Consider the following 72,089-nt stretch of genomic DNA (forward strand, 5'->3'; position numbering starts at 1 on the left):
GATCTATTATTGGTCTCATCTAAGGCGGCCATCAATTAGTTTGGCTTTAAGTGACAATAATGTAAGCCGGAGCAATTCTCAGCCCTTTTTCCATAGACATTAACAAGTTATTTACCGCAGATCTTGTGTACGCCAACCAGTAATGGAATTAGACCCCAAATCCTATAGGTTATGTCCTCGATAATCTAATATGTGCGGTTTTATTACATCTAACCTTCCGTTGTGTGAATTTCCTTTCCTATTGAACGGTCTTCATATTCCTGGGAGACCATGGCTTTTCATTCTCCGGCTGACACAGCACAATGGATGTCCAATGTGCAGACAATTAGACACTTAGCCACGACGCCATTGTAAAAGAATACAGAGATCCTTCCAGCTATAAATTACCAGGCCTGACAGCAAAATGGCACTCCATGTGTCCTGGGTGGTGAAGTGCAGAGAAGCAGAAGTGCTAGGGCCATAGTAACACTAGGGTAAAGGCTTAAAGGGGTTGTCCAGCGAAAATCTTTTTCTTTTAAATCAACTGGTGTCAGAAAGTTATATAGATTTGTAATTTACTTCTATTAAAAAAATCTCATGTCTTCCCATACTTATCAGCTGCTGTATGTCCTGCAGGAAATGTTTTATTTTCAGTCTGACACAGTGCTCTCTGCTGACATCTCTGGCCGAGACAGGAACTCTGTCTGAACTTTTATATGAATTCCCATAGAAAACCTCTCCTGCTCTGGACAGTTCCTGTCTCGGCCAGAGATGTCAGCAGAGAGCACTGTGTCAGACTGAAAATAAAACATTTCCTGCATGACATATAGTAGCTGATAAGTATGGGAAGACTTGAGATTTTTTAATAGAGCAGATTCCCTCACTGAAAATTACGCCCGGAAATATAGTGCAGAGCCAAATTCCGCCCGAAAATATAGTGCAGAGCCAAATTCTATTGAGTTCAATGGAATTTGCGCTCTGCAGTCCACACACCGCACAGACTTTTCCAAGGATGCCCATTGAAATGAATTGAGCAGCGAGTTTCTGCTCTGAAATTTTTCAGCGTGGAACAGATGTGGATTCTGTGCAGAATGCTCAGCGCGGAATTGGAAAAAAAAAAAATTAATGAATTTGATTAAATGAAAAATTAATTTGCGTGGAATTCCACCAAAGGCGATTCCGGGCGGAACATTTTCCCTGTGGATTTCATGCAGAATTCTGTGAGAACACTTCCACCCGCAACACTTTCCTTGCTGATTCAGCGCTGATTCTTCAGTGTGAACTGGCCCTAATACTTCTAGAACTGAAGATCTTTCTTTTCCTACCTGGTCTCTGTATGCTGGGAGTATGCAGGCTGGCTCAGTCGCCCCTAGCAACCAATCAGATTCCACCTTTCATTCTTCACACACACTTTGGAAAATGAAAGGTGGAATCTGATTGGTTGCTAGGGGCAACTGAGCCAGTTTCACTTTACACCATGTTTGATAAATCTCCCCCCATGTGTGAATACAACCTTAGAGCTGTGCAACTCTTCAGTAATATTCATTGAATCCAAATTTGATGAATTAGACATCAATCTATGTCTACATACATAGATTGTCTTTGTAAAAGTTGTTCTACCTCTAAGTGTTCCAGGTCCCTGAAGAAGCCTTGGAAAGAGGCGCGACTTTTACAAGACTAAATGAATCGACGGGCGATTCATTCAATTCGGATTCAGGGAATCTTACAATAGAACTATAATTGCTGAACTCTATCCAGCACATGGGACACCAGTCAGTTTCACTTAACATCAGTTTGATAAATCTCCCCCATGGTGTTTAATTTGCATTAATGACCCCTGTTTTGCAGCTATTTTGCCACGAATTGCATAATTGAGGTAAAATAGCATAATTTGCGCAGCAATCCTGTTAAAATTGAAAATTGAACTTTTTATTTTTTACTGCAGTTGCGCAATTCATGGCAAAATAGTGTCAAAATTGCATCCTTAATGCAAAATAAACTCCATGTGCGAACACAGCCTAATCAGGGTTATAAGGACTTAACTCTATCGTATTGGTGGTCGAGTGTGGACAGCGGTCTCACAGACATGCTGGTACAAAACCTAAAAAAAAAAAATTTTTCATCCCTACTTTAATAAAATGGTATACTGGTGAATAAAAATTATTTCTTACATAAAAGGTATATAACGTTATTTAATAAAATGTACTACTGTATTGGCCGCAGCTTCACAGCATTCTAGATTTAAGGGGTGCCATGAATCCTCTTCTGCCACATGTGGCTGTGTCAGGAACTGCAGGGCAGCACAAGCCCTACTCCCACAGGGCTTGTGCAACCCTGCAGTTCCTGACTTAGTAATTGGTGGCAGTACAGGGACTGTGTCACCCCTTATTGTTTCCACTTAATGAATATATATATATAAATAATATAAATATATATATAAATATATATATAAATCTTTACTAAAGTTATATTATAAAAGGTATAGAACTTTGTGGGGGGAAATAAGCTAAAATATTTGTTTTTATTCGGCGGAACACCATTCCACGTACTTACTAATTCATATTATTATTCTTGCAACGATTAAACTAGAAGAGCTCGATGAATAAGAGCAGAAAAACATATCAGTGTGTAATAGTTTTTTTTTTTTTTTTTTAGTTATTTTTTCCTCTTTTCCACATTCAAAAGGTGTAAATACTGAACACTGGCAACGGAGCACATACATCTACAATACTTCATATTTACACGAAAACATTAAAACTTTTGTGAACAACAACACTTGCATTTTTTTTACAGTATACCAGACAATATATATTCTATTTAAATTAAAAATTCTATTTTTATACACATTTATTCCATCTATAATACTGACCACAGAGCTCAAAGCATCCTTCATAAATTATAGTCCCATTCCTTGGAGACATTTTGTCTTGTACTATTACATAGGACTCTAGTCCTTAAAGTTAGACTCTGACATCAGATCCCCTCCGTTGTTAATGTTCATTTGCTCGGTTAATTCCTCTTGTGTTACTGGCAGAGCCATTTTGGTTGCCGACTCGATCTTGAAAAGGGTATCCATCTTTATTAGAGGGTTAATGTTAAAGGACTTTTGGAAAGATTTGGACGTGAAATAATACACAAAAGGGTCAAAGCAACAGTTCATCGTTGCGATACACAAGGTGATGGGATACATTGTTCTGGCGAATCTTTCAATAGAGCAGTTCGCGATTGCCTGTGAGCGTACCAAAGCGTAAAGGAAGAGGATAGAATTGTACGGCACAAAACATACGACGAAGATGGCTACATGGACGACGATCATCTTCAGAACCTTTTCTTTGTTGGTTCCGATCTGGCACAAGGTTGCAGGCTTCCGTAGGGTCCGTAAAACCAAAGAGGAGCAGGTGAGATTGAGGAGCAAGGGGATAAGAAATCCAACCACTTCAATGAACATAGTAATTTTGGACAAATAGGTTTTCCAGATGCTTTTGGAGAAGCCTTCGAAACAAGTGGTGGTCGTGTTGGACACATTGGTGGTGGAGAAGAGGGAAGCAGAAATTCCTCCACTAAGAACTAGAATCCAGACCCCCGCACATACAATGGCGGAATTTTTCCGCGTTCTGATGGTTCGGGAACGGAACGGGTAGACAATGGCCAGAAATCGATCCACACTGATGCAGGTGAGGAAAAGCATGCTTCCATAGATGTTTGTCAAGAAGGCCGTGCCTGATATTTTGCACAAAGTGTCTCCGAAGGGCCAGTGGCGGTTAAAGTTATAAAATATTTTGAAAGGAAGCGTGAACACAAACAGTAGGTCAGACACGGCAAGGTTGGTCATGTAAATGGCCGTCTCGTTGTGCATCTTCATTCGAAAGCAGAAGACGCAGAGGGAAGCGCAGTTTGTGATCAATCCCAGGACAAATACTACACTATATACCGATCCATAAAGGTTGTATTTAAAAGAGTCATCGATGGAGCAGGTAGTATTGCTGTAGTTTCCCATCCCAATCTCCAGAATGTTCTGCTGAATCCTCTGCGGATTCTGACTGTACCCATAGAAAAATTTAGAAGCAATCTCGGCATGGCATGGCTATGTGGTGGAAAATTCGTCCACGTCCACATGGGTCTTCCTCTCCATAACACATGTTGGAAGCCTAAAAGAGAAAAACGTAAAAAAAAATATTTATTTTGGAATAACTGTACATTTGTAATGTCTGACTGTGTATTAGTACTATTAGCCTATTGACAATCCCCAAGCAGGGGCGGATTAACCTTACTATGGGCTCAGGCTGTTCACTAAGCTTGGGCCCGCCCAACAAACAAACTATGGTCGGCACTAACTTAAGTCTTTTTCCTCCATAATGCAGCCTGTAAAGGACCTGTGGTGACATCATTGTCAAATGATAAGGTCCTTCAATATATTCTCTAATGTTACTGCATTGACTCCTGGCTGCAGTTTTGCCCTGTTTGTGCAAAATTGTGGTAAAAAGCAGCAATTTTTATTCAAATCATGACTGAACACAAGGCTACCACCTGAAACTGACCTATTATAATCCGTCACTCTCCTCAAGTCCTACCGATTTGAAGGGGTTTTCCAAGGAAATCTCTCTTTCTATTAAAGGGGTAGTTAAGCAAAATAAATTTTCTTTCAAATCAACTGGTGCCAGAGATTAGTAATTTACAAAGTCTTCCAGTACTTATCAGTTGCTGTTTGTCCTGCAGGAAGCCGTATTCTTTCCAGTCTGGAGAGCAGGAGAGATTTTCTATGTGGATTTGCTACTGCTCTGGAAAGATCCTGTCATGAACAGAGGTGGCAGCATAGAGCACTGTGTAAGACTGGAGAGAATACACCACTTCCCGCAGGACATACAGCAGCTGATAAGTCTTAGAAGAACTGAGATTTTTTAATAGACGTTAGCTACAAATCTGTTGTACTTTCTGGCTTCAGTTGATATGAAAGAATTTTATATTTTTAAACTACCCTTTCTGCTGAACCTGTATAGTTCAGTGGAGAGCGCTTTACACATGTAATGATACAGTATGGACCATTAGTCTGATAAATCATGGAAATACCCTACATAATGCTGCTCATACTCCAGATCTGTACAATATCTATAGACTGTGGGTCATTACAGGTCAAGTGTCTTGCGCCCCAATCTAGCCCATCCCCAGTGAATATATAGTGTACAGTGCTGAGTGATAATACATGCTCTGTATGCATAGTGGCTCACTGTAGAGAGTCACTGGGCTGGGTCATGAAGAACAATTATCATTAATATTAAACCCAGGACTATAGCCCCTGCCCCTGTGGCTCCCCCATAACCTTTCTACAGGGTTTGGATCTTTACACAAGGCACATTGAATCCTTGATCAAATTATGAAGCACACATAATACCAAGCTTGAATAAGTTATAGTGGATCAAGATTACAAAAGACAACAGAAATTCTTAGTTAAAGCGACTCTGTACCCACAATCTGACCCCCCAAACCGCTTGTACCGTCAGATAGCTGCTTTTAATCAAAGATCTGTCCTGGAGTCCGTTCAGCAGGTGATGCAGTTATTGTCCTAAAAACAACTTTTAAACTTGCAGCCCTGTGTCAAACGGCTATTGCCTAGATTGTGTATACATTAGGCTTGCACAACCTCGCTGTCCCTCCTCCCCGCCCTCATCATCATTAGGAATGCTCCAGGCAGATTGTCTCCTATTCATCACCTGTGTGAGCACGGCACATGGGCTGGATCGTTAAGGCACCTGTGCAGTTTTCACTGCACAGGAATAGGAAAGAGGGTGGGGAGGAGGGACGGAGGGGTGGTGCAAAGTTAGGCCACAGATATTCTAAGCCACGGCCGTTTGGCACAGGGCTGCAAGTTTAAAAGTTGTTTTTTAGGACGATAAGTACATCACCTGCCGAACGGACCCCAGGACAGATCTTGGATTAAAAACAGCTATCCGAAGTTACAAGTGGTTTGAGGGGGGGGGGGCAGATTGTGGGTACAGAGATGCTTTAAAAGGGAACCAGTCATGATGTTCATGCTGCATGAACCAAGAGTAATCAGGGTGGTGCCTGGTAGCTTCTCCCCACCCTTCCTGCCATGGTTTGGTTATAGGATATCATTTATCAATCAAGGCTGGAGGTTTGGGGAGAAGCTGCTGAAGACCACCCCAACGACCTGTGGTTCAGGCGTTATGAAAGTGATAACAGGTTCCCTTTAAGAAAGAGAGAGGAGAAAGACAATGACCAGCATCACCATGTCAAGAGATCGTGAACATTTCTCATGAAAACATTCATGGACAAAACATTCAAGACAAACCCTATAGAAATTACCTATAGATTGATACTGACCTCAGCCTTACAATTATGTGCAACCCATATATTTTCTTTATTATGGTAAAGACACAGTGATAGTTATATGCCCTATTTTTCATAGAAGCCATGTTGTGTCTTCTATACCCTGGATTATGGTGCGCGGAGGGAATGACTATACACGTGTACACTTGGAAATTGAGGAGACCAGATGCACGATAAAAATAAATGATGGTCAACCAGAGCAGTATAATAATATGGGAGGATACAGTAGGTTTCTTGTGGTTGTGCGATATAAGTAGAGGTTTAACTATAAAACCATAAGGCATCTCAGGATAGAGGAGCAAAGTCCTGGCAAAGTTTAGTAGCATTAAACAAGTTAGAATCTGTTCTATAGATGGGGATTATAGCGTGCGCTGGCCTGGAGTCCTGCAATCACTTAACATATGTTTATTTCCATCTGGAATCACTTCCCGGAGTATAAATATCTGTACATCCATCTCCTTCTGCAGATAAATAACAGGAGAGACTAAATACGATGGGTCTAGATCATGCCTGGTTCTGTGGTATGGCGGTCTGTCTGTACATACCCATCGGTTTTAGTTTGCCGGACGCCACATCTCATTATCGCCACATTTACATTATAACTGGCCAGATGTAGAGTCCAACTCAGTGGACGGGACCCGATCATCCATGTTTATTTCTAATGGGACCTATAGTCTCATGTAGAGCTTCCTATTGAGAAATTGTCAGTAAAAGTAGCACGTCTCCTTCGGGAGACTGCCAAATTGTCACAGGCCATGATATAAACCATGCAATGCTCACTGAGAGAAAAAAAAAAAAAAGAACAAAAAGTATTAAAAAGAGGTAGAGGAAGACGTCACTGAGAGCCAGCCAGCTCCCTGCTGTGTACTGACGAAGGGCGAGAACCCAGAAACAGCTGTCTACAGATGACTGACTCTTCCCTTTCAAGGGGTTTAGCTCATAACCTCTAGTTATGTTTTAAGATCCTATAAAGCATTACTATCACAAAAAAAAAAAAAAATATTGATCAGTTTTGATCAGAGTCTGTGTGTTTAGAACCCCATGGATCATTCGATCTTTCCCTACTGGGAGTAAAATAACTTTGAATACCATATTTTCCGGCGTATAAGACGACCCCTGACTTTTAAGAAGATTGTCACTGGAAAATGTTAACCCCTGCCTGACCGCAGACAGTGTGACATACACTACCTGCGCCGGAGACTGAGATCGCCAAAACTCTCCTGGGCAGCCGAGCATCTCATCGGAGAGGCTCGGAGACGCTCGGCTGCCGGGAGAGCTTTGGGAGAATGAGAGAGGCGCCGGAAGTTTCCAAAGCCTCTCTCATTCTGTTGAAGCTCTCCCGGCAACCATGCATCTCCGAGCCTCTCTGATCAGACGTTAGGCTGCCCAGGAGAGGTTCGGCGATTTCCATCTCCAGCACGTAGTGTACGTCACACTGCCTGCACCGGGAACAGTATGGGAGGCGCACCGATGCCGGGAACGGGCCCCAAGTGCGTTAAATGTTTGTTTTTATTATAATGGTCGTCCCATACAGTGGGGATGGGGCCATTTTTGAGCCCCCCCACAGTGTGGGGCGACCATACCCTGCGTATAAGACGGCCCCCGAATTCTAAGAAGATTTTCCAGGGTTAAAAAGTTGTCTTATACACCGGAAAATACGGTACATTTTTTTCCAGGAGCATTGTACGTTTTAAAAAAAAGTCTCTATAACTAGTGCTGAGTGGATCTGTCAATTTGCCCGGGTATGGCCTATGGCTGTCCATGTTTTTCAGGATTCACTAGGGTGGCATCCAACTTCTCCAGCTGCTGGGAATCAAATGCTAAATTTTCATGTTTGGATAACATTGCCGAATCAGAACATTTTGACAAGATCCACTCAACACTATTTATTAATATTGTTGAGGTGTTCTTAAAGAGACACATTATCTCCTTAAACCGGCTTATTTAGTCATCATACTTTCAATTTTGGCTAAAAAGTAGTCTGCATTTGGCTTGAACTCTATTGCCATTATGTTATAGAGCAGGAAGAACTGAGCAGATTGATATATATCTTTGTGTGAAAAGATTCAGTAAAACTTGGAACCTGTTGATTGAAATCCCTGATCATTCTGTGTTAAGGAGTCCAGTGGGCGACGTCACTCAATGGACTGGACTCCTTAGCATTGAAACATCAGAGATTTCCATCAATCAATAAATTACAAGTTATACTGAATCTTTTCACGTAAAGATATATATCAATCCGCTCAGCCTCTTCTGCTCTATAACATAATGGCCATAGCTTATGTAGTATTTTCATGCTGACGAGTTCCCTTTAAGTTTAGTGGTCCAAATGAAAACTGCAAAATTTCTGGATTATTTTATAATATAAATAAAATGAAAAAGTTAAAATAAATCCTTGAAAAATATGGTTAATATGAAAGCTTGATTTAAACAATAAGCCATTTTTAAACAATAAGCCTTATTCAGACCATGCTGTATTTTAAAACCAAGAACACTCCTCCAAGACACTGCCAAAGTGCTACAAACAGAAACACTGTATTAGACTTTCATTTGTTTTTAATATAAACATCTGGTCAGAGCATTTATGACTTTAAAGGGGTTATCCAGAATTAGAAAAAAAAAGCACACCTACTTTCTTGCAAAAACCGCACCACCCTTGTCCTCAGGTTGTTTGTGGTATTGAAATTAAAGGGATTATCCAGCGCTACAAAAACATGGCCACTTTCTTCCACAGACAGCCCCACTCTTGTCTCCAGTTTGTGTGCAGGTTTTGTAACCATTGTAGTGAATGGAGCTCAACTGCAAACCACATCTGAACTAGAGACAAGAGTGGTGCTGTCTCTGGGAGAAAGTGTCCATGTTTTTATAGCGCTGGATAACCCCTTTAAGCTCTGTTCACTTCAATAGAACTGCGCTGCAAAACCCACACCAAACCCAAACTTGAGACAAGAGTGGCACTGTTTCTGGAAGAAAGCAGACATATATTTTAGGCCTGGACAACCCCTTTAAAAAAAACAAAGGACCATGTGAATCTAGCCTGATGCTGGAATTTGTCACTACAAGGGGAGTACTCACTCGGATATCAGTGATATTCATGAGTTGCCACTGCGGACTGCCCAACGCCCACTGACGCACATACACAGTTGTTGTCACAGATTTAATTATTTGCCATCTTATATCACATGCCAATGGATATTTATAGAAAAGCAATTAGATAAATAAGTAACTACATACAGCAAGAAGAATTTAAAGTGACCTCGCTCTATACATGGCAAATGTAAATCTCTCCATATGCTGGCCATGGATACGGCTAAGAGAAGCCAGCTGTGATCAGTTTCTTTTTATGGGGTTTATTATACCCATTCGAAATGGTACGATTAAGAATCCCATAGGACAGGATATTTACCTCGACATTCCGATAGGATTAAAATACCACAAGGATCCCTTTGGATACTGAAGGCCATGAATCAGTCTATTTAGCGCACATTCAAAGGAGCAGATGGATTCAGTGTCACTGGTTCTATAGCTGGGCACACTTATCTCTAGTAATAACGGTATACTTTACACTGTATAAGGCAACATGGGCTAACATGGATTTAACTGGACGTCATAGGAGACCTGTGAAAGCTTAGAAACATGGGACTTAGCAAGACCCTCCAGGATGATAGACTAAAGAAAATGTTAACATAAAATATAATGATTTCATGCACTGTTTTCCTATTCAAATTTGTTTTTTAGCTGGATATATATGCTCAGACTATTTTATACTCCTTAAAGTGACTCTGTACCCCCAATCTGACCCCCCTTCGAATAGCTGCTTTTAATCCAAGATCTGTCCTGGAGTCCGTTCGGCAGGTGATGCAGTTATTGTCCTAAAAAACAACTTTTAAACTTGCAGCCCTGTGTCAAATTGGTGTGGCCTAGAGTGTCTGTGACCTAGGACTGCACCGCCTCTCTGTCCCTCCTCCCCGCCCTCTTTAACATTAGGAATGCCCCTGAGGAGGATTTCTCCTAATCATCACCTGTCTAAACACTGCACATGGGCTGGATCGTTAAGGCACCAGTGCAGTGTTCAGACGAGTGATGAATAGGAGAAATCCTACTCCTAATGACGCTTACTAATGATTAGGAGGGCAGGGAGGAGGGACAGAGAGGCGGTGCAGACCTAGGGCATAGACACTCTAGGCCACACCTATTTGAAACAGGGCTGCAAGTTTAAAAGTTGTTTTATTAGGACAATAACTTTATCACATGCTGAATGGACCCAAGGACAGACCTTGGATTAAAAGCAGCTGACAGTACAAGCGGTTTGAGTTTGCAGACTGTGGGCGCAAAGTCGCTTTAAACAGAAACCAGAGCCAGAATATCTCCATTATAGGACGTCTTTATAATAGAAAGTTACTATATGTGGAATGTGCTGTAAACAACCAATATTAAAGATGGCTTATACCAAAGCTGATTAGGCTGGGTTCACACTGCATCTTTGCAGACCATTTTTAACGTATCCGTACTATGCGTAAAAAAAAAAAAAAGAAAAGATGCAAAAACTGATGTAATCGTGTAAATCCGCTTAGATCCATTTTTCTATTGACGTCCATTATTTAAAAAAAAAAAAAAAAAAAAAAAAAAAAAAGCGTAAATAAAAACGTGGTTGAACACATTTTATTTCTTTTATCTGTAGATATACTCAAATATAAACTATACAAGATGGGGGCTCGTCCGGGATTATTATTATTTTTTTTTTTTTTAATATATAGCCCTGTTAATATCCCGCTTATATCTACTGAACAGACCACCTATGCATGTAAACGTCGTAGCAATGCTCAAGTCTGTGCATGCTCCCTTTCCCTGTCCGTGCATTGTGCAGATGTTTCATACATTACACGGTCATAGAGGGGGGCACTGTATGGATCTGAGTGCAAATGTGATGTTTATATAGTGGCAGTCAGTCCAGAGAAAACTCTAGGGAGGGAACCCCCACTTGTAGTGTAAAAAAAATCTCCAATCTAATAGACATGCTGTGGATTTTCAAATGGCCATCATACCTTATCCATCATGAAAATGTCCGGGATAGCCACCACATTGCAGTTAGCAAATTCAATGGTAACAATACATCGGACATATGATTGTTCATTACATTTTACGAGAGTCGTAGAAGTAGTGAAGCGAGCGCGCTCAGCTGTGTCTATGTCCTCTATACACTGTAATGGAAGGTAACCAAGCAGATCCATAGGCCTCTTGTCTCAGTATTAGAGGGGTCTCAGGTGTCGGACTTCTACCAATAAAGCATTTATGGCAGACTTACCGATGTGCCATAAACTTATATAGTGAAGGAATCCTTTTAGTAGTGCTGATGGAGCTGATAAAGAAAGACATGGTCACTAAAAAATTTAAAGTGTCACTGTCTTTTTTATTCTTTTTGCAGAAATCAATAGTCCAGGCGATTTTAAGAATCTTTGTAATTGGGTTTATAAGGCAAATATGCCTTATTCACTGTTCATTATCAGGAAATCTCGACTCTTTTACATCAGTTGAGCCCTGTGTAACCTATGGAGAGGAAGGAGATTAGTCGCCAGCAGAGAACAAAGGATTACACAGGGGGAACTGTGTGAAAGGCAGTATTCAGAGGTCAGAGAGGTCAGTGCTGACTTCAGAGGAGATAGCCTAGTGATGTAGCTGTAAATTAACTCTTTGTTGTCCTGTTTTGGTGCCTCATCTCCCTCCACCCCTCCCCTCTCCATAACCATGAAACTGCTTTTTTATTATAAAAATGCATTTTTCGTCTAATAAACCCACATATAAAGTTTCTTAAAATTGCCTCTACAAAAAAAATTAAACTAAAGTGACACTAAGGCTTTGAGGTTTGAAGACTATAGATTTAACATACAGTACCAGTTAAGATGTAGGCATAAGGGGCTGCAAAGTAAGCAGTGTGCATCCTGGACCACCACAAGCCCCCCAGGGCTACCTTCATATGTATGGATACAGTTTATATATTCCATTACATGCCTCCAAGGTACTAGCCTTGAACCGATGTGATCGTCACATGACCAGGACAGATCCCTAAGCCCCCCTCCCCCAGAAATAAACATTGAACATTCCTGTTGAATGCCAGCGAGCAGAGATGATTGTTAACCCTGAATTATTGATATAGAAAGCCTTATTTCTGTAATACATGGCGGCTTTGTGTACACTATTATAGTGCAACTATCTATGAAGCCTAAGAAGGTTTTCTCTTCACCATTTAGTCAGTGGACTGAATCCTCGCCACGGTGCATGACTATTACACAGACTAACATCTGCTTAGGACTCTCCAGCAGTCTCCACTTCCAAGAATAGAAGTTACACTAGGAAGAGATTTCCCAGGAAAAAGTCATTATAGATGTAAAGAGCGTTACAATTAAATTACTGTACGTCAGGATCGCTGCTCGTAATCACGGATGATGATGCTAAAGATCTTACAGTAACCGGCTGGGTTAACACCATGTAAAACTGACGGCTGTCCTTCATAATAACGGACGTCATTGCACAAATAGCTGTGTTTTTTTAAAATAACGGACGCAATTTGCACAATGACCGTTATTATGAAAGGCGGACGTCATTTTTACATAGTGTGAACCTAGCAATGTACTGTACAGTATATGAGTCATGTCTTTGTGCCTTACAACTTGGCTCTTTGACTATATTAGAGGGTACAATGTGTTCATTTAGATAAACACACAGGGGGAGATTTATCAAACATGGTGTAAAGTGAAACCTGCTCAGTTGCCCCTAACAACCAATCAGATTCCACCTTTCATTTTACAAAGAAACTATGAGGAATAAAAGGTGGAATCTGATTGGTTGCTAGGGGCAACTGAGCCAGTTTCCCTTTACATCATGTTCGATAAATTACCCCCACAATCTCTATGTACGTCCTCATCAGGCTTTCCTTCACCCAGTATAATTATATATATATATATATATATATATATATATATATATATATATATATATATATATATATACACACACATATTGTAGAGGAGATTTATCAAAGATGGTGCAAAGTGAAACTGGCTCAGTTGCCCCTAGCAACCAATCAGATTCCACCTTTTATTCCTCATAGTTTCTTTGTAAAATGAAAGGTGGAATCTGATTGGTTGCTAGGGGCAACTGAGCCAGTTTCACTTTGCACCATGTTTGATAAATCTCCCCCAATGTGTACACTTGCATACCTCCCAACCGTCCCGGATTTCGCGGGACAGTCCCGTTTTCGGGGTGCTGTCCCGCGGTCCCGGAACGGCCCCCCATGTCCCGCATTATATGTGGCCCCAGCGAAAAAACAATAAACCAGTAACTCACCTGTCCTCCGGTCCCAGCAGCTCCTCTCCCGGCAGAGCGCGCACTCCCGTCATCCTCCGGGGCGGGCAGCGGGGTACAGAGACACTGACTGTGCCGGAAGTGACCTGCAGCCTCTATCAGGAATCACTTCCGGTACAGTCAGTGTCTGTATACCCCGCTGCCCGCCCCGGAGGATGGCGGGAGTGCGCGCTCTGCCGGGAGAGGAGCTGCTGGGACCGGAGGACAGGTGAGTTACTGGTTTATTGTTTTTTTCCGCTGGGGCCACACTAATGGGGGGTATTGGCTACTCTGTGGGGCGCTATATGGGGTATTGGCTACTATGTGGGGGGATTGGCCACTATGTGGGGCACTATATGGGCATTGGCTACTATGTGGGGCATATTTGGGGGCATTGGCTACTATGTGGGGCACTATATGGGGGATTGGATACTATGTGGGGCACTATATGGGGGATGGGCTACTATGTGGGGCACTATATGGGGATTGGCTACTATGTGGGGCACTATATGGGGATTGGCTACTATGTGGGGCACTATGTGGGGATTGGCTACTATGTGGGGCACTATATGGGGATTGGCTACTATGTGGGGCACTATATGGGGGATTGGATACTATGTGGGGCATATATGGGGGATGGGCTACTATGTGGGGCACTATATGGGGATTGGCTACTATGTGGGGCACTATATGGGGATTGGCTACTATGTGGGGCACTATGTGGGGGATTGGATTCTATGTGGGGCACTATGTGGGGGATTGGCTACTATGTGGGGCACTATATGGGGATTGGCTACTATGTGGGGCACTATGTGGGGGATTGGACACTATGTGGGGCACTATGTGGGGGATTGGTTTCTATGTGGGGCACTATATGAGGGATTGGACACTATGTGGGGCACTATATGGGGGCATTGGATACTATGTGGGGCACTATATGGGGGCATTGGATACTATGTGGGGCACTATAATGGGGGATTGGATACTATATAGGGCATTTTTGGCGGGATTGGATACTGTATAAGGCACTATTCAGTCAGCAGCATGTGGTGACTAGGGGAGTGGCTATGGAGGGTTGCTATGGGGGGCGTGGCTATGGAGGGTCGCTATGGGGGCGTGGCTATGGAGGGTCGCTATGAGGGCGTGGACATGGGACATGGGACCACGGCGCACATGTCCCTCTTTGCTCTTTGCAAAAGTTGGGAGGTATGCACTTGTGCCGCTCTACACCAACAACTCTGGATGACAGACACACCGCAGAACACACCACTGATGTAGCTGGCAGCTGCTATATCTCAAGGTTGTTGGTCTACTGGGACCCTCTAAATGTCCTGTATTACCTCTCACCCAGTATGGGATTATCTCACGTACTGATGACAGATATGTTTAGGGCTATATCATCAAGGGGATGTAACTCCATTAACTCAGGCCCCATTCACTGTCTCTGCAGTAAGTATACATCAAAAAATATTTTAGCGTATATTGCAGCATATTCATAGACTTCGATAGATCAACTGTAGATTAGAGTTAAGGGTACGTGCACACTACGGAAAATCCGCCGTGAATTCTGCAGATTGCACCCGCTTGCGGCCACTGGCGGCCGCCCGCGTCAGACTCCATTCTATGGTCGGGCGGATTCTGCCGTCCGTGCAAAGAATGAAGCTGTTCATTCTTTGGACGGACAGCGGAATCCGCTCGACCATAAAATGGAGTCTTTGGCACGGGCATGTTTTTTTTTTATTATTCCTATTGATTATATGTTACATTCCGTATTTTAACCCCTTATTATTAGTACAGCACTCTGGAAACAAGGGGGCTTTAAAATAAATAATAATGGGGTCCTGCACTTACTACTATGTGATTGGGCCACAAAGCTTACACTACAATGTAGAAGTCATGCGGTAAATATAAATGGAAAGCAACCAAGAATATTGGCCTAGTGTTCTTTTCTGGAGGATTGGATGAATGCACAATCAGCGTTCCTTGGCCGTCTATATCCTGTGAGGTCTTTAAGGCATTTCCTGGCCTCGTGTATATAGCCGAGAAGGATCTGTTTTGGATTCAGTTAATTATCTTCACAGAGATGACTTGACCAGATCTTCAGCCTGGGGGAAGGGGCACATGTTCTCTTCACAACAGATAAATGTCAGCCAACCCACCAACATGCATCCACACAATGAGCTGGACGGTCATATGTTCTGCCGTCTCCTCGGTACATGACGGCTGCACTGAGAACAAGGACAAGAAGAAAAGACATTACGTACTATGAAGTGCCGCAATTAACTTCCAATGTCTAAGCTTCGGAAGTACCAAGTATGAAGCCATTTCAGCATATTAGATTTAATGAATTGACCGCATAGCCGATTTCCTCCTGAAACAGTGCCACTCTTGTCCTCAGTTTGTGTGTGGTACTGCAGCTAATTTCCCTTAAACTGGAAAAAGCCAAATTGTAATACCATATACTAGCTGAGGTCAGGAGTGGAAGCCCTGTCTTTCTAACCCTGGATAACTATGCAAAACAAGAGTCCGTGGAGCCTCGGTTGCGAGTCTCAAAACATGGCAGGATATCTCTAGCTTGTTGCCACAGGGGCCACCCTGTTGTTTCTCTATTTATGTTCCAATACTTACAACCGAGTGGGACTTAAGGGGCTATCAGTGTGGTGTGGAGGCACCCCGTGGCAACAGGCTAGAGATATCTGGCTATCCAGTGTATTGAGACTCCGACAACCGAGGCTCCACAGACTCTTATTTTGCATATTTAAATTTATGGGGGCATCAGTGGAGACTCTTGATTGAGCACTTCATTGGAATTTTTTCACTGATCTCCTTGAGTTCAGTGATTACTGTGTTTTGTTGGTTAACCCTGGATAACCCCCTAAAGGGGTTGTTCACTAAGAATTTTTTTCTTGCAAATCAACTGATGCCATAAAGTGCCTAGATGTCTTCTGTTATGCTCAGCCAATCGCAGCTGATGATGCGCTAGAGGGGGGCCAGCATGAGGGAAGTCTGAAGCAGTCAGGCCGGCCTCCTGAAGAGTGACATGATCGTCCCAAGATGGCGGCCAGGGTTGACAGTGATTCTGTGAGTATACAGTATCACACTTCCAGGTCAACGGTCGGGGGTGGAAACATGGGGAAGGGGCTATTCACATAAATAACACACATTACAATGTTGTATAACTTTGTAATGTGTGTTATTTAGTGAAAAAGGTTTTATACCGCACTATCCCTTTAAGCTCCATTCACTTTAATGAAAATAAGCAACAAAACTTGCACCCAACTGCTGGGCACGCACAAGCACCAAAGCCCAAATAACCATCTCCCAGTGTAAGCAGCTGCGCGGCCGATAGTCGATGCATGGCCAAGTGTAAAGGAACCCATTACACGAAGCGATTATCAGCCATTATGGCCAATAATTGCTTTGTGTAATAAAAGGCAACGATCAGCAGACATGCACAACGTCGGCTGATCGTTGTCTTTCAGCATGTTGAAAGACTAACATCAAGGATAGCAACGATTTGCTGCCATCACTCTGTGTAATAGAAGCGGCAGGAGCAGACAGCCGCTATCTCCTATGGGCGGCCCAGATGATATAAAGATCCCCCTTCCCCCCGCACTTTACTACAAACGCCAACAGTGAGCGGGGAACGAGGGGCAAGTGAGTGCTCCAGACAGGTCGGCGCTTGCTTGCGCTCATCACCCCTGGGCTTAAAGGGGTTGTCCAGCGAAAATCTTTTTCTTTCAAATCAGCTGGTGTCAGAAAGTTATATTGATTTGTTATTGTAAGTCTTCCTATACTTATTAGCTGATGTATGTCCTGAAGGAAATGTTGTTTTATTTTCAGTCTGACACAGTGCTCTGTGCTGACACCTCTGGCCGAGACCAGAACTATGTCTCGGTTTTCTATGAATCCCCATAGAAAACCTCTCCTGCTCTGCACAGTTCCTGTCTCGGCCAGAGATGTCAGCAGAGAGCACTGTGTCAGACTGAAAAGAAAACAGCATTTCCTGCAGGACATACAGCAGCTGATAAGTATGGGAAGACTTGAGATTTTTTTTAAAAAAAAGTAAATTACAAATCTATATAACTTTCTGACACCAGCTGATTCGAAAGAAAAAGGTTTTCGCTGGACAACCCCTTTAAGATCAGCACTCTCTTGCAGTACCTTTACAAGGCATGACCATTTAAATACATTGCTATCGGCCACACATCATCTGTTTACACAGAGCGATGAGCTTTAGTGCTGCGCAAAAGATTAAAATCAGCCAACATGCGTCGTCTGATCTGTCACTTTTACATAGGCAAATTATTGGCTAAATGAGTGTTCCTGTATGCTACATATTGAGGCTATGTTCCCACTAGGATTACTTTAATGGCTGCCAATGACATATGGCATTAAATAGTCTATTTGCCATGGGAAGTCTTTTGTAGGGGGTAGGGGTCTCCGTGCTATATTACTGGATCACTGCCGGGACTCTTACGACTCCTCTTGCCATGCACGTCATGGCATACTATGTAGATGCTTTCATGTCTACAATGATTAAGGTTCATTCAAACAAGAAAACCGGTATACACGAGTTGCCTGGCTTCAAAAATAATGGGGGAGATTTATCAAACATGGTGTAAAGTGAAACTGGCTCAGTTGCCCCTAGCAACCATTCAGATTCCGCTTTTTATTTTCCAAAGAGTCTGTGAGGAATGAAAGGTGGAATCTGATTGGTTGCTAGGGGCAACTGAGCCAGTTTCACTTTACACCATGTTTGATAAATCTCCCCCCATGTGTTATGGGAAGACCCTCATTTATGACAGTGGGGTGCAGCTACAGTAGTGTCCCGCACTCAGGAGACACGAACAGACACTGTATATTGGTCTATGGCCTTTGTGGTGGTACTGCAGTCAAACATAACCTTTGCTGTTGAGTTCCCCCACAGGTTAGGGTCCACTCCATTGTTATAATCTTTCCTTTATAGGATATATACTGTATATAGGAACGTACAGCCTACTATATAGCATGGTGTTATATAAATACATGTCAGTCCTATGACAGTGCCTCAGTCACAATGACAATTCTTGTAGATGTCAATTAACCCAAAGGGAGTACATTGTGAAACGCAGACAGCCCGCCACTCATCCCTCCCATAGAAGTGACTGATGGCCCTTTCACAACGTCTATTCATTGCTGTCATTTATATTCAGCCAGGATCTAACCGTGACATGATGAAAAAGCATCGTCCTATGAAGAAAGTCACAAAGATCAAGCGGTTAACATTGACATTGCCTGCTTAAAGGGGTTTTCTAGTTTGGATAATGTCTGCTCATATGACGGTCCCTGAGACGTGCCAATTGGTGAGGCAGTTCCTATGGGGTTCACGTACACAGCAGATCCATAATTATGAATAGAGATGAGCGAACCGGGTTCGGGTTCGAGTCCATCCGAACACGAACGATCGGCATTTGATTAGCGGGGGCCGCTGAACTTGGATAAAGCTCTAAGGTTGTCTGGAAAACATGGATACAGCCAATGACTATATCCATGTTTTCCTAATAGCCTTAGGGCTTTATCCAACTTCAGCAGCCACCGCTAATCAAATGCTGAAAGTTTGGGTTCGGATCGACTTGAGCATGCTCGAGGTTCGCTCATCTCTAGTTATGAACTATTGCTACTTACGTTACAGATTCACTTTCCTGTCATTGGGTGGTGGGGGTTACATTGTATTTTGCAATGGGGACCTTAAAAATTCTTGTCTGTACTTCCATGTCCACTCAATGCCCCCAACTTGCAATTCTAATCATGGCCTGACAGGCTTAGGAAGTCACGGAGCTCTGCTACTATAGAGAGTTGTAGTTTTGCACCAACTGTAGATCCACATATTCTAGAACATTGCTTTAAAGGGGTTATCTGGCATCAGAAAAAAACATGTCAGCTTAACCCCCCAGAAACAGCGACACTTGTCCTTAGTTTTCATGTGGTATTGCAGCTCAGTTCCACTGAAGTAAATGAAGCAAGGGTGTAATACCACACCCGACCAGGGTGTGATGCTGTTTTTGATAAAAAGCAGCTATGTTTTTTTTCTCTAATGCAGGATAACCCCCTTACCAGATCCGCAGCTGATTTTCTGCTGCGGATCCGCAGCAGATCAGCTGCAGATCCACAGCAGATTTCATTTAATTAACTGAACACAGCATCAAATCTGCACCATCAAATCTGTTGAGGATCTGCTGCGGATCCTGTAGGTGTGAACGCACCCTTGCAGATTCTTGCTCAATGATCCTACCACTTTCTGTATACATTCCTACTTTAAGGGGATTCTTAAAGTGCAGCTTTCACTTTAAAAAAACAAAAACAAAAAAAAACGTTTTTGACATGCCATATAGATATGTCAAACGTTTTAATTGATCAGGGGGTTAATTGCTCAAAGGCAGGTAATAGTAAGCTACTTTGTGTACATCTTGAGACAGTCCCATAGACTTGTATTAGGAGTATGTCTCAGTCTTGTGCACCGATTAGAGATGAGCGAATCTACAGTAGGAACAAAGCAAATCGCATTTTGTCATTGGGCTGTGGACTTTGAAGCCTACTCCGCTCCTCCCTGGGTGCTGGGAAGAGATGGGTTCAGGCCTTGGAAACTGGGAGATCCTTCCCAGGACTGGATCCATCTTTTCCCAGCGCCTGGTGAGGAGCGGCATGACGCGAAGTAGACTTCAAAACCTGCAGCCTTTAAGCAGAAAGCTGCTAGGAACAAAGCAATTCTCTTTGTTCCTACTGTAGATTCGCTCATCTCTAGCACTGGTCATTCGGGGTCTGAACATCCAGACCTTAAAGGGAAACTGTCCCTCGGTTTATGCTGCCTTAAGGCTGGCTTCATACCGCCTTAAAATCTTGGAAAAACTCCAGCGGCCAGATGTTAGTTGGAGGTCAATGGAAGTTTATGATCTGCCTTACACACATGGCGTGTTTTTTGGCGTGGCATTTCTCTCTCCTCTCTGGTGTTTTTGAAGCTCTGTGGGAGTTTTTCCAAAATGCAGCATGCTGAGGGGGTGATTTTTTTTGGCGTTTTTTATCCTACCAACAGCAGCTAGGTCATTGCAAAGGAAAAAAAAAAAAAAGTTCAGCATACAAAAACACCAAAGCCGCAAAAAAGATCATTCATGTAAACACATGAAAAAACAAACAAAGAAACAAACAAAAGCGCCATGTGCTGCACTGGTGTTTTGCATTTTTTTTTGCCTAATAAATGCCAGACAAAAAAGTGTATGTGAGGACACCTTAAAGGGGTACTCCAGCGAAAATCAATTTCTTTCAAATCAACTCAACAGATATTAGAAAGTTATATAGATTTGTAATTTACTTCTATTAAAAAATATCAAGTCTTCCCTTACTTATTAGCTGCTGTATGTCCTGCAGGAAGTGTTTTCTTTTCAGTCTGTTTTCTATCAATCCCCATAGAAATCCTCTCCTTTCACTGGACAACCCCTTTAAATTAGGGCAGCATAAACTAATGACAAAAACACTGAATAGAACAATGTATTACTCATATAAACGTATTACAATTTACATACCTTTCTGTTCGGCCATTCTCCTAATATGCAGGAGAATAGGATTCTAGTCACATCCCTCCCTCTGCCCTGACAGCTGACTGCCTATATAAAGCATGGTTAGATAAACTGCTAGAGATGAGCGAACCTGGAGCATGCTCGAGTCGATCCGAACCCGAACTTTCGGCATTTGATTAGCGGTGGCTGCTGAACTTGGATAAAGCCCTAAGGCTATGTGGAAAACATGGATATAGTCATTGGCTGTATCCATGTTTTCCAGACAACCTTAGAGCTTTATCCAAGTTCAGCAGCCACAGCTAATCAAATACCGAACGTTCGGGTTCGGATCGACTCGAACCCGAACCCGGTTCGCTCATCTCTAATAACTGCCAATCAGCAGCTGGTGGGCACAGTCTGCTGGAGCTCATGAATATCCAGGACTAGTGGGCTCATGCACATAATGGAGAGAACTACTTATTGTCCATGTTATTCAGGAGGATATCTCAGAATCAGCGGCACAGAACAATGTAAGTGATACATCATTCTGTTCTGATTCTCTGTCACTAGTTTATACCACCCTGAGATAGGACACCATAAACCTACTGACACAGTCTCTTTAACCGATCTAAGCTTCACGACATATCAAAAGTTTCAGTGCCCACTTAACGCTTTCAACACAGATGTGTGACACAGCTATACGTCATCTAGGACATGTTGCTTTTGTTAAAAACCACAGCATGATGAATCCCTGAAGTATCTGGGCCTCCCCACAAATATGCATGTAAAATATACAGTACCGCATCAACCATAAGCAGTACCATACATAGTTCCAAAAATAACTGTCCTGAGCAAAAACACTACAAAAAAATACAATAATAATAATCATTACTTTCTAAAAAGAAATGAGGTAAGGGTTAGCGCTAAACCGCTTCTGCCAAGAGTGAACCGGGTCTTACAGATGTTCTGCCATGAAACCTTCCGGCAGTCATAAGAAACACGTGCAGCGTATAGATGTGTCTATATACTGACTCACTGTAAAGGAATAGTGTCCGTAATATGATGATTTCACCATAACAACCGAAACAGAGCAGAAATTGAGAAGAAACATCTTGACGTGTTTGGCACATGCTCGCATGTCAGTCCTTGTGATAAATTCAGAGAGAATACAGATGCTGGAGAGCGAGACCTCGGCTCCACAGAGAGTCATTAGAACACATTAAGTAAGTCAGAGACGGCGGTCCAAAACACCAGATTTGCTTGCCGCATGTTATTTTTTCCATCCTAGTCCGCGGGAGAGTTAAAGGGAGTGTCTAGTACTAGAAAGATGATCTGTTTTGTTTTCCCCAGAACAGCGAAACTCTTGTCCGTACCTAGCATTGCAGGGTTACTGTCACTTAAAGAGGTTTTCCACTTAAAGCTATAAGATTTATGTTGGAATACCTCTTTAACCTCCTCCCGGCGCTCCACAGTTAATCAACGTCGCTGCAGCGACGTTAATTAACGATCCAGGATGACACAGGTGCAGAAGTTGCGCCTGTGTCATCCGCTGCGGGTCCCGGCGGGTCCGCCGCACTCCAATGCTGAGTTTACCCTATAGATACTGTGGTCAGCACGACTGCAGCATCTATGGGGCTCCTGACAGAGAATTCTCCCTCTACAGAGGGAGAAATCTCTGCCGGTGGCATTGGGCTCTGCGAAGTGGTCGCAGAGCCCTGATGGTAGCCATGGAAACCGGAAGCCTCAGGCTCAGCCTCCTGGCTACGGAGGCCGGCGGAGGGAAGGAAGGCAGGGAGCGCGCTGGGCGTGTGGCCGTGAGCTCTGCCCCCTCCCCTCTCTCCCCTGTCGCTGTCACAAGATTGTGACAGCGGCAGGGCACAGAGGAGAGGGGGCAGACACAGGGACATCAGCTTATGGGATCATTATGATCCCATAAGCTGATATCCTAGAAAGATTTGGGAGCACAAAGCTGCTGATGTCCCTGTGTCACTGCAGGAGATGCTTTCATAGACTTATTATAGGATCCACTCTTGTAGTGAGCTGGGGAGAAAAGAACTTACTGTAGCTGAATGTTTTTCCTAGCTCATTCTAGTTATGGGGGGGGGGGTTCTCAGCACTCAGACTGTGGCCAATCATGTCTCTAGGACATGTCAAAAAAATTGTTACATGAGAGTAAACCACGTATTACATAGCCCAATATTCTATGTAAGCGAGCGCCGATCTGCTAGATATACCGCTCATATACTTCCAATATGGCCAATAGGAAGAAGTGGAGCACCAGGGAGTAGAACAGATATGACCTTTTCTGCTCCCCGAACAACCCCTTTAAATGGGTTATCCAGTGTTCGAAAAACATGGCCACTTTCTTCCAGTGACCGCACCAATCTTGTCTCCAGTTCAGGTGCGGTGTGTAATTAAAGGGGTTATCCAGCGCTACAAAAACATGGCCACTTTTCCCCCTCTCAATTAAGCTCCATTTACTTCAATGGAGTCCCAAACTCCACCCAATCTGGAGACAAGAGAGGGGAAAAAGTGGCCATGTTTTTGTAGCGCTGGATAACCCCTTTAAGCTCCATTCAATTCAATAGAATGGCATTATAAAACCTACACCCAAACTGGAGACAAGAGTTGTTCTGTATCTGGAAGAAAGCGGACATGTTTTTGTAGCGCTGGATAACCCCTTTAAGTTAACTTGGTATATCTCTTTAGGTAAACTCACAAAGTATTTTTTTCCTGTAGGGGACCCTTTCAGTCAACAGATTGGACTTTTTGTAGAGAAAACTAAATAAACCTATATTTATAACGAGTATTCTAGATTGTACTGAACGGCGTAGATCTAAATTACTTTCTATGAACACTTCATAGTGGAGTCTTCAATCCTACGGCTGATTTTTCATATTATTGCAGAAGGGGTTAATAGATGTAAAGTAAAACATGATGTTACATTTCCCGGTCACGTGTATGTCACCTGTCAGAAGAATAGCTGATACTCTAGGTGCCCCCATTCTAGTTAGGTTCGGTAAAAGGATGTGATGTCTTCTTCTATAATGTAACAGGTGATAAACCACAAGGTACTGAAGCGCGGCATCACATCACTTTGTCCAAATACCACAGGTTGGTATCACTTAGCGGCCGGTCTGCCGTCAAACATCAACAGTGGCCTATTCAAGGGCCCAGACACCTGTCCGCAATATGAATGATGATGTGGGAGCTCTGAGATCTGGTCCGCAGTATTAGACTATATATTGCGGACGTGTTCACACTAAAGGTCCTATTACATGAAGCGATTTTCATCCGTATTCGGCCAATATTGGCTGTTACGGACGATAATCATCTTGTGTAATAGCAGACAACGATCAGCCGACATGCACGATGTTGGCTGATCGCTGTCTTTCAACATGTTGAAAGATTAACGATGAGGATAGCAGTGATATACTGCTGTCGCTCTGTGCAACAGGAGCAGAGGCAGCAGACCGCCACTATCTTCTATGGGCTGCCCAGCTGATCTAACGATGACCTGGGCAACCCCCCAGCCCGTACCCGCTTGCTGCCGAAGCATGTAATAGCGACAGCAGCGAGCGGGGAACGAGGAGCAAGCGAGTCCTGACCTGACAGGTCCTCTGAATCGCCCCATGTAATAGGGGCTTAAGGGTTATTACACGGCCCGATCATAAACTGTAAACAAGCACCTATCTGTGGCGCTCCTTTACTGAGCAATTACATTGGCCGACTATCGGGCAGCAAGGGCTGCACTGACATGGTTAGTATAAAATAAAGTGCTAACTCACCGTACCACGTTCCCCGGTGTCCTCAGGCCTTCTCTGGTCTTCTCTGCAGCTCTGCCTTCTGTTCCGGTCCCTAAACTGAGAGGCCACAGCCGTTCAGCCAATCCCTAGCCACAGCCTGTCCTCGGTCAGTGATCGGCTAAGAAGCCGCGACCTGTCAGTTTAGAGACAAAAAAAAAAAAAAGACAGAGCTGCCGACACCGGAGAAGGCCTCTGAGGACACTGGAGAAAGCCCGAGGACACCAGGAAATGTGGTAAGGTGAGGCCACGCATCAATATGACACGTAGCGATGCATGCCCAACGATTTTATGTCTAGAAGAAACGATCAGCTGACGATTGTTATCGGCTGATCATTCTCTCTATTACACTGAGCAAAAATTGGACAAATCGGCCTGATTCGGTCGATAATCGCTCCGTGTAATGTGTAATAGGGCCTTAACTCTGGCTTCTGGAACAATTTCTGCAAGATCCATCATGACTGGTTCTTTTACTTGCTCATCCATCCAATGAGTGCAGAGGGACACGCTAGCACTTTTTGGGGCTGCTAGGGTGTAGCTCGGAAGGCTAAGAGTAGTCCTGTATACTGGCTGTATACTTTACTGACTGACTTTAACTATAATAACTAACACAGCTGCATGGGGCATAGAGATGGATTTTTAGTCCTAGGTTGTAAGTGGCACTTGACCTTCCCAATATTGACCTTAAAGGGAATCTGTCAGCACCTTGACCTGACCTGAGGCGATGACAGTGAAGTGTAGGTGGCTGGCCCCTTGTGAGCATGGTACCTGGAGTGAATCAGTCTGGGCAGTAGATTTTGAGATCTTGGATCTCGCACTGTAATTAAGAGTCAAAGAGGAGTAGTGGCTTGGCATTTGTGCCATATTTTGGCACGCCTCACCACTACTTCCTCCTCCCTCTTTATTACTACTGCCTCCTGCTCGATGTCATCACTGCTGTCTGTGCCTCTGATCTCCCAGGCCACGTGCTCCTGACATCGCCGTTCCAGGGTTCCGGGCAGACTGGGGATTCCCTTTAATTTGAGACTTCTCTGTGATTTGGCTATTTTTTTGTTATTTATTTTTTACAGGGAAAGACAACTAGAATAAAGCTGTTTGGCAGCATGTCGCACTAATATTTTGGTTGCCCGAATGAATTGGCGGCTGACTTATAATACCACACACAATTTGAGGACAGGGGTGGTGCTGTTTTTTTTTTTTTGCAAGAAAATAGCCATGCCTTTTCTAAAGGCCCTATTAGACAAAGAGATTATTGGCTGTATTTGGCAGATTACCGACCATTCCAGCCAATTGCTTGGTGCAATAGGGCTTGTTGACAGGTGATGATCAGCCGACATGCACTATATTGGCTGATCGTGCTCTTTCGACATGCAGAAAGCGATCAGAGCGGTCTCGGTCTTCTGCGTGTCGTTCTGTGTATTAGGAGTGCTGGCAGTAAACCACCGTCTCTCCTATGGCCCATGCCACCCGCATGATCTAAAGGCCCCCCCCCCGGTCTTTCCAGCTTGCTGTCTGTGCATGTAATAGCACAGACGGCAAGCAGGTAATCAGAAGCAAGTGAGCCCTTATTGGCTCTCACTTCCTCCTCAGCATCGGCCGTGTAATAGGAGTGGTGGCAGCACCATCTAAAGATTGCCCAGGCAGCCCTTTCAACAGCTCCCAACGGCCCCCGCTTGCTGTCTGTGCATGTAATAGCACAGACAGCAATCGGGAAATGAGGAGGAATTGAGCACTGATTTGCACTACCTTCTCAGCATCGGCCTGTGTAATACAGCCTTAAAGGGGTTATCCAGCGCTACAAAAACATGGCCACTTTCCGCCTACTGTTTTCTCCAGTTCAGGTGTGGTTCGCAATTAAGCTCCATTTACTTCAATGGAACGGAGTTTCAAAACCCCACCCAAACTGGAGACAACAGTAGGGGGAAAGTGGCCATGTTTTTGTAGCGCTGGATAAACCCTGTAAAGGGGTTATCCAGCGCTACAAAAACACGGCCACTTTTCCCCTTTCTTGTCTTCAGATTGGGTGGGGTTTCAAACTCAGTTCCATTGAAGTAAATGGAGTTTAATTGCAAACCACACCTGAACTGGAGACATGAGAGGGGGGAAAGTGGCCATTTTTTTGTAGCACTGGATAACCCCCTTAACCCTGGATACAGGTTGATGATTGTCCTATACAAAAGACCAAGCTTTCAGCCGACAAACAAGGCTTGGGATCATGTGACACTAAAAATCATTGCGCATCAGAAGCACCCCAGCAATAATAGGGGATGTGCAAGCAACAACGTGTACAAGTGATCTGACACTTAAAGGGGTTATCCAGAATTAGAAATGCATGGCCGCTTTCTTTCAGAAACAGCACCACCCCTATCCTCAGTTTGGGTGTAGGTTTGTACCTCCATTTGAGGGCGGGGGTGGTGCTGTTTTTAGAAGAAAGACATATTTTTTTCTAAACCTTGATAACCATTATTTACAATTCCAATTCTCTTGAGATCCCAGCAGGGACAAACCTGTCACATCACATATGACGTCTAGTCTGAATGCCAGCACCATGTCAATGCTGGAAGCCTGCTGCGGTCTCATTAAGGAAGGGAAGGGGGGGGGGGGGGGGGGGGGGGAGGTTGACATCAGACATGGAGATGGCCGGTGGTGACGCATCTACAGATGGCTACACGATAACTTCATGATGCAAGTACTCCAATAGACTGAGAACCCAGCTTGGGCCCCTTCTAACATCTATTCAATATTATCCTCTGTGAAAGTCTGGGACACCTCAGAAAGAAATGCGTAGGGAGGGCAGAGCTTGACAAGTGTACACAAGGGACAGTGCCATCGCCTTGTCAGGAAGGGTCATACTAGCGTGACCAATTAGAGCATATTCCCCACCGGTGACAGCAGGGAATGGAACAATTCAATGGGAAACCTCAACAGAAATGAAGAGGAAAAAGTGACATCTCCGTTCTTTGATGTGGTTGGACTAATCCTTGTCCATGGCACCGAAAGTGGAATGTATGAATTTGTCTAGTTCACATTGATAAGACCAGGGGTAGGAAACCTTGTCTCTCTAGCTGTTGCAAAACTACAACTCCCATCATGCCTGGACAGCCAAAGCTAAAGCTTTGGCTGTCCAGGCATGATGGGAGTTGCAGTTTTGCAACAGCTGGAGAGACAAGGTTTCCTACCCCTGTGTAAGACCTTACAATTCCTAATATCAGAGGAATCACCAAAACATACGAAGTGCACTGATCAGCTGATCGCTATGTGTCCAGTGATCAGTTGAACACTTTGGGTCTAGCTTGTGTTTTGCCATATAAGCTCACTACATGAGAAAATCTATCATAACATAGTGGTGAATAGCCAACCATGTGACACATGGCTGGCAGGCGGGTAACCAGAGAGAGATGTTCTTTGTTAGTGACTCTATATTCTGGCTTAGGGGCCGTCACATCAGAATTTTACTCTAGGTTTCAATTCATCAAAAACATATTGAGACATATTGCTCAATATACCCATAAACTACAATGTAAAACAGCAACGGGGCATATCCTTGACTATGTTTTACTGTTATTACGCCTCTATGGGGGAGGTTTATCAAACATGGTGTAAAGTGAAACTGGCTCAGTTGCCCCTAGCAACCAGATTCCACCTTTAATTCCTCACAAACTCTTTGGAAAATGAAAGGTGGAATCTGATTGGTTACTAGGGGCAACTGAGCCAGTTTCACTTTACACCATGTCTGATAAATCTCCCCCTATGTGTTTATTTTGTGGGATGTAATAGCATAGAAATGTATATCCAACTTACACTTTAAAAATTGGAGTCAATGGGTCACATATGGAAACGTAAAGCCTCATACTCCTATACATTATAACTATTTAATTCCTTGTTTTAGACTATGTTCACACTACGTAAGAGACAGACCGCTCCGTGACCCGTCCGGGTCACGGAACGGCAGGTCTCTGCAAGGATCCTTCCGGCTGGTACTCCAGCGTGGGGACTTTTTTTGGATCTTGCCGGGGAGGAGGTGGCTGAGAGAAAAGACGTCCACTCACCTCCCCGGTTCCAGCGGTGGGTCCCGTATCGCGGCGCCCCGGTCCCCGGCCGCTTCCTGGTGTCTGACGCGGGCTCGAGACGTGACGTCTCAAGTCCGTTCAGCCAGTCAGTGACAGAGGCGGGATCTGAGCGGATTTTGAAATGGATCCCGCCTCTGTCACGGACTGGCTGAGCGGACCTGAGACGTCATGTCTCGAGCCCGCGTCAGACACCGGGAAGCGGCCGGGAACCGGAGCGCCGCGATACGGGACCTGCCGCTCGAACTGGGGAGGTGAGTGGACGTCTTTTCTCTCAGCCACATCCAAAAATAGCCCCCACGCTGGAGTACCCCTTTAAGTACTGGCCAGATGATCATCCCGGCCGCAGTGTTCCGATGTGGGCGCATCAGCGCGCCCGCATCAGAAATTCACACAGCACACAATAAAGCAAACGGCCGAAGCCGCTCGCTTCGTTGTGTGAACTGACAGGTCTTTCTGCGGTCGCTATTCACTGAATTGCGGCCACAGAAAACTGACATGTCAGTTCTTTGCGGCGCCGTATGGGATCCCGGCCGGAGCGTATACTATGTGTATACGCTCCGGCAGGAATCCCATAGCGGTTAAGGCAGTGTTCCACACCGTACAATGTACCGCCGTTGTTGCCGATGGCAACAACAGCCGTACTTTTACGTAGTGTGAACATAGCCTTAAGGTGTGTGATTTTTTGTTATCGGTCAGTGTTCAGAAGGATCAAAATTTTCGATATGTCTCTTTCGTATCAAAAGTTTTTTGTTTTTTTTTATGACTTTGCCCATTTAATATGAGCTCTGTATCGCTGTCTGCAAAAAAAAAAACAACAAACAAACAACAAAAAAAAAAACGGATGTAATATGGACATACAACATGTTTACATGAAAACAGAAGACACCAGTTCGGCGTAGAAACACGTTGCTCCAGTTCACATCAGGTATCAGTCTTTTTTTTTTTTTGGTCCACTGATTCTTGCGCTGTGACAATACAGGTCATGCCTTGGTCTGTAGATTTTGTAAATTTTGGAGGCAACACACTGTGACTGGTGTTGCTTGCTACGATCGCTGACCTGGCGGCAGATTTGTTATTATATATGCTCACAGTAGTGTTGTGCCTATTCCTTGCATAGCCTACCCTCTCTTGGCCACATACTGTACTCAAGCATACCATATAGCGCCCTTTGTTGTCTTCCTGTTCGTCTGTCTGTTCATGCAATGAAATGAAGCAGTAGCACAATGAAGCTGCAATGTGTGAACACAGCCCTCACGAGGCTCCATCAGTCATGTGACCTTCGCTGCGATTAGCTGTCAGCCGCACATCTCAATTACACAGGGGAATGTGCAGCCAATTACATTTTAGTCAGCTGACCGAGAAGCGTTTGACTGCTTATCGGCGGATTGCTAGCCCTTTTATGTGGGGTGATATAGGCCTGTTAAGATCTGTGTAATAAGGCCCTAAGGCCGTGATCACACACTTAGCACTACTGTCACAGTACTGAATTTTCACTAAAATGACAGTACAAAGAAACTGCAATGTGTGAAAACAGCCTAAAATTAAGCAAATGAATAGACTGAGAAAACTATTTACTTTCGGTTGAGCATTGTATCAGGTAATGGTGTGTTTACACGGAACGATTATCGTTCGAATTTTCACGATAACGATCGCATTTGAGCGATAATCGTTCCGTGTAAACACAGCAAACGATCAAGCGACAAGCGAGAAATCGTTCATTTTGGTCTTTCAACATGTTCTCAAATCGCCGTTGGTCGTTCGCTAAAAATTCGCAGATGGCTTCGTGTAAACAGTCTTTCAAAGATTCACCCTATGTGAAAGATGGGCTTACAAACGATCGCAATAACGATTTTTCTCCGTCTAAACGCCGATCGTTATAAAAATCAAATCGTTGCTTCAAAATCGGTAAACGATCGTTTGGGCGAATTATCGCTCCGTGTAAAACGTAGCATAAGAATAAACAGAATAAAGATAAATATTTAAAAACAGTCAGGCTGGAAAGTGAGTTCTCCTTGCTGTAAAATATAACATCTACCAAAACTCAGCACCAGACCGCCACATAAGCTCTACTCTTCCCCAATAAGCCGATACAATGAATTAACACATTACATTTCAGTTAGCAAATGTCAAAGGAATTCCTTCCATCCACCAGGGTAAAATGCATCTGCTTCTATTATGTCTGACACCCATTAAAGATGTGTAAACTGCCCACTTCCTCCCCCATCTCTCCCCCCGGCCCCCTCCCCCCATCTCCCAGCATTTCTCATCTCTCCTGATGTTTACACTATGGCCTCCTGTCCATCCTCCCAACATCTGCATCAAAGTTCACAGTTCAGAATAAAAGACCAAGGTCACACCCAACCCTATAGATCTGCTAATGTAAAGGATGTGCCTGGACTGGGCCGACACAGGTGGAGGGAATAGATATATATTGGAGACACGTGATCCATTTGAAAATATCTTTTGATTCCGAAGTTTTTGCATGCAATTCAATAACATCTATGGAGATCTGCAAATAACTTTTATAAGTATAAAGTATAAAGTGTCTGGGAATTGCTTTGCAGATCCAACAAATGGGGCGTCTAGAGTACGTTCACTATGGGGTCTGGAGGATGATGAGACGTCATAGAATCACTTGCTATAGGGGCACAGACAACGTCTAATTGTAATTACTAGTATAGAAAATGTATCAGCAAAACCACAACTCCTAGCATGCCCTGACAGCCTGTTGTATGTTTTATGGTCCTTTTACACGGAACGATTATCGTTCGTTTTTGCACGATAACGATCGCATTTTATTGATAATCGTTCCGTGTAAACGCTGCGAACGATCAAGCGACGAGCGAGAAATCATTCATTTTGATCTTTCAAAATGTTTTCAAATCGCCGTTGATTGTTTGCAAAAAATTCGCAGATTGTTCCGTGTAAACATTCTTTCAACGATTTCACCCATGTGTGAGATAGGCTTAAGCGATCGCAAAATAATCGCATAACGATTTTTCCGTACAATGTATCGTTCCGTCTAAACGCTGTTCATTATAAAAAAAACATTGTTCATTCAAAATCATTCGTGCGATCGGGCGAGTTATCGCTCCGTGTAAAACGACCAATAGGGATATGTCAATTGGGTGTTTAATTGTTGCAAAAGCTGGAAAGTTATAGGTTGGGAAATATTGATCAGGGTCATAAGATGAGTAAGACATCATGGTATCAAAAAAACACTTTGCCGAACGCTGTCAGGCATGCTGGGAGTTGTGGTTTTGCAACAGCCGGAGAGCTATGTACTGTGAATCAGTGAACCTTTACGTATCATAAGATACATAAGTCATAATAGGATCATGTGGCTATACACACACACACACACACACACACACATTATGATCAATGTCTTAAAAAAATCGCTGGTATAGAAACTGTAGAACTTAGATCAGGACATGCTGGGAGTTGTAGTTTTACAACAGCTGGAGAGCTATAGGTTGGGGGACACTAACTGGGATCACATAGCCATAGACACACAGTTTGCTTTAACCAATATGTCCTATAGTCATGACTAGAATAGAAAATGTATTTCTCAGTCCTGGCATGATGGGAGTAGTAGTTTGCAAGAGTTAAAGGGCTAAAGGATGGAGAATGCTGACTGGGATCATAGGATATCATAGAATAACATAGCCCTAGACACATAGATTGCTTTGCTTTGACCATGACTAGTATAGGAAATGTAGTTCTCAGTCTGGGCATGATGGGAGTAGTAGTTTGTATGAGTTAAAGGGCTAAAGGATGGAGAATGCTGACTGGTATGACAGGATAAATGAGATATCATAGGATAACATAGCAATAGACACAGATTGCTTTGACCAATACGTCCTACAATCGTGACTAGTATAGGAAATGTATTTCTCAGTCTGGGCATGATGGGAGTAGTAGTTTGCAAGAGTTAAAAGGGCTAAAGGATGGAGAATGCTGACTGGGATCATAGGATATCATAGAATAACGTAGCCCTAGACACATAGATTGCTTTGACCAATATGTTGTAGTTTTGCTGTAGACTGTATCTTAGATGGTATAACTGACCAGATGCAATAATTTACATGTTGCCTGCTTTCCCTTGGTTACCTCCCATGCAGCAATAGACACATTGTAGCACATGCCGCCACAATGCAACATTATAACAACTGGACAAATATTCCACATGCAACTTTGCTAACAATAAAACAACACAATAGCAAACCTACAAGTAAATCAAACTCACAAGACCGTAAACCATAAGGATTATTCTGACCGCCTTTGCCTCTTCCATCCAGATCCTTAGGGATCTGGCGGCTTAGGAACACACCATCAATCCTGTATAGGCTTTTAACTAGCTAGAGTATTGATCTGCAATATTGCACATGACCCACATGCACAAAGGTTGGAAACCGTATGCACAACGTATAGCGGAGATATAAAGTTTTTTCCCAGAGTTTACAAGAGTTTGTTAGAATCAACATTGCATCTATGTGTGGTGATAGTACTGGGAATGTAGCAGCTGGTCTATGGGATAGATAGATAGTCCCCAGTTTATTCCGCTTACTCCCAACTTACCCCAAAGAGTAACCAGATCCTGCGTTTCCTGTAGCCCAGGCACAGATGACAATGATTATCCATCCATCTTAGCAGGGAAACATGTCGGCGCTGCTTCCAGGACAGTTGTCCAGTTTCTTATTCCTCTAAATTGAGTTAATCCTCCCAATGTGAAGGCAGCAGCTGTTATCACCAGTCCTTTGTTAGGACAAAACCCAGGCTGAGCCTTACAAACAGCATGCCCTGCGGAGGAGACTGCCCAGAAGAATAGGCCTAATGTCTGGGATGGATCTGAGAGCAAGGGGACCCTTGGGGGTCTCAATAGGAAATGGTTTCTATTGGAGGAGGAATATTATTAGACTCCCAGTTCCCTCCCAGTTCCCAGTGTTTGGCCATTCTTTGCAAACCAATCCCACTGCATGAAGAGTTTATAAAGAGCCCTGCCAGGGAAAACAACAAAGGAGTCTCCATCATGAGCTCCGCTTCCAATGAATAAAACAGATTTCCTGGCCAATTAGTTTGTAAGGCGGAGAGAAAGTGATGGAGACTGGCCGTCCAAGTGTGATAGAAAAGAGATAGAATGGGTAAAGAGCAGCAGAACTACATTTCCCAGTGTTCCTTGGGGCAGGGAGCTGGAGTAATGGGGTTTCATTCTCTTTGTTGCCCATAGCAACCAATCACGGCCTAGCTTTCAGTTCTCATAGTGTTCTTAAAATGAAAACTGAGCTGGGATTGGTCGCTATGGGCAGCAAAAATACTGTGCACAGTCTGTATATATGGACCTGACACGCTGCGTCAGTACAGTGGCGCAAAGATTTATACAGAACTTCTGAATGACGATGCTTAGAATTAACATCCATTTCGTAGTACATCGCCCATAAAACGGACAATGCGTGAATGCCCCTTATGTTCACACAATGGGGGAGATTTGTGAAGCATGGTGTAAAATAGAATTGGCCCAGTTGCACCTAGCAACCAATCAGATTCCACCTTTCATTTTCCAACGAGTCTGTAAGGAAAGAAAGGTGGAATCTGATTGGTTGCTAGGGGCAACTAAGCCAGTTCTACTTTACACCATGTTTGATAAATCTTCCCCGTGTTTTTTCTCGGACATATTTTTAGACAGTCGTCATTTCGAGGCTAACATATGTCCGTATTTTAGACTCAAAATGACGTCCGTCCAGAAATACAGCCAAAAAAACAATGTCATGTTAAAGGGTTATCCAGAATGAGCTACTTTCTTGCAAAAACAGCACCACCTCTGTTGAGTGTGATTTTATGAAATTCAGCTCCATTCACTTCAATGGAACTGAGCTGCAATACCACACCCGACCTGAAGACAGGAGAGGCGCTGTTTCTGAAAGAAATGTCTGGTTTTCCTAAGAACATTTTTACTATAAGACTGTCTGATAACTCTCAGTTATTAGGAACTAATATGGTGCATATAAAATGGACGTGGCACTTAATTGTAAAGCCGTATGGGAATTACCATCTGTTTTGATGCCGAGTTTAATGGAACATGGTAATTTTGGCCAGGATAGGGGTCAAGTAACCAAAGATCGTACTGTGTGGCAACTGAGTTCAGCGAATACAACTGTAACCTGACAATTGCAAGAAATGGATCCAAGGTGTCAGGCGGTGGTCGCAGCCACGTGTGGGTTACAGTGTGACCCCATTCACTGGACCTAGGGCTGATGCAATGTGGTCACTACTGTGTCACACAGCTTTGGTCATTTGACCCCCCCAATTTTCTATGTAACCCCATCTCAAAAAATGGACCCAAATTATGTGTGTAATTCACATCTGATTTTGACGGTTGACCATCTAATATGTATGTGGGCCTCCTGACTATCCCCTCATGGCTACTGTTAGACTGAGACTCAGATATGTTGAATTTTTAATGGTCCAGTCCTATTGTTCTGGAGGAGATAAGCCGCCGTCTGCGATGACTTTCTCCCCATTGAGAACAATGCACACATACACAGAGCAGAATCCTTTTATGGTGCGTTTACACAGACAGATTTATCTGACAGATTTTTAAAAAGCCAGGAACGGATCTGAAAAGAGGAGAAATCTCAGCCTTTCCTTTATGACCTGTTTCCTGTTTATAGTCTGCCCCTGGCTTTGGCTTAAAAAATATCTGTCACATAAATCTGTCTGTGTAAACACACCCTAGGCTATGTTCCCACACAATGTTTTCTCTCAGTATTTTGCACCCAAAACCAGTAGTGGATTGAAAACAAAGAAAGGCTATGCTCACACACTGCTGAAATTGAGTGGATGGCCATCATTTAAAGGGGTTATACGGGTTTCAGAAAGTTATGTAGATTTGTAATTTATTTCTATTTAAAAATCTCATACTTATCAGGTGCTATATGTTCTGCAGGAAATGTTGTTTTCTCTCCAGTCTGACACAGTGCTCTCTGCTGCCATCTGTGTCCAAGACAAAAACAGTAGCAAATCACCATAGAAAACTTCTCCTGCTCTGGACAGTTCCTGTCTTGGACAGAGATGGCAGCAGAAAGCACTGTGTCAGACTGGAAAGAAAACATGCAGGATGTACGGCAGCTGATAAGTATAGGAATTCTTGAGATTTTTAAAAAGGAGTAAATTACAAATCTATATAACTTTCTGAAACCAGTTGATTTGAAAAAAAAAAAAGATTTTTGCTGGATAACCCCTTTAAAGGGGTACTCCGGGCTGGGGGGCTTTTTTGCCTATGGCCGGGGAGGAGGTGGATGAGGGCATTGACGTCCCCTTACCTCCCCGGGTCCAGCGCCGTGTCCCCGATCGTGCCGCTCCGGTCTGCGCTGCCCGGCCGCTTCCTGGTCTCTGACGTGGGCTTAAGACGTGACGTTTAAAGTCCGCTCAGCCAGTCAGTGGCAGAGACAGGATCCTCATCTCTGCCACTGACTGGCTAAGCGGACTTGAAACGTCACGTCTCAAGCCCCTGCAGAGACCAGGAAGCGGCGGGGCAGCACAGGATCGGCGCCCAGAGTACCCCTTTAATGGCAAATAATTGCTGTTATTTTTTTTTAAAACTAACATTATTTGCTATAAAATGTCAACAGTGTGTGAACATAGACTTTCCATGTTTTCAATCCACTCCAGGTTTTGGGTGCAAAATACTGAACAAAAATGTATGGGAACATAACCTTCAAGGGGTTATCCAGCGCTACAAAAACATGGCCACTTTCCCCCTACTGTTGTCTCCAGATTGGGTGGGGTTTTGAAACTCAGCTCCATTGAAGTAAATAGAGCTTAATTGCATACCGCACCTGACCTGGAGACAACAGTAGGGGAAAAAGTGGCCGTGTTTTTGTAGAGCTGGATAACCCCTTTAATCCACTGATAATCCAGCAAAGACCTGCAATATAATGAAGTTTTGCAAGACCAGAAGCAGAAGAGGGAGAAGAGAAATCCATGGTGTTCAGTAAAGTTAGTTTCACAAGAGCATATTATGGCCACAAACCTCAGCCCAACCGAGGGTCTGCTGACAGAAACTTACAGTGTGATGCTCCTAGAGAAGAAGATTTTCGCCCTTTTACATCAGTTTTATATGTATGACTATGGTTGTCTAACAGTGACACTGATTCCACATGGGGCAATCATTGGCAGATTAAAGGGGCTGCCCAGCGAAAAATGTTTTCTTTCAAATCAACTGGTGTCAGAAAGTTATATAGATTTGTAATTTACTTCTATTAAAAAATCTCAAGACTTCCCATACTTATCTGCTGCTGTATGTCCTGCAGGAAATGTTGTTTTATTTTCAGTCTGACACAGTGCTCTCTGCTGACATCTCTGGCCGAGACAGGAACTGTTCAGAGTAGGAGAGGTTTTCTATGGGGAATTTGCTGCTGTCTCGGCCAGAGATGTCAGCAGAGAGCACTTTGTCAGACTGAAAATAAACCAACATTTCCTGCAGGACATACAGCAGCTAATAAGTATGGGAATACTTGAGATTTTTTAATAGAAGTAAATTACAAATCTATATAACTTTCTGACACCAGTTGATTTGAAAGAAAAAGATTTTTGCTGGACAACCCCTTTAACCTCATTGAATGGGGCCCAATCCGCGTCAACCTGTACATCAGCTGCAAAAGTAGACGGATCTCCCTCATATTTCTTCCACGGAAGCTTTGACAAATTTGCAGGCAATTTCTTATTAATCGGAAAAATCCAGGGAGTGAACGTGCCCTTCGAGATAGGACATTACACGTCTTGTACAACATCTGTTTTCCTTGTTGCTGAGCGACAAACGATTTACTAACACATTTCCCACAACAGTCTCTGGCATGACATCAGTCTATTGAGGCTTCGCCGCTCTTTACTGCAGTCTTATTGTTCTTTTATTCTACAAATTAAATTATTATAAGCAGTTTCATAAACCCCCAGAAGTATTCGGGCTCGGGCTGGAACCATGCGTTCTTTTCTTGGTCGTGACATTTGCCGCGTGAGTTTCAGTCATAGGGGTTGGATGCAAAGGGCTTGAGAAATGTGAACGTATGCACGGCGCAGGCTCATTTAGGTCACATGGGATACATTAGTATAAAAAATTATTTTTTTCATTATGGGACAAACTCACAACATACAGTATGCCTTTTAAATTTGAGCGTAACTCAAGTCTGTCCGAACGCAGAAGTCCCCCCCCCCCAAAAAAAAATAAAAAATAAAATGGACGACAGGTATAGCCCTAGCCTAAATTTTTAGATCGATTAGAAAAAAAAAGTGTAATTTGTAATAAATGAGCACTGCCATGTTACAAGGACATGCCACAAGGCTCGATTGGTTGGGGTCCCCCTGCTCAGACCTCTACTAACCAGGAGAAACGTGCAGTAATGCAGTTCACTACCTGGCTTACAGTGATACCTGTCCAGGCGGTTCCAATATAAGGCTCCGTTTACACGGAGCAAAACTGGCGGCCAGCCTCCCTTTCATAATGACAGTCTATGGGAGGCTTGTGCGCCTCCTCTCTCCGCGTTGAAGAATAGACATGTTCATTTTTTAGCGCAGAGAGAGGAAGCACGCAAGCCTCCCATAGACTGTCATTATGAAAGGGAGGCTGGCGGGATTCTGCCAGTTTTGCTCCGTGTGAACGGAGTCTAAAGGCCCGTTCACACTGAGAAAAAGTGTCAGAATTTCAAGCGGAACCCACGCCACAAATGTCGCTTGAAATACCGCCTGTCCCATTGATTCAATGAGTGCGTTCACATTACGGAATTTCTGCGGATAACATCCCGCGGATTCTGCTAGTCACCCCTGTGCGCTCGCGCTTGACTCTCCACCCGTGCCATAGACTCCATTTTATAGTCGGGCACATTCCGCGTAATCTGCTTGAGCATAGAATGGAGTCTATGGCACAGGTGGAGAGTCAAGCGGGAGCGAGTGACGGAATCTGAAGCATGTTATTTGCGCAGATTCTAGTGTGAATGCGTCCAAACAATAGACATGTCAATTCCTTGGGGTGAGAGCGGAGGCACCAGAGAAATTCCATTGAATGAATGGGATAGGCAGAATTTCAAGCGGCGTCCATGGCATGGGCTCTGCTTGAAATTCCTACACTATTGCAGTGTGAACAGGCCCTCAGTCTATGTGGCCACTGGGATGATGATGATTGACAGCAGGGAAGTGAAATGTGCTTCAATGCAGCCAAAAATTCATTAAAGTTGGACAACTGTTTTCTCACATCCCCAAGTTATGACGCATTTACAATCATTAGTTGTGATGTTGCATGTGGCATTGAGATCAAAGTCATGGTGTAGTTCTAACCCAGGGCTATATGATGATAACCCAGGGCTATATGATGCTATGTGTCTCATGACAGCAGATTGTGTCCAACCACAACCAAAATATTTGTAAGGCTTGAAACTAAAATGATCTTCTTATAGCATTGCAGTCACCATTCACTCACATTACATGCAACACCAAGATGTTTGCGTCCTGCCACCTATGTCACTATGCTGCCTTAACCTAAACCTGCAAACAAACTGCAACATAAGGCTATGTTCACACAATGGTTTTTCCTCTCGGTTTTATTGAAAAGAAAAAACAACATCTGCCATTTTGCAAATTGGCCGCCCATCATTACACTGATGTCTGTTGATCCATTATTCTAGTTCATGTGGACGGATTGCCCTTTGGGCGTATCTTTAATTGAAAACTCCATTGAATTTGTCCATTGTTATTGTTACATTATCCAAAAATACACATAAAAGCAATGAATGGAATAGCTGCACACCTGACCACATACAAAACATGCTAATTGTAAAATACAATATATCCAAAATCAACCAGTCTAAGGGTAACTAGGCAGTCATTTTAGAAATCACATACAGTGCATGTGCTATATTTGAGTATATATATATATGTGCTATAGTGCGGAAGCTTGCATCAATACGTAAGTATTAGCGCTAACAGGATAATACTTTGGCTCAACATGACCCTTTTAAAAAGTACTGTACATGTGCAAAAATATACAAAAGTAAAGTGGCCAATACAAACATAGTAAAGCACCATGCAAATGCTCACAAACAGAACCTCCCAATATCACACAGCCACGCTAGCATCCATCAGCACACCCAAGCCACCCACACACATAACCAGGCGGCAGGACCTCCCCATCCCAATCTGGGAGAGCAAGTCCACCCTTACTTGAAAAGTCCATTGAATTTAATACTAAAAACGGTGAAAAAAGAAAAACTGCGTATGAACAACTAAAAAACAACGTCCGCTGTCTGCAAAAGACGTCCGAAAACAATTGTCATGATCATTATGTTAATGTCCAAGCAGACAGCGTCCCTCATTTTTACACTGTTTGCATTGGACGTCCGTCATGTCATAGACTCTAATGCATTGCATTGAAGTCAATCATATCGCGGCAATAACGGAGGTTTTTTTAAAATAGAAAAAGTGGCTGTCTTTTCTCTTTTTTTTTTTTGACGTTGTGTTAACATAGCCTAAATCCGTTGAAGATTTTTTTTCCATGTGTAAATCCACACAAAAAATCTCATGTTTTTACAGCTACTGTAGATCACGGAACAGTATAGGAGCCCATATGTTCTATGTATAACTTTGCTTTATCATAAAAGCAGCCAAACAATATAAGAGTTATAAAAACTTGTAGCAATAACCATAAACTTTACCTAAACCAGGAACTAGTGGCTTTTAGGATTTTCCCATTTAATATAATAAAGTTTTGGGCATGCTGGAGCTTGTAGTGTAACTTTTATGCTGCGTTTACACGTAACGATAATTGGCCCGATCTTACGATTAACGATGTCGGAGTAACAATTTTTTTTCTTTCATAACTATCAGCGTTTAGACGGTATGATATATAGTACGTAAAATTCGTTTTGCGATCGCTTAAGCCTATCTCACACATTGTTTAAATCGGCGAATGACTGTTCACACGAAACGATCTGCGAATTTTTTGCAAACGAGCAACGACGATGTTCAAAGATCAAAATGAACGATTTCTCGCTCGTCGTTTGATCGTTCGCTGCGTTTACATGTACGATTATCGTTTAAATTCGATCGTTATCGCGCAAATTCGCACAATAATCGTTACGTGTTAACGCAGCATTAGGCTCCTTCATCTTGGGTCTCTGCCAGAGAGAAGACTGAGGAGTATTGTGTGTCTCATCCACAGAATAAGCAAGCCTAATTGTCTAGCTTACCTTAGTCTTGACTGGAATATCAATTCATCTGGTCCTTGGCCAGCCGCTCGCTTTCACTGCTATAGCCCCAACTATTGAGAGGGAGACAGTCCTTTATTATCTCCCATCCAGAAGAACAATCCCATCCCAGAACAAATCCTTTCTTCCTTTAGGGATTTCTTCTGCTTCTCTTTAGTCACAATTAAAATCATTACAAATGCCTGAAAAGTCGTTTTAGTCTAGATACTTCCCTTTGCTAGGTAATGGTCTGCTGGACTAAAGCTAGCATAGACCCGCCTCTACCCACAGCATGTGGAAGGCACTGCTCCATTAACCTCACATGTGCCAGGCAGATCTCTAACCACTAGTGTGGTTGAACAGCGATGCCGAGAGGCCACATAGGTTATAGTCACAGATGCTGCATTGCTTAATATTACTTAAGAGGAAAAAAAAAAGCACAAAAAACTTTGCCAGTTGAAGTTTTTGGTGCTCTCTCACAATTTGTTCATCCTGGGCTTCCTGCTTCATAACTATATTAGAGGTACACAGCTGTCAAAATCATTGTGACTTTGACTAATAGCCCATGTAGAGACATTCTGCCATCACATCACTACTAGTAGCGCCTTTAGTTTGTGTTCACACATTTTAAGGTGGTTTTTTTTGCTTTTTTAAGTGATATTTCACTCAAACATAACTTTTAATACTGTATGTTGCTGCCCATGGTGAGACTAACAATTTGTTCCATATTTGTTATTATCTATTCAGTCTCCTTCCTAGGAAAAAGGCCTAGTTACAGCTCCCACCAAAATACTTAACTACCAGCTGGAGGAGAGTCATTGACTGATGGGAGCATCAAACAGGACCTCTCATAATACCCATTGGTCTCCACTGGTTTAATCCCTCATGGGCATCTTATAGACTCTTACTGGAAGTAGTGCTGTCTCATGATAGTGGCACTTCAAGATGTCATGTCTGTAGGTGTAATAAGGATCTAAACTGTATGCCTGTATGCCTTTTATTTCATTGGTGGCATGTGCAGTGTCCCACTGGGGTCCCTTCAGGTGCTGTGGTTGGGTTTCTTATGTCATGTGCCATTTCTCATAGGAACCTTCCAGAAGGGAAGGAGGAACTTGCTCTGGTTCCGTCTCTGAGAGAGCAAAAGAGTTAATTTTTCTGACATGAGTTCAGTCCAGCATCTCTCCATGTTAGAGGAGTATATCCCAGGACTAGAGATGATCGAACAGCGCCTGGAAAGCAGGGATACAGCCTATTACCTAGGCCATATCCCTGTTTTCTAGGCGGTACTTGGGCTGTCTCCACCTTCCCCACGAAACGGGAAAGCACCGGGAGTCAACTGCCGATGGTTCGAGTTCGAACGAACCTGAACATCAGCGCTGTTCGATCATCTCTACCCAGGACAACCTGGGGCAAGAATCTCCAGCTATGAAGTCAGTCCAGGACACAGTCCAAGCCTAGTCCTAATCTGAGAGCAGGAGGAGATAAAAAAAGGAGAAGTTTAGCCTGTGTGGAGAAGTGAGAAGTTGTGTAAGGACCTAATAGCTTAGTACCAGGAGTGGAGTGGCTTCCGGCCAGGCTCTCCACAAACTATACCAGTGATTACAATACAGTTACACACAGCGACTGCAGGTGATGTCTTCTTAGAATGGTTCATTTTTACTTTTTTCCACCATTTTGCCCAGAACACTGTGACAACTTCTTCCAGCCACAGCTTATCTCTCCAGAATTTGCCAGACAAACATCTTAGGCTCCCCACTTTACCAGCACACTACAATAGTGCTCCAAATAGTAATAATGCCCCCTAGGTGCCCTACATGGTAATAGTACTTTAATTTTTGTGCCCCACACAATTGCAGTAGTGTTAAGTGGACGCCTAACGGTTTGCGTTCAGCAACGTTCTCCGAACCTGAACCCTCTGCATTTGACTCCTTGCATCTAGAAAGGTTGGATGCCGCCCTAGAGGCTCCTGAAAAACATGGATACCGCCATAGGTCATAGGCTGTATCCATGTTTTCCTGGCAGACCTAGGGTGTACTTCTCCAGACTCCGAGAGTCAAATGTTCAGAAAATGTTGCTAAACCCAAACAGTTTGGCCACTCAACGCTAATAGTGACCCCTTTAGACTGCACACGGTAACAGTGCTCCTTGTAGTGCCCTCCACAAAAAAATAATCCACCTGCACCTCCAGCACCAATAATGCCCCTTTTTGCATTTCTATATGCTATTAATGCTAACTTTGTACCCCACATAATAACAGCCACACTTTGTGCCCACAAAATTTTAATGTCCCCTCTGTGCCTCACTTAAAAAAATCCTTAAAGCCACTCTGTACCCACTATCTGACCCACCAAACCACTTGTACCATCGGATAGCTGCTTTTAATCCAAGATCTCTCCTGGGGTCCGTTCCTTCATCATAAGGAATGCCCTGGGCAGTGTGTTTCCTATTCATCACTTGTGTAAACACTGTAAAAATCTGGACCCAACTTACCCAAGGTCTTTCAATATAAAGATTTACAGCTTTTTCTGCCCTGCTGTATATAGATCACTGTAGCCTAAAATGTGTGGTTCATGGCTCGCCCTGTCATCTGCATACATAAGTACACCTCCTTCTGTATCCAGAGGATGAACTGGATCATGAAATCCCTCCCGAAGAAGCAGACTTCTTAGTGTTGCCGAATCACATGATCCCTGGTATGCGAGATGTAGGGGCATAAAGCGGAGGTGTTAAAAAGAAGCCGACATGGACAAAATAAAAATTTTGCACATCATATTTTCCCTTGTACAATATTTTATTCATGTCTTTTATTTCTTTACGTATACGGTGACTGGCAGAGAGCACACATGTTGTGACTTGGGTTTTAGCCTGACATGTATCAAAGTGATCAAAGGAAAAAAACTGCTTGGTTGCCAAGTCAAACCTAATCCTCAATGACTGCTGAGCGGCAGGTACAAATTACTCAAACCGTACAGTGACGTTAACCATTAAAATGCTTCACCGGAATAGAATTACAATAAACAATAGTAATCCACAGATACAGGAATACCAATGGGAATTTCAGTGCTAGAGCAAATTGGCTTAGAGCTCCAAATCCACTTTAATGTGCTGCGATAGAGTTTCATCCACCGGTTTGATAAAGCTCTGGGGTCTCTGGAACAAGGTTGTGTGGATATAAGGTTCTATTACTGTAAGTCCTGGCCATGGTCGTTTCATTGGTCATTCTGGTAAGGTTGTTGTGCCAATGGTTTGACACCCTTCTGCCCTGGCAGGGTGTGCCAATGCTGTCACATTACACATGTGTTGACCAAACCTGCCTTTTTCAGTGGCCGGATCCACTCGTCCAGCTTGAATGATGATCCCTATTTAGGGATCTGATCACGGGTCAGGCCGTGCGCTTGGCTCCCGGCATCGCCAGAGCGCGCAGCCATCCTATTGGACACACCGACAGCATTGCTAGTAAGCTGTCTGGCCGGGTTTCTAGGGGCGTGGCAGCGTCCATTATTCTTGACATGGCTGGGGCTGCACAACCTCGGCTGAGTGGCACAACTGTTATGCATTTTGGTTTTAACGACTGGCGGCTGGTACCGCCAGTCACATTCTAAAATATGTCCTGTGGCTGGGACTCCTTGCTCCATAAGTATCCTACCTGTCTGTGGTTCCCTGCCTGCCACAGAGCCTCATACCGAGTGTATCTTTACCTAATGTTGTTCCTGATCTGTATTTACTGGTTTCCTGACTTTGCTGGTTTTGACTTTTTGACTACTCTGTCAGATTATGTTTTTGTATTGTGCATTTTTGTACCGCTAGTTGCCGACCCAGACCCCTACCCCAATTCATTGTGTTTTGTATTGTCTCGTCTTCGTTTTGTGTACACTCATACAGGCTAGGGACTGTCGACCAGTTGTCTGCTGCCGCCCAAGGCAGTTGAGGCAATTAGACAGGGACAGTGGGGGCAGGTGCCAGTGCCAGGGCATCACCTGTCTATTGTCATCCAGTTCCCTAGCTCTGACAGATAGGATTAGCTCCACCAAGGAGCAGAACAAAAAACATGAATGCAGCATACAATATGGTTTATTTAAGACGGCTTCATCTTGTTTACATCTATGGAACCAGTGGGATTTTTTTCCATGTTTTCCATGTTTTTCCGTGTACTAAGTCCATGTGTGAGATCATATGTCTTCTTGGGAGGAGATGTTTACACCAAAAGTATATACACTTTATGTAGTAGTGAGTTAGACAATACGCTTATTCACTTAAGCTTCTAGGCTTTCATGTTTGTCGGAGCTTGTGATAAATGACGGGGCTGTAAAAGAGGAAACTTTGATTAAACTGAACTAATGACACAAATTATGAAAATACATTATTAGTCATATAGTCTACAAATTATGACAGTGATTCATAAGCATGTACTGTTAATGCAAATGATTGTAAATGAGTTTTTTGCTTGTAACACTATATATTCCTTTATAAAGTAAATTCTAAGGATAAGCTGCTCTGTGTGTACTTGAGGAGTAGTTTTATTTCTGACCATTATATAGCTTTTGTATGGTATTTTTCTCCAGTTTTTCCCTCAACAGGCTCCATCTCTTATTTTTAGTAGACCAGCTTCCCCCATGCACTGCACTAACACAGGGAGGAGATCCTGCTTCTCTTTATCTCCAAAGTGCACCCCAGAGGCAGCAACAGTATGGTGGAAATTATAGAGCAGTAGTGAGCAGTGTAAGTTCTGAATCCATCACTGGGGTGAGATATAACACTTAATACTGTAAGGCTACTTCTAGAGCTTTTCTATGTGTATCAGACTCAGACTCTGGCCTCCAAATCCATGTCTAGATCAAGAATTGTACAGTCATGGCCAAAAGTTTTGAGAATGATACAAATATTAATTTTTACAACGTCTACTGCTTCAGTTTTTAAAATGCTAATTTGCATATGCTCCAGAATGTTATAAAGAGTGATCAGCTTAACAGCAATTACTTGCAAAGTCAATATTTGCGTAGAAAATGAACTTTATTACCCAAAACACATTTCAACATCATTGCAGCCCTGCCTTAAAAGGACCAGCTAACATTGTTTCAGTGATTGCTCCATTAACACAGGTGTGGGTGTTGATGAGGACAGGGCTGGAGATCAATCTGTCATGATTGAGTAAGAATGACACCACTGGACACTTGAAAAGGAGGCTGGTGCTTGGCATCATTCTTTCTCTTCTGTTAACCATCGTTATCTCTAAAGAAACACGTGCAGTCGTCATTCCACTACAGAAAAATGGCCTAACAGGGAAGAGTATCGCAGCTAGAAAGATTGCACCTCAGTAAACAATCTATTGCATCATCAAGAACTTCAAGGAGAGAGGTTCCATTGTTGCCAAAAAGGCTCCAGGGCGCCCAAGAAAAAACGTCTCTTAAAAGTGTTTCAGCTGTGGGATCGGGCTACCAGCAGTGCAGAGCTTGCTCAGGAATGGCAGCAGGCAGGTGTTAGTGCACGCACTGTGAGGTGGGAGACTCTTGGAGCAAGGCCTGGTCTCAAGGAGGGCAGCAAAGAAGCCACTTCTCTCCGGAAAAAACATCAGGGACAGACTGATATTCTGCAAAAGGTACAGGGAGTGGACTGCTGAGGACTGGGGTAAAGTCATTTTCTGTGATGAATCCCCTTTCCGATTTTTTGGGACATCTGGAAAACAGCTTATTCGGAGAAGACGAGGTGAGCGCTACCACCCGTCTTGTCTCATGCCAACTGTAAAGCATCCTGAAGCCATTCATGTGTGGGGTTGCTTCTCAACCAAGGGAATCGGCTCTCTCACAGTCTGGCCTAAAAACACAGCCAGGAATAAAGAATGGTACCAGAATGTCCTCCAAGAGCAACTTCTCCCAACCGTCCAAGAGCAGTTTGGAGATTAACAATGCCTTTTCCAGCATGATGGAGCACCTTGCCATAAAGCAAAGGTGATAAATAAATGGCTCAGGGAACAAAACATAGAGATTTTGGGTCCATGGCCTAGAAACTCCCCAGATCTTAATCCCATTGAGAACTTGTGGTCAATCATCAAGAGACGGGTGGACAAACAAAAACCAACAAATTCTGACAAAATACAAGCATTGATTGTGCAGGAATGGACTGCTATCAGTCAGGATTTGGTCCAGAAGTTGATTGAGAGCAGCCAGGGAGAATTGCAGAGGTCCTGAAAAAGAAAGGTCAACACTGCAAATATTGACTTGCTGCATTAACTCATTCTAACTGTCAATATAAGCTTTTGTTACTCATAATATGATTGCAGTTCTATTTCTGTATGTGATAAAAACATCTGACAAACACACATAAAAACCAGAGGGCAGTAGAAGTACTTTGTAAATTACATCTTTTCGCTGGCTGTACAGATAATAACAGCTTCTTGCTGGTGGATTAACTTGATAAAGTCTCTGAATGCTTGACTTGGTTACTTTACTTTAGACTTGCGGTAGTGACAGTGGACTGCTGGCAGGGTGAGGGTATATATGTAGGGGCCCTATTCATAACCCTTAGGTAATCAGCTGTGGGGGCTTTAAAGAGACAGTACCTACTCCCATAAGTGCAAACCTAAAGAAAAAGAAATGGCTGCACCTCACACCTATGGCTGACACTAATACCTCTCGGCTACATTTAAAAACCAACGCCAGAATGTTGGTATATCATTTGATCAAACCATATTGCCTCATGTACTGCATGCAGGTCTTCTGGCCCACATGAGTTCCTACACCAAACCAACACTGTGTCGGTCAGCGATCGCCAACCCCGCAAAGCAAGTGACAACAGGGGAGAGGGGCCTCAGAATAGCCCTGAATAGTATGAATTTTCCCCCAATTGCTGTCAGTGGGCATGGAGTGAGAGTTGATCAGGGACATAGGCCCCACCTAGTGGGTAGAGCTAGCCATCAAGGAGACCTGTAGAGAAATCTAGCAATAGCAATAGAGTTTTTGTTGTGCTTACCTACCTACTGACTTTAAAGTAGTTTAAAGTACCTCCTGCAGGATCTTGCAGTGTTTTGAATTGAAAATGTAGTCAGTGTGTTTGCTAAGAAATTGTGTACCAGAGAGAGCACCTGCTGCTGTACCTTCCAGGGCCTGGCCTGGAGGCCAGGACCCATTTTCAGGACTTTATCCCTATTTCTTAAAGTACCTTCTCTTCAGCCATGTCGAGCTAAATCCTAAGCAGTGAGGCTGTTGTGGAACAGAACATGGGAAAACTCTATCCACGCTGGGTGGCTATTGTTTTCTAAACTGGTCCTACCTTAGCTTATATACCCATAAGGATTGTCTGATTAGGTAGGAACATACAAGAAGGCTAAGAATCACACCTCTAATGGGTCAAGGAATAGAGGAGGGTTAGGTGTGAAGTACCCAGTTCAGGGATTGGTCCCAGTGTAACAACAAACAGTGGCATACATCATCAAATATATGAGAATAAACACGTTAACAGTTATCCTATTTAATACATTTCCCTCCAGGTGTTCCCAATTCCTAGTGCAAAGTAGACAGTAACACCTAGGGGTGAAGGTGCAAAGCACAGTCCTTTAACCCAGTGATTTTCAACCAGTGTGCCGTGGCACACTAGTGTGCCGTGACACATGGTTGGGTGTGCCGTGGGGAAAGTTCCCCAAACTATGGTGCCCTTGTGAAACAGGAGAAAACAATGAGGGAGAGAAACCTGGGGATGGGGGAGAAACCGGGGAGAGAAGCAGGGAGGAGAGAAACATGGGGATGGGGGAGAGAAACAGCGGAGAGAAGCAGGGGGGAGAGAAGTTTGGTGGAGAGAAGCAGGGGGGAGAGAAGTATGGTGCAGAGAAGCACAGGAGAGAAGCACGGGGGAGAGAAGCACGGGGAAGAGAAGCATGGGGGAGAGAAGCATGGGGGAGAGAAGCAGGGGGGAGAGAAGCAGGGGGGAGAAGTATGGTGGAGAGAAGCACAGGAGAGAAGCAGGGGGGAGAAGTATGGTGGAGAGAAGCACAGGAGAGAAGTAGGGGGGAGAAGTATGGTGGAGAGAAGCACAGGAGAGAAGCACAGGGGGGAGAAGAAAACAGGCCCAGGTTTCACACTGAGTGAGTATAAATACATTTAGAATCTATATTATTATCTATATGTATAATATGTACTGTTTTAGTGTCATTTTGTGCCATTTTGGTTGGTGGTGTGCCCCGGGATTTTTTAAGTATAAAAAGTGTGCCACGGCTCAAAAAAGGTTGAAAATCACTGCTTTAACCCAAAGCATACACATACCGACCTTCACATGCCACAACCAGCAGTAGAACACCCACTCTGGGACACTGCATCGGCACCCCTCCCCCCCACACACACACACACCCATGATCAGCTATGTAAAGGGTCTGTAGTGCTCATATTCTGCTCATCATTACATTGTCATTCTATTAGAGGCGGTAGTGCAAGGTACTGGTAATGTCCCATTCAAGCAAACTGGGCACCTCTATAGTACCAGCAGCTACTAGTGGTACAAGCATGAGCAGAAGTAAACACTCATAAGCACTGCAACACCTTGGTTCATGGTCCCGCGCACTTACTCGCTCATTGTCGGCATGTGTAATAGCATCGGCAGTGAGCGGGGTACGAGGAGCTATCGATCGCGCTGAACTAACAGGTTGCCGCTCGCTTGCTTCTGCTGATCGCCCCATGTAATAGGTATAGATGATTGTGCATCGTAAAATCTTAGGTTCTATAAAACTCGAACCTTATCAAACCTTCCACATTTGATTCCCGATGCCTTCTCGGTCCGTGGGGAAGGAGGAGACAGCCCGGGTACCGCCTGGAATTCCATGTGGTATTCGGGCTGTCTCATCCTTCCCCACAGACCGGGAAGGCATCGGGAATCAAATGCGGAAGGTTTGACAAGGTTTGAGTTCTGTAGAACCTAAGATTTTCCGATGTTCGATCATCTCTAGTAATAGGGGCTTTAGACCACCGATTATCTAATATGGATGACCTACCATGAGGATAGGACATTAATTTTATAAGGCTAGATAATCTCATGTTCTTGAACTATTCATTCATATTTCTTAAAAAAAAAAAAAAATCATTAAATATTTTATTATATTTTTTAATTTTATAATAATATGTTGTTTTTTATGCTCTTTGATAGTTTACGGGAATATTCTTGGTATACTAATTAGAATTTCCTCCCAGCGCCACATGTTTTGTATTCAGAACAACCAGAGAAAACATACTTTCAAGGACAAACCCATGTTCTGGAATTGTGTTCCTGGCTCCAGTTTATTTTAATGTGTTTTCCTTCTAAAGTTCTGCACAAAGATTCCCCACATTCACATTTCTCTCCTGACTCCGAGAGAACTGAATCCAACTCGTTTCTTTTCAGAAATAGTTTTCACCACTTGCATTGTGGTCCATTCATTGCATGTAGGGGCTTTGGCTGCGCTGCTTTTATTTTCCTTGGAAACAACTATTTCTGCAAGAAGAATCCCTGTAAAATAGAAAAGAATGGGGCCTCAAAGGCTAAAGCAGTGCTGGGCTTCTAGGCTAAGTTTTTTTTTTTTTAAAGGCAATATAAAAATAGGGTAGGATATAAAATGTAGAAAACTAGAAAATAGAATCCAGATTAAATCATGATTCTTAAGTCATGATTCTTAAAGGGGTACTCCAGCAAAAAAAATATAAAAAAATTCCCATCAACTGGTGCCAGAAAGTGCAAAGATTTGTAATTTACTTTTTATTAAAAAATCTCAAGTATTCCAGTACTTATGAGCTGCTGTATGTCCTGTAGGAAGTGGTGTATTCTTTCTGGTCTGACACAGTACTCTCTGCTGCCACCTCTGTCCATGTCAGGAACTGTCCAGAGCATGAAGATTTGCTACTGCTCTCGTTATGCTGTAGGGTCCGATTGAATTGCCTGACTACTGTATTGTATCATTCCCCGCTCACTGCCACCGCTATTACACGCGGTGGCAATGATCGGGTGAGTGCGGGAGGAGCCACAAGGAGCTGCGGATGGGCTGCCCAGGTGATCGCTAGATCGCCCGTGCAGCCCATAGAGGATAGTAGCGGTCTTCTGCCGCCACTCCTATTCCAAGCAGCGACGGCAGCACATCGCTGCTATATCAGTCGTTTATTTTTCAACATGGTTGAAAGACCAACGACTGCAACAATCAGCCGACATGAACGATGTTGGCTGATCGTTGCCTTCCATTCCACGGGACGATTATCGGCCGTAACGGCCAATATTGGCCGAATACGGCCGATAATCGTTCTGTGGAATAGGGCCTTTAGAAGAAGATAGCAGATAACACTGATCAATGTTATTTTGTGGCATAGCATTGATCAGTGTATGCAATTTAATGATTAATAGTCCACTAGGGGAACATAAAAAGTGTAAAAAATAATTAAAAAATGTTTTTTTTTTATATAGCCCCTCCCCCCAAAAAAGTTTAAATCACCCCCTTATGCCATTTTGTAAATAAAACACATAAAAATAAATAAATAGTCCTATTACATATCGTAGCGTGTGTAATTGTCCGATCTATTAGAATATAACATTGTTGTTTCTGTACTGTGAGGGACATTTTTTTTTGTTACATTATATATCAGTAAACAAAATTATAAAAAGTGATCAAAAAGTCCCAGCTATACAAATATGGTACCAATAAAAACTAGTGATCATTACACAAAAATGACACCCCAAACAGCCCCATAGGTTAAAAAATAAAACCGTTCTAAGAGTTACCATAGTGCAATTTTATTCATAATTAGGCTATGTTCACACAACGTTTTTTCAGCTTAATTTAAAATCACGCCCGTCATTTTATGTCTAAAATAACGGACATTATTTAGTTGCCTGACCCCCCCTTAGTGCACTGATGGGTGTTTGCACATTATTCTAGTTTGGTTACTAATCGGCTGTTGGATGGGGCTTAATTGAAAAGTCCATTGAATCTAATAGCAAAAACGGAGACAGAACGTGACAAAAGGAAAACTGTGTGTGAACTACAAATAAAAAACGTCCGCTGTTTGCAAAAGACGTCCGAAAATAATGTTCATGTTCATTATTTTGACTTCCGTGGCAAAAACGTCAGTTTTTCAATGCATTGTGCGCATTGGACGTCCGTCTTCCCATTGACTCCAATGCATTGCCAATGCAGTCAGTTAAATCTCAGCAAAAACGGACGTTTTTTTAAAATATGAAAATCGGACGCCTTTTTTCAATATTTTTGACGTTGTGTGAACATAGCCTTGTTTGGAAATAAAAAAAGTTTTGCTGTTAAAAAATAGTAAAATGTTAGAAAAGCTATGTAAACATGCATATCGTAGCATTCCGACTGACCTATAATAAAGATGTGTAGTCAGTTTTACCGTATAGTGACGGATAGTGCAAAAGTGATGAAATTGCAGTTTTTTTGTTTATAGTAGATTAAAAGGCGCCATTACAATGTACATTTGTTTCTGGAAAAAAAAAGCTAACAACAAACAAACCAAAAAAAAGCCCTTACATGGAAAAAGGTGAGGAGGAATAAACGATAATGCTCAGGCAAGATGGCTGCCCCCAAATAATGTACTAAAATTTATATAAACAGAAGATTGCAGGAAAAGACCACTTGGTCCGTGTAGTCTGCCCTTCAAGTAACAAAAAAATAAAGAAAGAAAAGTAAAAAATAAATAAATAAATAAATAAATGAAATAAAAAAAATATATATCAGCATATAGAAACAGACTAGAAAAGAGTTTCAGTATCTGTGTCTAGATGACACAGTTAATGAAAAACACAGCTTTTAGTAGAAAGTTGCCCCAACATCCATTATCCAGCCATTACCCATTAGTTACATGGAATCATAAAGTATGAAGCCCTCTACAAAGGAACTTCTATCAGCTTCATCTTCAGCAAACCATTATCTGTAGTTCTCATTCATTTAGCGGCAATCCATTTTACTAGAATACTGTTAAACTTAATAGTGTGTTACTGTTACATATGCTCATGTAGTAACTACATTTTATAGAGTTTATTTGACCCTACATAGCTGAAATTCTTGACTTGGTCAACTATGCACATAAACTCGTTCCTTCGATTTTTTTTTCACACTTGCTGCTAAAGCAAATCTTCATACATTGCGATTGAAGGGTGAAAGAAAAGTATGGGGGAGTCAAGTGTATGTTGATAGCCAGTCCTATCTAGGTTTTCTTGGATCCTGGGCAAGGATTCATATTGATGCCTTAACATTGATTGACCCTGCATCGTGGCATGTGGACATCGCCCCCTTGGGGTCATTAAATCATAGGGTGCGTTCACACTACAGAATTCTAGCAGATAACATCCCGCGGATGACGCCCCACGCCCCCGCGCACTCCCGCTTCACTCTCCGCCCGTCCCATAGACTCCATTCTATGCGTGGGCAGATTCCGCCGTCTGCCCACAGAATTGACATCTCAATTCTTTGGGCGGACGGCGGAATCTGCCCGAGCATAGAATGGAGTCTATGGGACAGGCAGAGAGTGAAGCGGAGGCAAGAGGCGTGATCCGCGGGATTTTATCTGCGAGAATTTCATAGTGTGAGCGTACCCTAAGGGCCAGTTCACACTGAACAAAAACGGCAGAATTCCACGGGGGAGCTCACCGCCGTGGAGTCCCGCTGTGTTTAGTGTCCTGCAGTGTCTGTATGGAAGGGTACATGCCTTCGCTTCCTCCCCTCTCCACTGATGAAATTCTTCATGTTGCCTGAAATTGCCTAAAGGCCCTATTCCACGGAACAATTATCGCTCCTAAACTCGCTCCAACGAACGCTCGTTAACGGTCACTAAACGATTTTTTTAGCGAACGATAACACATAACGTTAACGATATATGTAGTGTAACGATTATTTTGTGGTCGTTACATGGTCGTTTAAAACGTTCGCCGGGGTGATCATGACCATACAACACACCTACTTTTTTTAAACCTTTTTACGAACGACTGAAAGATTTCTAATTTTACGAACCAATTAGCCAATTATCTTTCAAAGACCAACAATTATTTTTCGACATGCTGAAAAACAAAATTCAACGACAATATACCGATTTCGCCTTTGTCGTTCGCTGGTTTACACCAATTCCACGAAGCCATTATCGTTAACGAGCGGTCGTTGAAGTGAGTTTATGAACGATAATCGTTCTGTGGAATAGGGCCTTAAAAATAAACCACCTTCTTAGGTTCCATTTTGCCCAGGAAGAACATCTGCCTAAAGTTTCGAAATTCACTTTGTGGTTGAGTGAATTTACTTCCCCATTCCAAAAATATTCGCAGACTTCCTATATTGCATCTTTCGCTTCATAAATATCCTTGCTGGATGTTGAATTGTACCACCATGATTGTCAAGCAAAAGAAGACAACCTGAGTACTCACATCCAAGCCTCCTAATTAGAGATGAGCGGACTTTGCAGATTTCTGGTTCGTTAGAACCAGAACGATCGGCGCCGGATTCCCGCTGTCTGCTCGCTCCGTGCAGCGAGTGGATACGTACTAAGGAACGCCTGGAAAACTGTACTGGCATTGGCATTGGCTGTATCCCAGTTTTCCAGGCGTTCCTTAGTACGTATCCACCCGCTGCACGGAGCGAGCAGGCAGCGGGAATCCAGTGCCGATTGTTCTGGTTCTCACGAACCAGAAATCCGGAAAGTCCACTCATTTCTACTCCTAATGTCCTCCACAGAGTACAGGAATATATACTTTTATGTACCTTACTTACAGAATATAATGTCAGATTCCAACTAGCTTCGCGACTAGAGATGAGCGAACCTCGAGCATGCTCAAGTCGATCCGAACCCGAACTTTCGGCATTTGATTAGCGGTGGCTGCTGAAGTTGGATAAAGCCCTAAGGCTATGTGGAAAACATGGATATAGTCATTGGCTGTATCCATGTTTTCCATACAACATTAGAGCTTTATCCAAGTTCAGCAGCCCCAGCTAATCAAATACTGAACATTCGGGTTCGGATCGACTTGAACCCGAACCCGGTTCGCTCATCTCTATTCGCGACCCTACCTAGATTTGGCAGTACAGTATAGTGTGTCTGCAGTGACGTACCCACAGGGGTCAACTGAGAGGAAATTTCTACTGGCTTAGCAATACCCAATGGTCAGCTTTGACAGAGCAAGGAGCCATAAGCTCTTACCTCTGTCAGCCTTATGGCTGCAAATAGCTTCTTCCTCCACCAACAAGAGGCCAGGACCATCTCTCAATTTGGGACAAACACTTGTGGACAATTGTGCATGTGTGCACCCCAAAGTTAGAGACACTTCTGACCTCTAGTGACTGGAAGAATAAGTTGCTGTGGCCTAGAAGCGTTGGAACATGCTGGTGATTGTGGAGATCTGTGAGGTGAATATACTTTTTTTTTGTGTTGAGGTGGTCCAACAACAGGGTCTTACCTACAGAGGGTCCACTATCTACATGAAGGTTCTACCCAAAAGGGGCAAACTACCTATAGTGGTTCCAACTATATGAGCAAACTACCTATGGGAGCCAACTTCATACCCACAATGGGTCCCACCTACAGGGACCACAAGAGGTGGGGCATTATTAATGTTTGGGGCACTAAGTAGGGAAAAATGTAATGGTTGGGGGTGGTTCTGAAAAAAGTGTGGAGCCTAAGATGTATAAGCCTGAGGGAATCGTCATTGTGGTTTGGGACAGATGTTGAAGAAAAGGGAGAGTGAACCACTCTGATCTGATGCCTGAGAAGACATTACCTGTGAGTTACTGGATGTAACTGCGCTGTAATCACTTATAGGGTCTGTAGTAGAAATAACAGTGATCATGGTGTAGCATTAGCGATTAGCATTAGCCATTATGTAGTGATATCTTTAGTAATATCTTTCTAATTTTTCTCATCTTGAGCCTTCAATCTTTTAAAGAAAATTGTACCAGGTATAAAACTACAGACAATGGCAGGTAGCCAATAACAAGAGAGCTGCACCTGTTAAGCAGTGAATTTAGCCTGATGCACTATGTACGGCACTAGTTCTCCTAGTCTTAAGCCCCTATTACACAGGGCGATGAAGATGAGCAAACAAGCACTCACCTGTTCCTCATTCCCGGCTCGCTGCCGGCGCTGTTACACGCATCGGCAGCGAGTGGATAAGAGTCCGGGGGGGATTCGGTGGCGGCGTGCATACATTACATAGTGGCTTAATATGGATGTCTAAGTTATTCCGTACGAATTAAATTGCCTGCATCACTTTTATTTGCACTCAAAGCAGCCTGATACATTACATAGCATCTGCCACTTAACTTAGTCTTTATTACCCCCCACCACAAGTAAAACTTCTGGGTGCCCCCTGAGTATGTGCATGGTGTCCAAGCACTTCTTTTTTTTTAAAGAATTCTGCCTACCAAGTCTTTTTAGGTTGAATCTGATAAGTTACAGCATTTGTACATTGCATTTGAGTTTCGAGATTCACTTTGTGGTTTAGTAAAATTACTTCTATACTCCAGAAATATACAGAAAGGCTAGTAGACTTCCTATAAAGTTATACTGTGGGCTCAGCGTACGTGTTTGGGTGATGGGTGTGATGTTAAATACTGAGTATTATACAAGTGATATTTTAGCAACTTTTTGTTCTGAAAGTTTAAGAATATAATTTTTTGTATCATCAGCCAGTGAGGGTAGCAAACTTTTCCCCTTTTTTGGCACAAACATTACATAGATTGTAATGACCATCTTGGTACCAAGCAGTTTTTCTTGATGTCTGGTGGTAATAAATGGATGACCTTTTCCTCAATGGCAATACATAAAATAACAGTAAAGTTTACATAGGTTTCATAGTGCATGAAGGATGGTGCTGTCCTACATTGCCTGAGGTCAGTCATATTAAAATAATGTCTTAGGCTGGGTTCACACTACATTTTTGAAATCTGTTCCTTTCATCCGTTTTTTGCAAAAAAAAACCAGATGAAAACTGATGAAAAACAAAAAAACGGTTGCAACTGTGTGCATCCATTTTTCCATTGCCTTTCCTTATAAAAAAAAAATGGATCCAATTTTTTTTAGCATACACAAAAATGTGGTTGACCTAATTTTTGTGTCCATAAAGAAAACTGATCCGTTTTGATCCGTTTTTTTTTTATGAAAGTCAATGGAAAAACAGATGCACACAATTGCATCCGTTTTTTTTATCAGTTTTTCATCCGTTTTTTGCAAAAAATGGATTGCAAAAACGTAGTGTGAACCCAGCCTTACAGCTGTAATCCAGCTCTGCAGGGCCACATCACCTGCTGGACATATAGGCAGCTGCAGAGTGATGTATTGTCCAGTCACTGTATAGTAATAAGGCATCCACTCATTGGTCACTCTACTTGTCTATCATTTACATTTTACTTGTTAGATAATAGAAGACAATCAACAAGAAGAGAAACTGAATGTTTACCAAAACTTCTCCACCCTCTATTGTTGTCCTGACTTCCTAGCCAAACATCATTAGCACTCCACATCATTCATCCTACAAACCCTATCTACCAACCATTTCCACCCAGCTATTTTCTTCACATACTTACATAGTTGATAAGGTGGGAAAAAAAGTCCATCAAGTTCACCCTATAACCCTACTGTGTTGATCCAGAGGAAGACAGGAACTATTATGAAACAATTCAGACACAGCTGAAGTCGTGAACGAAATGACATAGAACTCTCACCTGAGTAGGTTGTGCTGGTATAAGGCACAACTCTTACTGATAGCATGTGAATGAACCGCAGACACTCCCGACAGACAATCAGTATCCTCCTCCACTCCAAGACGGGTAAAACAAGTGCAGGTCCAAGAGGTAGTAGTGATATAAAATATCACAAAATTTATTTAAAGAATTATGCCAGCGACACAACGCGTTTCGAGACCAATCTGGTCTCTTTATCAAGTGTCCTGATAAAGAGACAGCGGAGCGGTCTCGAAATGCATTGTGTAACAGTTTAGGCTTGGCTCTTTTTGCTTCAGTATGCCCAGTGCACATAACATAGTCCATGGTGAATGGTTGGATGACATTAGTCTAGAAGAACTCAACCCCATCCAACACCTAAGGGGTGAACTAGAATGGAGGTGGTGACCTCGGCCTCTCACAACATCAGTGTCTGACCTCACAAATGCTCTCCTGGTGAATGAGCAAAATTCCCACAGACGTATATCTAGAAAGGGGGAGCAACGCCATAATAATAGCTATGGATATAAAATTAAGTGTCCTAAAATCTCCAGTAATTGTAATGTGTATGCGTCCCTATACTTCTGTACATATATTATGTATTCATCTCATTGTATTCATGTATTTACGGCTTGTATAGAAGAATTAGCCCTGTATTTCATCACACGCACACACAGCTCCAGGCACACAATTCCTAGAAACCTCCTATACGTTATGCACGTCTTTTTCTAGTAAGATGAAGTAGTTTAGTGGTGTTATATATATGTAAGGGTGTTGTGACCCTTCTCCACATCCGGCCTGCCAGTATCTGTAGTGAAACAGCTTGATTCTGTCTGTCAGAGAGGAATGTGGAGAGCTCAGTCCCAGCCTCTCTGGTGGAGCAGACGCTCTATTATCGGCTTTTACTATACATGTGACATATATAACAGATTATCTTAAACATCTCGGCACTAAGAATGAAGCTACATGGAGCAGTTAGTCAGGGGAGAGTGTTTAGTCAGGAATGTTTGGGGCTTTTCCTCACAATAAGATGTTACCTCAGCTCTACACTGGTTTCTCTCACTGCTTGGAGAGAGTCCAAGTCTGTCATGTGACGGTGAAGAGACTGTCTGGCTGTTCTTGTTATAATAGAGATATATGTAGAGTTATGGCAGATAGAAGTGCCTGTCACCATTAGAGTTATTTTCGGTTATCATCCCGGGCCTACACAAAACTATGAGGCCTATAATCTCCTGGAAGAGAAGAAGCCAAAAAAGAGTCAAGAGCGTTTGCAGGTATACACCGACCCGTCATAAGAATAAAAACCACTGACACGTGAAGTGAATTATATGGATTATATTATAGGGGTGACTGTCAAGATGTGGGATGTATAAGGCCAGGTTCACACGTCTGTAGTGCTGTCAGCAGCTGTGGATAGCACCGTAGCTGTCCGCAATTCATAGGTGGATGGTGATCCGTGCCGCAATTACAGTGTGTACTAGGGCACTTTGTGGCACTGATCACGGCCCTGACACAGAACTATGGGCATGTGAATGGGACTATAGAAATGAATGGGTCCGTAGTCTGCCCGCAATTGCGTACAGAAAATATGGATGTGGGAATGAACCCTGTGGCCAGGTTCACACTATGTTAAATAGTGAACAGAACGGCTGGTGTCAGTGAAATTTATTTCAGCTGGTACTGCAATACCGGCCGGATGAACTTCCTTGAGCGTCTGCATCCCAATTCACAATTGCACACAATGGAGAGTGTGGCCAGAGCCGCACTTTCTATTGTGTGAACTGTCAGTTCCCTGCGGCCGCTAGGGATCCCGACTGGAGCGTAAACTATGTGTATACACTCCGGCTAGGATTCCTTCTGACTGCATTGCAACGTAAATTTTCTATTAATCACAGCCGTTGTTGCAAATCGGCAACAACAGGCGTGATTAATAGAAAAGTTAGGTTGTGTGAACGTAGCCTAAGGGAGTAAGGAAACAGTCAGATCTTGAAGATGTGTTGGAGGCAGTAACAATTGGAAGGAACTCTATCAAGGGCCAAATGGTGATGGGTAGACAGCTGGGTCAGAGCATTTCTAAAATGATGGGTCTTGTGGGTTGTATGTTCATGATCACATTATGATCTAAACTGAGGTTTAGAAGAACCCCCTGGTCTATATATTTGGTTCTTCGCAGAGTCTTCGGTACACTGCCGGGAAGCCGCAAGTTACTATGCTTGTAGCAACTTCTGAACAATGATAGCAGCGTGTGATAATCCTAGTCATGCAGAAACCCATATGTCTGACACATAGACACCAACAGGTAAAGTATGAGACAAGCAAGGAACCAAAGAGGAAGTCAAGAAAACCTTTTTAGAACGACTAAAGAAAGGAAAGAACCACTATGCATGCTAAATAGTATAAAAAAAATCTAAAATCTGGGATTTTTGGGGTCAAAGTAAGCCCATGATTTATTTTTCTCTTGAATTCCTCTAAAGTTGGTCAATGTTAGAGAACTGCGCAGGTGCTGGACAGCAGTAAAGCTGCCTGGAGGATGATGCATCAATATGCAGGCACTCAGGGATCGGGTGCACTGATGGAACCCAGGCGGCCAGATGTCAGCCATGAAAGGTTATGGATGGAGAGCACACGTGTCAAACATGTGGTCCTCCAACTGTAGCAAAACTTCTAACTACTACAAAGCTTTGGCTGTCCAGACAGGATGGGTATTGTAGTATTGCAACAGTAGGAGGGCTGCCAGTTTGGCACTTCTCTAATAGAGAATGGCTATGAAAGGAGTATGGCCTGGATATTTTCTCTTAACCATATCACTCCATGGTGATAGGTCTATTTAAATGTCCCCATAGCACAAATTATTATCTTTTAGTCAATAAAATATGTTATATACATGTTACATTGCATAAATAATACAGAGTACATTTACAAACCAGCACAACAAAGTCATCCGACGTCGGAAAGCCTTGTTGATATGATGCCTTGTGGTTTGTATGGAAAGTATGATGCAAGAGATGGGCAAAACCAGTAGCTGTGACTCATAACAAACCAGTAACCAGACAACAATAATCGCACATCTAGGGACACACTCACTATTATTATACATCCTGCAGTTTTGATTTCAATCATGTTGAATCATCAGTGAATATTATCAGCATCGTGAGTCAACTCAGAGCCGCAATGTTTTGGGAGTCTACGTTTACACGTAGACGTCTAGGAAGACGTCTTCTGTTATAGAGCTCCCATGTGTAATTTATAATACTGGCGTCTTCTGTTATAGAGCTCCCATGTGTAATTTATAATACTGGTGTCTTTTGTTACAGAGCTACCGTGTGTTATTTATAATACTGGTGTCTTCTGTTGTGGAAAGTGGATCTGGCACGGAACCCTTCGGTCACTAGTAGTCTCTGATAGCAACAGCTGACAAATATAAGCCCAGTACTAAAGAAGTATACAGTAAGGCTTTATGCACACGTTCAGCATTTTTTTTATGTCAGTAGATTCATCCCACTATCCACCAGTAAAATCAACTAAATATTATGGATCGGTCTCAGGACGGGGAGGTAGGGATGAGACGAGACAGTGAGCCCTAGGTCTAAACCCACCCACTGTCCCTACCTACTTGCCTCAAAAGGCCCTAGGCAGCCGCAGACAACCACAAAGACATTCCCTATACTGTATAAGTGTAACACAGAACAAGACAGACAGACAAACACAACAAAGGAGAATCAAACAAGTCAAGTCAGAACCAAACGGGCAATGCAGAACAAAATCAGGGAACAATCGCATAGTCAAAGGTCAGGCAGGAGGTCAGGTAACAAGTCAAGCAAGCAGAGGGATTAGGAACGGGGATTGCAGGAATAGACAGGGGGAGCTGGGATCAGGGAAGGAACCTTAATTGCCAGCAGGGAAAAACTGTCTCTGCTTTCATTTATGAGGATTAAGAGCCCAGTCTGGAGCCCCATTGGACCGGCGCTCTGATCCTCAAGGTTCCGGACAGGCAGAGGAATATGTCAATCAAAAGACACTGCTCAGCTGCAGTGATCAAGGCTAGCAGTGAGCAGTGTAACTCCTGCATTGCCAGGAGGCTAAGAAGCAAGTGAGTGTGTCTCACAAAAAGTAAAAACCAGGCCCAGTTCACACCAGGCTTACTGCACATTCCTGACATTGGGCACCTGTAGTGGATCCGTATTTCCATAAATCCTTTTTTAGAAACACAACCTTTCTACATGTGACTCATCTTTATATTTTAATGGAAATACAGATGCCAATGGTAGCCTTCCGTAGAAAATAGCGGATCCTGATGATTGCTATAAGAGAATACGCAAAATAAATCTGGGTTTGCACTGGGACATGTCCTTTTTTTTCAGGATTGATTTGCGTCCTTGTAGTCCATACGGATCCATAGATTACGGGATTTGGCATTAGTCGGGACTGGCAGAGTTTAGTCATTAAGGTAGATGAGCTGAGGTCGGGGCAGGCAGAATTCAATCAATTAAGCAGAAAAGAACATAGCTCTGGTACCAAAAATAAAGCTTTTATGGAATAAAGTTCAAGTTTTTATACTTTTTGTAGCCAAATGTCCCCCCCTTCCTGCTAAATGATTTACGAGTCAGCCTGGCTCCTGCTGTATCCACTAAATGTAAAGTCTTGAGCTCTCATGCTATACGGACCTAAGTTCAGTCAATGGTCAGAGGGTCAGAACAGACAGTAAATGATCAGACAAGGTCAAGAAACAAACAGGATCAGGAATGGAAAAAAAACTTTATAGAAAACCTTTGCACAAAAGAAGAACCCGAGGACCTCTTTGCTTAGGCGGATTGAGGGTCCCTACATTGTCTGGAGTGAAAGGCCATTGGATTAGGTTGCAGAACTTCAGGGCGCATTGGCTCTTTAGAGCAGAAGATGACCCTGAAGGATGAAATTTTTAATGTACTGGATAATGGATTTAGGTTTTATACCTATGTGTTATATTGTATTTAATGTTTTTAGGTTTTATACCTATGTGTTATATTGTATATGATACAAAGTTATGCAACATATTTTAATTATTTATAGTAAATATTTTTAGGAGTAATCTTGTAACTTTTCTACATTTTGCCTCTGGAGTACACGAGAACAGTAGTACACCCGATACCGCTAACAGGAATCTATCCATCTATTGAGCACTCACCAAGCACATTCCCAGTATGAGCAATATGTGTCTGTAACCTTAGCAGCCCATGGTTATATAAGGTGAACCACTCCAAATCTCGGCTTAATGTCACTGAGAGCCATAACAGCCACTCCAGACTGTGTACACTGATCTCCCATTATCTTTGCCGCTCATGTACTCCGCCTCACTCATGTCATGTGGGAGAGATTTAGCTGCTCCGACCCTTTCACCAAGTTGTCTTATCGCTTCCAGACTCCTTTGCAGCCCTGTTACTTTAGTTGGAAGCTAGCCAAGGAACACAGCATGAAGTGGCCAATGCCAATCATCTCTATATAATAAAAATCAAAGTCTGTCTGTCTGTCTGTCTGTCTGTCCCAAATAGACTTCCAAACGCCTGAACCGTTTGACCCCAAATTTGGCACACAGATACATTGGGTGCCCAGGAAGGTTTTAGCAAAGGTCCCGTCCCCGCCAGATGTACAGGAGGGGAGGGGGAGGGGGAAGAGCGGCGCCCCATAGAGATGAATTGGAAAATCTCACTGCAAACACAGGTGATATAATTAGCTGCAGCAGACACGGCAGTTGGAGCCTTAGCAACCAATAGGATTACTGCTTTCATTTTCACAGGGAGCAATGGTTGCTAGGGAAGCTGCCTCACAACATCCACAGTAATAACTGGTAGACCCCCTACTCCAGTGTTTCTCAACCTGCGGTACGCGTACCCCAGGGGGTACGCGCCGCAGGTTGAGGGGGTACGCCGGGAGGTGGGGGAAAATAATTATTTTGGGTTCCGGGACACTGCTATCACCCAGCAGTGTCCCGGCGCCTATCCCCGCCGATGCTCTCACATCCTTCCCCCAGCAGCAACCTTACCAGCTTTCTGTGGGGTACAGGACATTACTGTCTCTGAGGCCCTGCTGGTCCTGCCGCCCGCGGGGACATCACCTGCCGCCGCATCTCCTCTCCGCCGGGTCACCTCAGGCAGCCTGTTCGGGATTCGTCCCCAGGCTGCCGCATATCCTCCTGGAGCCCCCGGCTGGACGCTGCAACCCGATCCGGCAGCCTCACGCTCTTCCCCTGCGGCTGCCGGATTGGGTTGCAGCGTTCAGCCGGGGGCTCCAGGAGGATATGCGGCAGCCTGGGGACGAATCCCGAACAGGCTGCCTGAGGTGACCCGGCGGAGAGGAGAGGAGATGCGGCGGCGGCAGGCTGATGTCCCCGCAGGCGGCCGGACCAGCAGGGCCTCAGTAAGTTGCGAGGGGGTAGTGGTGCTACCCCGCCCGCGGCTCCTGCAGTAGATTGTGGACCAGGATATGGGGCGCCCCCCATGTCCACCTGCCGCCGCTTCTCCCGGGCTCCCCCACGGCTTACGCTGCTGCCTGTGGAAGTGGGGTGCCCCATCTCCCGGTCCACAATCCAGTGCAGCAGAAGCCCCCGGCGCACCACTACATCATCAGCTCTCTCCCCCCTTCACCTCCTCTCTACCCCCATCATCACCTCTCTCCCCCCATCATCACCTCTCTCCCCCCATCATCACCTCTCTCTCCCCATCATCACCTCTCTCCCCTATCATCACCTCTCTCCCCCCATCATCACTTCTCTCCCCCATCATCACCTCTCTCCCCCCCTCCACCTCCTCTCTCCCCCCATCATCACCTCTCTCCCCCCTACCCCCATCATCACTTCTGTACCCCCATCATCACCTCTCTCCCCCCTCCACTTCCTCTCTACCCCCATCATCACCTCTGTACCCCATCATCACCTCTCTTCCCCCATCATCACCTCTGTACCCCCTCCACCTCCTCTCTACCCCGATCATCACCTCTGTACCCCCTCCACCTCCTCTCTACCCCCATCATCACCTCTGTACCCCTCCACCTTCTCTCTACCACCATTATCTCCTTCCTAACCCCATCATCTCCTCTGTACCCCCTCCACCTCCTCCCTACCCCCACCACCTCCTCTCACCCCTCATCACCCATCACCTTCTCTCACCCCCATCACCGCTCTCCTCCTCTGTCCTCCTCTCTCCCCTGTCTTTCTCTCCCCCCTTCACCTCCTCTCTCTTCCTCTCCCTTCTTCACCTACTCTCTTCCCTGTCTTCCTCTCCCCCATCACCTCCTTTCTCCCCTGTCTTCCTCTCCCCCATTCACCTCCTCTCTCTTCCTCTCCCCCCTTCACCTCCTCTCTCTTCCTCTCCCTTCTTCACCTCCTCTCTCTTCCTCTACCCCTTCACCTTCTCTCTCTTCCTCTCCCTCTTCACCTCCTCTATCCTCCTCTTTCTTTCTTTTCCCCCTCAGACCTTACTCTCCCCTTAATCTCCTTGTGGCTCAGAGGCTGGAGAAGAGAGGAAGACCCCCTCCATGGGCGGATAACGTGAGTATGAATTTTTTGTTTGTTTGTTGGGGCAGGAGGGGGAGTGAGTAGAATGGTGGGCATTACTATGGGGGCAGGGCAGGAGGCATTATTACTATATGGGGGGTCATAGAAGGGGATATTATTTTTAAATAAGGGATCCTAAATACGGGGACAACCCACACACCTACTCACTTTACAGCGCATTACACCAAACAGCGAAATTATTACTGTATGGGAGCCTATAGGTAGGAAAAAGGGAGGGAAGTTAAAGGAAAACTATGACGCCTAAGATGTTTGGCAGGTTCTCTGGCAAGAGGTAAATTGTAGCTGCAAGAAATCATCATGGTGGTCTGGGCCAGATGGAGAGGAAAAGGAAAAGTGATATATGGCTACATGGGGAGGTATCTGGCTATAGAAGGAGGTATGTTAACTACATGGGGAGATGTCTGGCTGCAAGGGGGTAGGTATCTGGCTACATGGGGGAGGTATCTGACTACATAGGGGGAGGTATCTGACTACATAGGGGGAGGTATATTAACACATGGGGAGATATCTGACTACATGGGGGAGGTATCTGGCTACATGGGGGATGTGTCTGACTACATGAGGAGATATCTGACTACATGGGGGAGATATCTGGCTACATGGGGGAGATATCTGGCTACATGGGGGGGAGATGTCTGGCTACATGGGGGAGATATCTGGCTACATGGGGGAGAGATATCTGGCTACATGGGGGAGAGGTATCTGGCTACATGGGAAGGTATCTGACTACATGGGAGGAAGTATCTGGCTACATGGGGGAGGTATCTGACTACATGGGGAGGAGGTATCTGGCTACATGGGGAGATATCTTGCTACATATAAGGGGTATCTGGCTACATATAAGGGGTATCTGGCTACATAGGGGAGATATCTGGCTACATGGGGGGAGGTATCTGACTACATGAGGAGGTATCTGGCTACATGGGAAGATATATTGCTACATATAAGGGGTATCTGGCTTCATAGAAGAAGACCTCTTGACTACATGGGGGAGGTATCTGACTACATGGGGAAGATATCTGGCTACATAGAAGAAGGCCTCTTGACTACATGGGGGGAGGTATCTGGCTCCAGGGGGACATATCCATCTCTGGGGGATATATCCCACCTGCTTCTCTGGCACCCGGTTTACTGACAGCCTGCTCAGCCAATCAGTGCACAGTCCCACTGTAGCCACTGATTGGATGAGCGGGCTGTCAGTGAGCTGGGAGCCAGAGAAGCAGGTAGGAGTACAGGGAGGTAAGTATGATCTGTTAAGGGCCGGCAGCTAATTAGGTAAATAGCAGATTGAAAATCCTCTGTGAGAATGCAGAGCCATAGGCCATAACAGTACAGAGTATCACAGTGGATTTTGCTGTGAAACGTACATGTAAATCTACCCTGGGCAATGTTAATGGATAGCATCGTTGGGGGTACTCGGCTGGAGCATCTTGTCGCATGGGGGTACTTGGCCTGAAAAGGTTGAGAAACACTGCCCTACTCCATCTATACAGTACATGTATACAGGGCCCCCTACTCCATCTATACAGTATATGTATATACAGGGCACTACAGGTATAGCAAACTGTTACTGGGTAACACTGCCACACCAAACCTGACCAATACCGCCATACTGTGCTGGATAACACTTTCATACCAGACCTGACCAATACCACCATACTGTGACTGGATAACACTGCCATACCAGACCTGACCAATACCACCATACTGTGACTGGATAACACTGCCATACCACACCTGACCAATACCACCATACTGTGACTGGATAACACTGCCACACCAGACCTGACCAATACCGCCTTACTGTGACTGGATAACACTGCCATACCAGACCTGACCAATACCGTCATACTGTGACTGGATAACACTGCCATACCAGACCTGATCAATACTGCCATATACTGTGACTGGATAACACTGCCATACCACACCTGACCAATACCGCTATACTGTGACTGGATAACACTGCCACACCAGACCTGACCAATACCGCCATACTGTGACTGGATAACACTGCCATACCAGACCTGACCAATACCGCCATACTGTGACTGGATAACACTGCCACACCAGACCTGACCAATACCGCCATACTGTGACTGGATAACACTGCCATACCAGACCTGACCAATACCGCCATACTGTGACTGGATAACACTGCCATACCAGACCTGACCAATACCGCTATACTGTGACTGGATAACACTGCCATACCAGACCTGACCAATACCACCAAACTGTGACTGGGTAACAAAGCCACACCAGACCTGACCAATACCGCCATACTGTGACTGGATAACACCATCATATCAGACCTGACCAATACCGCCATACTGTGACTGGAAAACACCGCTATACCAGACCTGACCAATACCACCATACTGTGACGGGATAACACTGTCATAACACACCTGACCAATACCACCATACTATGACTGGAAAAAACTGCTATACCAGACCTGACCAATACCGCCATACTGTAACTGGATAACACTGTCATACCACACCTGACCAATACCGCCATACTGTGACTGGATAACACTGCCATACCAGACCTGACCAATACCGCCATACTGTGACTGGATAACACTGCCATACCACACCTGACCAATACCGCCATGCTGTGACTGGATAGATAACACCACTATACCAGACCTGACCAATACCACCACACTGTGACTAGAGAACACTGCCAGACCTGACCAATACCGCCATACTGTGACTGGATAACACTGCCATACCACACATGACCAATACCGACACACTGTGACTGAATAACACTGCCATACCAGACCTGACCAATACCGCCATACTGTGACTGGATAACACCGCTATACAAGACCTGACCAAAGATTTTCTGGCAAGTCTGAACGGGAGGGTACTGCCTCTCTGCAAGGTGCTACCCTATGCACCAGACCATGGGTGCCTAATGGTAAATACGACCCTGCAGGTATACAGGACACTATAGGTATAAAGGACCCCAAAACTATACACTACAAGTGAACGGGACCTCCACCAACTATATACTACAGGTATACAGGACCCCAAACTTTACACTACAGGTATACAGGACCCCAAAACTATACACTACAGGTATACAGGACCTCCACCAACTATATACTTCAGGTATACAGGACCTCCACCAACTAAATACTACAGGTATACAGGACCCCAAACTATACACTACAGGTATACAGGACCCCAAACTATACACTACAGGTATACAGGACCCCAAAACTATACACTACAGGTATACAGGAACTCCACCAACTATATACTACAGGTATATAGGACCCCAAACTATACACTACAGGTATACAGGACCTCAAAACTATACACTACAGGTATACAGGACCTACACCAACTCTATACTACAGGTATACAGCACCTTCACCAACTCTTTACTACAGGTCTACAGGACCCCAAAGCTATATACTACAGGTATACAGGAACTCCACCAAATATATACTACAGGTATACAGGACCCCAAACTATACACTACAGGTATATAGGACCCCAAAGCTATATACTACAGGTATTCAGAAACTCCACCAACTATATACTACAGGTATATAGGACCCCAAACTATACACTACAGGTATACAGGACCTCCACCAACTCTATACTACAGTTATACAGGACCCTCAAACTATGCACTACAGGTATACAGGACCCCCGAACTATATACTACAGGTATACAAGACCTCCACCAATTATACACTACAGGTATCCAGGACCCTTAAACTATAAACTACAGGTATACAAGACCTCCACCAACTATACATTACAGGTATACAGCACCAACTATATACTACAGGTATACAGGACCCCCGAACTATACAGTACAGGTATACAGGATGTTCATCAACTATACACTACAGGTATACAGCCCCCCCAACTACACGCTACAGGTATACAGGACCCCCCCAACTATATACTATAGGTATACAGCCCCCCCCAACTATGCACTACAGATATGCGAGACCCCTAAAAACTATACATTGTGGGTATACAGAACCCCTCCAACTATGCACTACAGGTATACACTAATTCCACTGATTAACTTAGATGAAACAATACCTTTAGCTTTGCCTCCTGGGCACCTTAGAACAAATCTAATTAACACACTGACACTTTATACCCGGGCAGCGCCGGGTACATTTTCTAGTTACTAACTATATTTTGTAACTCCTCTCTATTTTTGGAATTTAATCATTTTGCTTGAATAGGAATTGGAGACCAAAACAGCTATGGGATCAATGGATCAATTCTTAAGTTTTTATTGTTTGATGTATATCCTTCTCGGATAACTATTCATGTGCACTTCTGACATCTGCTAATGTAAATGTTGTTATAATTCAGTGGTGGAGCGGGAATGTTGATCTATCTGTGTTGCTTACCTCGCCCAGTTCCAGCCCCCTGATCTAGGATGCACCCACAGCACCTGTGGATGGTAACCAGATGGTTCCTTCTAATCGTGCTCCTATCTTCTGCTGCAGCCCTGCTGGATTAGGCTGTGGCTCTCCTATTCTGGCTGGTCAGTGACAGAGAGTTAGGGTAGCTGGTATCCGAAGATGATTTGAGACCTGATAGGAATTGCTTTACCATGCCTTGCCTGCTGATTGTGGCTCTTGTTGCTATCGCTCCTGGTTCCCGCTCCAGACCTCAGTCTTGTTCCTGGATGCTGCTTCTGCCTCATTTCATTTTTCATCTAGTACCTGTTGTTCTACTTGTGACTAGAGATGAGCAAAGCAAATTCCAGCCGATTCACTGAGGAAATGCACAAAAAAACAAAATGGCAGCCGCACATGCTGTATGGAGCATCACTGGGCGGGAGTAAGGGATTAACCATAATCCCTAGCGCCCGTCCAATCAGCTGCAGGCCCCTCTGAGATTTCAGCACCTCCCTTCTCTATATAAGGAGGTTCGGTAACAGAGGTGGCCAGTCGGCTGTTTGTGGAGGAGAGAGCAGGATGGCAGCAGGCAGTTACAGCAGAGCAGGGAGAGACTAACAGAGGGATATAGGGACAGAGAGGAGAGGAATGACCGAAAATGAACAAAAATTTGCAAAGCTCGGGAAAAGAATTTTCACCTGCGTCGCTCATCTCTACTTGTGACTCTAATCCTTAACTCCATTTGTGACTATACTCCAAGATTGTCACCCAGCTTATCCTGGAGATGACACCTTGCTCTGCTTCTAAGAGTGAAGATGAGGAGATCCCTTAGACTCTTTGCCCCAGTTTATCCAGCACCAAATTGATTATAGCTTAGAGAATCGCTGTCTCTGACATGGGAGCAACCATAATAATGATTTAAAAGCAAATGGATCCCCTGACATCTGCTGTCCATGGAGAGTTGGGACAGCCCCCCATCACATTAGGTGGTCAGATAGTTATATGGCCACAATTAATGGCAGACCAGGGATAAAGCTTATGGCTGGTGTGTCAAGATATATCGACCACCATTTCTTAGTGTAACCCATAAATTCCTGCCTTTGGGGCTGCTGCAAGTGAATAAATAGCATTTCCCGATAAGTGATCACAAGATATCGATCTGCTGGGATCTGAAGAGATTTCTTGGTAGAGCCCAGTAGCAAGCATTAAATTCCCATGCTTCTCCGGGTCCTATTATTTAGTTCCTTTTGAAATCAATATGTTGGCCATGTAATGCATAAAGATGTCAAGTCCTCTACTGAGAGACAATCTCCATAGCGTTTTCCATTATAGCTAATAGATGGAGGGTGTGTGTGTGTGTTTAGGGGGAATCAAACGCTATCAACTCAGAATAGTGTATAAAAATTTAATTTATAAACGAAGTAGCCTCTTTAAAGCGGTTGTCAGAGGATAAAGTTGCATAAATAAAAAAAATAATATCTACTCACCTACCCCTATTCCCCACTACTGCTGTTCTGATCCCTCTATCTCTCTCCACTTCGTTCTGCTCATATTGACATGCCGAACATGCAGGAGTCAACCTATAACTGGCTGCATCGGTGTAACGCCTGGAGTAGTGGATCCACTGGACCGTCACTAGCGATGGCACTAACCTCACCAGGGAGCGGAGTCTAAGGGGCCGCTGGTTTTCACCAGAGCCCGCCGCAAGGTGACCCCCAGGTCGCTACCCCTGGCTTGGTTGCTAGTGACGGCAGGCGAGGCGTGGCAGGAGCAGTAGGCAGGAGATAGTGCAGGCAGAGGACTGTAGACGTGATTGCAGGTGGCGGACAGGACTCAGGAACAATGTGAAGGCAGGTGGCAAGGACTAGGGACAAGGACTGAAGACAGGAACAAGGGACACGGACTAAGGTCAGGAACAACAGGGAGCTGGGCCAAACGCTATGGAAAGCATGCAGAGGCTCCAACACCTGGAAGGGGGCAGAGCTGGAACTTATAGGGGAGTGATTGACATGTGGACCAATTAGGAGCGCACTGCCCCTTTAAATCTGAGACAGCCGGCGCGCGCGCGCCCTAGGAGGCGGGGACGCGCGAGCCGGCCGGCACAGTGAGAGACAGGAGCGGAGGAAGGTGAGGCGCCCCCAGGGGCCGAACTAGCAGCAGCGCCGGGTCCCAGAACAAGGACCCTGGCG

General features: G+C 44.0%; 1 protein-coding gene across 2 annotated transcripts; it reads right to left on the reverse strand.

Moving 5' to 3' along the window:
• Positions 1-2,628: 2,628 nt before the first annotated feature.
• LPAR4 (lysophosphatidic acid receptor 4) lies at positions 2,629-41,567 on the reverse strand. Of its 2 annotated transcripts, none has more exons than XM_069986887.1 (2): positions 41,307-41,567; positions 2,629-4,127 (listed from the first exon to the last, which is right to left on the reverse strand). In XM_069986887.1, the coding sequence occupies exon 2, from the start codon at positions 3,974-3,976 to the stop codon at positions 2,927-2,929; it is 1,050 nt and encodes a 349-aa protein (XP_069842988.1). In that variant the 5' UTR covers positions 3,977-4,127; positions 41,307-41,567; the 3' UTR covers positions 2,629-2,926. The 2 variants fall into 2 exon arrangements, with proteins under 2 accessions (XP_069842988.1, XP_069842987.1); XM_069986886.1 differs by lacking the exon at positions 41,307-41,567 and adding an exon at positions 33,652-34,271.
• Between the last annotated feature and the right edge of the window lie 30,522 nt (positions 41,568-72,089).

The sequence above is a fragment of the Dendropsophus ebraccatus genome, chromosome 10 (genome assembly GCF_027789765.1).
Source record: "Dendropsophus ebraccatus isolate aDenEbr1 chromosome 10, aDenEbr1.pat, whole genome shotgun sequence".
In the NCBI taxonomy this organism is placed as follows: domain Eukaryota; kingdom Metazoa; phylum Chordata; class Amphibia; order Anura; family Hylidae; genus Dendropsophus; species Dendropsophus ebraccatus.

Excerpts from the sequence above, each read along its gene's own strand:
- LPAR4 (XM_069986887.1), bottom strand. The coding sequence starts at position 3,976 with ATGGGAAACTACAGCAATACTACCTGCTCCATCGATGACTCTTTTAAA.